Source organism: Siniperca chuatsi, linkage group LG1 (assembly GCF_020085105.1).
Source record: "Siniperca chuatsi isolate FFG_IHB_CAS linkage group LG1, ASM2008510v1, whole genome shotgun sequence".
NCBI classification, from domain to species: Eukaryota; Metazoa; Chordata; class Actinopteri; order Centrarchiformes; family Sinipercidae; genus Siniperca; species Siniperca chuatsi.
In genome coordinates this window covers 24,435,134-24,507,222 of record NC_058042.1, presented here as the reverse complement: position 1 = coordinate 24,507,222, position 72,089 = coordinate 24,435,134, and the positions used below count along the sequence as shown (strand labels likewise).

At 41.6% G+C, this 72,089-nt stretch overlaps 3 protein-coding genes across 4 annotated transcripts; all 3 read left to right on the top strand.

The window, feature by feature from the left end:
- Positions 1–14,475: 14,475 nt before the first annotated feature.
- onecut1 (one cut homeobox 1) lies at positions 14,476–30,157 on the top strand. Its single transcript, XM_044207440.1, is given in 3 exon segments — positions 14,476–20,533; positions 20,536–21,309; positions 25,813–30,157. Coding segments are annotated over 3 exon segments (1,344 nt in total). The 5' UTR covers positions 14,476–20,253; the 3' UTR covers positions 26,103–30,157.
- Positions 30,158–35,622: 5,465 nt separating this feature from the next.
- On the top strand, positions 35,623–64,411 carry fam214a (family with sequence similarity 214 member A). 2 transcript variants are annotated; one of them, XM_044207417.1, is made up of 12 exons: positions 35,623–36,709; positions 54,520–54,704; positions 55,384–55,580; positions 56,326–56,451; positions 56,716–58,579; positions 59,491–59,616; positions 60,380–60,468; positions 61,635–61,731; positions 62,088–62,246; positions 62,427–62,495; positions 62,856–63,049; positions 63,168–64,411. In XM_044207417.1, exons 1-12 carry the CDS (start codon positions 36,679–36,681, stop codon positions 63,319–63,321), a joined length of 3,291 nt encoding a protein of 1,096 aa, XP_044063352.1. In that variant the 5' UTR covers positions 35,623–36,678; the 3' UTR covers positions 63,322–64,411. The 2 variants fall into 2 exon arrangements, with proteins under 2 accessions (XP_044063352.1, XP_044063362.1); XM_044207427.1 differs by lacking the exon at positions 35,623–36,709 and adding an exon at positions 52,716–52,840.
- A 1,775-nt stretch (positions 64,412–66,186) lies between these two features.
- On the top strand, positions 66,187–71,344 carry LOC122881360 (cAMP-regulated phosphoprotein 19-like). The gene is made up of 3 exons (XM_044207455.1): positions 66,187–66,390; positions 68,461–68,583; positions 69,673–71,344. Exons 1-3 carry the CDS (start codon positions 66,334–66,336, stop codon positions 69,841–69,843), a joined length of 351 nt encoding a protein of 116 aa, XP_044063390.1. The 5' UTR covers positions 66,187–66,333; the 3' UTR covers positions 69,844–71,344.
- The last annotated feature ends 745 nt before the right edge of the window (positions 71,345–72,089 follow it).

Genomic DNA, 72,089 nt, shown 5'->3' with positions numbered 1-72,089 from the left:
TAATGTAGGTTTCTGCAATGTGTGTTTCTATCTTTACTTAAGCAAGTAGCCCCATTTAGATCAAGAACATCTTCCTCAATAGAGCTTTGAAGGATGAAAGGAGGACGAGGAGGATAAAGGGAATATGAGAGTTTACAAAGTGTGGAGAATCACATCAGACGGCTTTTAACACTTTCACTTATTCATACGTGAAAAAAGGCTTATTCAGTGTTCAGAATGCATTTAAAGTTAACATAAATGTGGTTTATTTGTTTCATTGTAAAGCCTCTTTGTAACTTGTTTGTGAATTATCATTAATATAAGTAATATTATTATTACTGTTTTTATTATTAATAGTAGTAGTAGTATTGTAAAACACTCACGTAGCCATAAAAAACGAATGTATTATTAATTTAATTAAAATCACATTGATAGATGAATAAAAAAGAAAGTCACTGTTAAGTCAGTGTCAAATCTAAACAAGAGCACACAGAGCTTGTGTGTGTAGATGTGTGTGTATGGCTGGGTTTTTTTGGGGCTATTATGTGTAGTTTGGTGTCTGTGATGTTTCTTTGGGCATGACCTCACCCAGTGAGGAGTGCTCACACGTCTCTAATCTCTTTTAGATGGGATGCCTCACTTTCCCATCATGCGTTTTTTGCTCGTGGCCCCTGGGTAATAAATCTAATGGTCTAAACTTCTACTATATCTCATTGCTATTTCTCCAAAAAACTATGCGCTTTATGTTCTCTTGAACTTCGTTATGCTGGGCCAGAAAGGAATGATTTCACAGGAAAATGTATATATCGGCTTTGATTTTTGTCTACTTTTTCGCAATATGGGCCCGCTTTAGTGGAATAAAAATTGATTTTTTTAAGCTTTTTTGTGCATTAGCTTTTAAATTTGAAATTGTATTTGCAGAACCTGTTTGTGATCAATGAGAGAAATCAAGATTTATAGCTGTGATGTAATAAAGGAGGAACAGCAACATGACTGCCCAAGACGGGTATTACATCCTGTATTTGGAAAGTGTTGAGTGTCTGTACAGTATCTATCTATCTATCTATCTATCTATCTATCTATCTATCTATCTATCTATCTATCTATCTATCTATCTATCTATCTATCTATCTATCTATCTATCTATCTATATGCCAATCTCTTGCATGTAGTGTATCCTCTGTTATTGTTTTTTTTTCCTTCTTTACCTTTTTTCTCTTATTTGTTTGCAAACTCTTAGGACTTTACTTTAGCCTTTAAGGGCTAAAGAGATAAAAGCAGTGAATCCATTTCCTCTCATCTCCTCCTAATTACTCCTCCTCATCATCATCTTCATCACCTGCCTCTTTATTTCTGTGAAAGCCTCTTTAATGACTGGGTTTGATGTCTTGGCTGCCTGTCTCCAACTTCATGGAGAGCTTCCCTGAAAACCTGCAAGTGGTCTTTCATAAATACACATACAAATACTGTAAACAGCCACACACACACACACACACACACTCAAGCTGCTGATGTTCCAGACTGTCCATTGTGTGTATCTGCAGCCTTGAAGAATCTTGAGGAGTGTCTTAAAAGCATGAAGGGGGTTATAGGAGGGACACACAAACAAACATACACACTAATGGCCTCACATTAGCCATCAGTGGCATGGGAGACAGACACACACACACACACACTTCACAGGGTCCTTTCTTCTGGGCAGTCTTCAAGAGGTTAGAACAGTTTTGCAGGTCCCCTACAGGCTCCCAAAACAGAAACATCCTTTGTAGTTATGTTTGGAAGTAAGTTCAAAAATCTCAAATTGAGTCCCTGGCCCTGCAAGCCCTTACATTAACCCTGCATCTGTGTTAAATATGCCAACATGTTTATCAGTGGCTCTGAATGAATTTATAGATGCTGGGTGGTTGAGATCAGATCAAAATGAAAATCAAACCACCAACACATAAATCTTCTTTTGAATGGTTTAATTCCAAAAAATCACTTTTGGTAACTTCTTCAAATGCTGAGCAACAAATATGAGCTGTTTCTTCCTTAAAAGAATTCAAGAGCCTTGAGTACCTTGAATAAGGATGCTTTCAACAACTTTTTGTAGAAATTGGTATTGAGTTTGGTAAAGAAAAAGAAACAATATTGATGTTTTTCAGTTACTTCGGCATACTTACTTCTGCATTCATTCAAATATAATTGAACAAGGATGAAAAACAAACTGTAATGCAGGTGTTCAGGTAAATCATCTGTGTGGAGAGAAGGACAAAAATCTAAAACACGAAGGTATCAATGTTTGTGTTCCATTTTGGGCAAGAATGACTCGGCTGACTCAGATATGAGCGCACCAATACATTTTGTCACATCTTGCAGCACTGCCCATTCCCCCAGAGGCTTATCATGCATCCTTCTGCGCATGCACAAGAAAAACAAAATGAGGACCCACTCATAAAAACACTGCTCCGTAGCACTACTAGAGTTCAGAATCTCCACAGGGTACCTTTAAGTTTACTTACCATGTGTTCAGACAGAATGCAAAGGGAATTTTAGCGGCAGTACAATTGCATACAAAGTCAATGGTAAGACGCGATTAAATGCAAATTTGCTCTGGATGGTGTGAGTTAAACATATTTTAACATGAGCATAAAATGTATCCTCAGGCTTTATGAATCTTCTTCATAAAGTCTGAGATACAGTTTCACTTCACAATGTCTGCCTTTGACAACTTCCTCTTAGTTCCAAACCGGATTGACTCGCTTTTATTAAAAAAGCTTATTGTCTATGAGCTTATGAAGCTTGATCTCAATCTCATTGATGTCTTTCCCAGATACCAGTAATGCAGAATTATCGGCATACGTCATGTACATGTATATATATATATATCATGTATGTCCAGTATATAAGGAATAAGAGCCTGTAGCCTTTTTGATGTCATGATTTTGAGATTTTGACAAAAAAAATCACCTCCTGTTACAATTTAAATGGTATAGTGTGTCACTGTGGGGCAGTGGAGCTCTCGTCCCTGCCCTCTCTCTCCAGCATTTTAATGTTTATCTCTGTTTGGTATCAAAAGGAAGAATCCCTTTAAATTAATCCTAAAATCCTTTCAAAATCTCCACTCTCCACCCCATGAATTCCATGGGGTTTTTTCTGCATGGTGCTTCTCACTTTCTAACCATTCTCCACAGTTTCCAGTGTATCACAGGAGCATATTAAGACTTGGAATACATTAGATTCAGTTAAAGGGAAAATTCGCTATGTTTTATGTGGATGTCCAATCAGTGTTGATGATAAATGTAGTCAATTGAAGCAATAAATTCCTCAATGCGTGCTATATTGACCAATAGATAAAATCTGTTGTTCTTCCGGCACCAGCGTTGTCATTTGTCGCGCACAGTGACGTAGTTGGAGAACCTGAGCTGCAATGAATTTTAGCTTGAGTAGTTTGGACAGTTTGGAGTGATGGAGACCTGCTTTAGGATCCCGAAGACAAACTGGAAAAGACAACCAAGACCAGCAGGGCTGAGAGGGCAGATGACCATTGAGTGAGTTTTTTTTAACTAATGCTATGTTTTGGCCAACAAAGTAATAGCACCGGGAGATGCTGGACTAATGTTGTAATATTGAGGGACAGTCAAGAGAAACTGTGTGAACGTTAAGCCTCATTTGAAGCCAACTAAATAACAAGAGTAGTAGATTGGCTGCTGGTAACTGTTTTTTCATGTTGCTTTTTGTGGAACTATACTGCAGCACTAGCTCAGCTAGTGTTAGCTTTGTTGTTATACGGAAGCCTTCTGGGTGGGCGTGGGCGTCAGAAGCTCGCATGCAATGCATCCTGGTAAGTGTGAGCACTGCTGGCACAGCTCCACGAGCAGGATAATTCTGCTTTCTCAGTCACTATAGCACACAATGAGGAATTTATTGCTTCAACTGACTACATTTACTATCAACACTGACTGGACATCCACATAAAATGTGGCAAAAATTTCCCTTTAAGGCCCATGTATCTTTTGTCACTGCCTATAATCTTGGCTTAAAACAGACATATATACTGCACGACAACATGACAAATACCATCAAACGACAAACATCATTCATGCTATACCCTTTAACTCTGGATTTCTTTCAGAATATTTTGTTGGCCTGTTTCTACTATAACAGAGACATTCTTTAATGACAAAGACCTGCTGAGAGACATGAGAGTAAATCACACTGCCTGCTCTTCTCACTCACCGCAGGCAGCTACTGTAAATAATGTCAATATATTCTGAATCTACTGGTTATATGAGAGTTGCAAAATGATAGAAACGTCTCCATTTTAACCTCTCGGGATCATTACCTTTTCAAGCATTCTCCTGCTATCATGAAAACTATCCAAGATATACTGTTGTCCACTGCCTTCGCTGAAAAAAATCAAATGAACAGATTAAAGTCGCACGGGCAACTTTTTTTCTGTTTTTGTGTCTCCCACTGTCTGTGTATGCATGTGTTGGCGTGTGCACTTGCATGGCAGCAGCCTGCTAGGCTGAGACTGCTGTTGGTGATGGGGGACATTGATTTTTTTTTCTCCCCCCTCTGTTTTCTCTGGGATTTTGACAGAATCATAGCACCATGGAAACAAAGAAACTGCTTTGTGACAGAGGAAAACCTTTCATTTCAGCTGGAGTGAATGGCAGCTTGCCGCTGATAACAGCATGGGTAATCACACACACACATACACACACTTACAGAAATACACGTGCACACACGTAAGGAACCACAAAGCACTCACATACGTATAAGGTTAAAGTATGCTTGTTGCACGTGATTGTGAAAATAAACAACTCAAAGGTCCTTTTTCACTAAGCTGCAGCTCAGACACACAATCACAGTTATTATCGGCCTGCAGGAATAGATGTCAGGGTTATTTCTTACCCTGTGTCACAAATAATACAGATGCAGTGTTTTTTGATATACAGGTCTTATTTGTCCAAAGAAATGTAGGCTAATTTTGGATCATTTAGCACATGGTAAAGCAATCGTCCTACACAGCTACAGCATTTGATTGAGCCTATTTTACTGGAATAATAATTTGGTAATGAGTCCAGCTGCAGAAAGTGTCATACACTCTTAGTTATTCGTAATGTTTTTGATCTATTGCTGTACTTTATAAGTTTGTCCTCCCACCACACACTTTAATCCCCATATCCGTCATATTTTGTCCATCTAATGTGGCATCTAATCATATAAATAATAAAAGAGTTTGACTTATTGATTACAACATGTTTTAGGCCTGTTTTCTTGTTGTATTTAAGAGCATAACTGATGTAAACAAACCTTATTTTTTGATTTTTGTTCTGACCCTTTTGTTTTCCATTTAGATTACGTCTAAATTGTGTCTTTAAATCACTCAAAGTAAGAGCTCAATCAGCAATATGCCTGAAATGTAATTGTACTATTGAGAGCAGTTTGGTTACAGTTCCTTTTTTTTTTGCAGTATCGTTTTAAGCTAACCGTAATCGAACAAAGCTTCTGGAAAAACAACATCCTAATAAATAGCATGCAGTAGGAACAGTGAAAGTCCAGAGTCAGATTGCTCTTCATTAAACGATTTGACCCCAAAATATTAGATTTCAGAGATTCTATTGCATTTAGCATCTTTTCTATCATTATTGAGATGACGAGGGATCAAATCGATTCTGTGTCAAATTAACTTGAAGAACACCAGACTGCCAGGCTTTCTTTGTGTGTGTGTGTGTGTGTGTGTGTGTATGTTTCCAGATGTGTTTAGGTGCACTTAAATGAAATTAATGTCTATGTGCAGGCATGTGTGTCCTCACATACAGTTCACTGTGATTGTGCAGTGTGTGTGTGTGTGTGTGTGTGTGTGTGTGTGCTGCAGCATGCTGAGTTTGTCTCTATTGAGCTGTTGGTGTAATCCGAACAGCTCTACTGAGAGGCTCCTAACCTGAACCAGAACAGACGGACAGCGGTCAGTGGTCACTGAGAACGGACAGTTAAAGGGACAATCTGCTCTAAAATCATAACTCACCCTGCAGAGGTTACAGAAGCTGTGAGCTCATTGGTTAGAAGGTGCCTCAACCATCAGGCTGCCTCTTGAGAAAAGCCTTTGAGCTCCCAGTTATTCATGATGGTCCCACCAGCTGGTAGGAGCTGCTGTAAGGAGTGAATTCAAACAACTGCACTGCATGACTGAATGGCAGTGTGTGACTGAAATATAAAGAGATTATGAATTGGCAGAATATATCTCTGCTGTCAGAGATAGAAAACAGAGACAGATCCGAACCAACTACAGGCTCAGTGACCACAAACTGGCAATCGAAAAAGGAAGACACAAAAAATCCTGGAAACCAAAAGAAAACAGAATATGTGGTCACTGTTCGACAGGTGAGGTTGAGACAGAGATGCACTTCCTCCTACAATGTACAACATTCAATAAAATAAGGAATGTTTACTTTAACAAGTTCAACTCTGTAATCTCAGATTTCAAAGAGCTAAAGGACCTCTCAAAATGAAAAATACTCCTAGGAGAAGGAGACAGGGCAGATCTTGCTGCCCAATATATATCAACATGCCACAACCTGAGGGACAGTGACCTACACACACACACACAATTGAATTGACTGAAATGCTTTGCAAACTTTTCTTGGATGAATAAAAGCTCTTAAACAAAGAGTTTTGTGATTTGCACTTGATACAGTAAAACTAAACTTTGCTTTACAGGTTTGTGAACATTCTGATGGTAATTTTCAAAGATTCTTTATCCATTCACAGCTCTGAATTTAATATTTACCTGTGTATGCATGTAGTAGCTCAACAGTTCTATACAACAAATGTATTTGCAAATTCACATTCATTCTTTCTAAATCAGTTGTGCAATCAGTGATGCAGTTTGTCTTGTGATGATGTACCTTTATTAGAGTCTCTGGTTGTGAATAGAATTCCATTCCAACCAGTAACCTATAACTGTTCAGCCCACAAGCCGTGGGCCGAATGTGGGGGTTTGTTACCTTATGTGGCATGGCATGAGGGTGACAAAGTAAACATCGTTTGAAGGCACAAAGCCTCTTAACTATATCTGTGTAAAACCAAGATGTCAACATCACGGCGTATTTTGCAACAGGAGTGCATACAAAACATAAATTAAAAAATAGGCAAGATAAAACCATACATTTCTACCAAGTTTGTGCCTCTGTAAATTTGGTTCAGTAGTGCTTAGACTAAGTCTGACTTTCTGGTATTAAATTCCAAAGAGTTGTCTTTCAGAAAAGGGTTAGGGATCAGGATCATGACTGTAAACAAAAAGGTTCAAGAATAGCAACCAATGTGTAGGAAACTATGAATCTAAACAGAAATCCATTTTTAGTTGTACGTTTCAACAAATTCAGACACCTTGAATCCAATATACAAGCTAAAATCTCCATGAACATGAATAAATATACCTCAGAATTTGATGGTGAGTTGTGGATTCATCCTGAGGGAAGGTCTGGACATTTGGTGTTTTGATGTGCATTCGCTGCATCTCTCTGCCCCGGCCTTTCGAGGATGACTCCTCTCATCTGAAGCCACTCACAGCTAAATGTACCATCTGGTAACATTTCCACATTTCTCCGCCTTAAATCAATAGCAATAATTTTCCTAAGACCCTTGTGCGGACACACACACACAGACACACTCACACGCACACAAACACACGGACACATGCGTAGGTTCGCTTCTCTTTGTTTCAGCTGCCATTTAATTTGATTGCCATTTGTGTGGATCGCTGTCCTTTGAGCAATTGGCTTTGAATGTCTCTTCTGTTTGAAACAAAACGATATGCCCGTTCCTTGATGCGCATCGCATGTCCTTCTCATATTCTCATCTCTTGATTAAATTCTTTGATTTTTTCCCCTCCAATATTGTTGATTTGCGGTTCATTTTTTGAGCTTTTTGGCTTTCCTTCAAATCCATACACCGATGTAATACTGCAGATGCACAGAAGCCGACACACACATGCACCGGTCTCCATTTTAGCTCACTCCTGCTGCAGGTTGGGGCCGTGTGATGGCCGACACTCTGCTTCGAGGTGCAATGCATGGATGCAGCTTCCTCGAACATGCATGTGAACACGCAAGAATAAATACACACAAATGCACGCACTCTCTTTTGCTCTCTCTCACGCATGCAAACACACTTCGCAGTGCGCTGTGATTGATTCAGGATCGGTGGAGCCGAGGTAACAGTGAGTGATGCTTCGTTATTAATGTATCCAAATGAGATAATTACTCAGCCCTTCTGCTCCTTCGCTGGTCAGCCAGTTAGTTAAACACGCGTCGGGGATTATGATGTCAGCCAGATTAAATGATCAATTACACGCACAGAGCAGAGTGCACGCTCCCTCTCCCTCTCTCTGAAAGCACACACATAAATACACACATACAAACACAAGCGGGATATGGACATGTGTGGATATTGAGTGTGTGTGTGTGGCTGTGTCTGTGAGTGTGTACACTGTATGTGTGCGTGTTGGTCAGTGGCCGGTTGGTTGGGGGCCCTGGCTTTTGACCTTGAGCTCAGGGGTCAGGCAGCAGACGGCCAGCCAGCTGGACATTTCCATCTCAAAGACCCCGAGGACCCCTCAGCTCTCTCTTGTGCACACACACACACACACACACACACACACACACACACACACACACACACACTACCTCTAAGATCCCCTCCCTCCTTTTACTTGTATCTCATTTTCTCCTGCTGTGGATGGTTGGATGGTTTATGAGTGCGGAGAAGCTACAGCCATTCATTTCTCCCTAACTGGGGGTCTAATGGAGAGGTCTACGCTGGAAACCTGAGCTCTCACTGAGTAATGAGCCGCCCTTTACTGTCCAGTGTGTGCATGTGTATGTAGCCTCCTGTGTGTTTTTAAGTGTGTGTGCACTGCCCAGCCGGCTCTGTGCGGCCAGGCTCTGACCCTGTAAATGATGTCTCTCCTCCTCTCATCCACAGTGGCTCTTTACTGCTAATAACCTCTGATCAGATCTTAGATGGCAGAGCCCTCCGCTGGGCCTGGACTACCTCCAGCCCAACAGCCTGCTAATACGCTCCAATCAACCGTGGGCTTCTCTATTGGAGGTTGATACGCAGGGATCTGTGGCGGGGACGGGTCACGCCCAGCACCCCCACGTACTAGCCCCACCAAAGCCCTGCCGACTACCTTTGCCATCTCTGAAGGAGCGGAGGGGCTGGGAGGGAGCGAAGTAGCAGCAGTGGTGTGTATGGGGGAGGGAAAGGGAGCCAGCCACTTCTCCACAGTCTAATGTAGTTAGGGCAGGGCCGATCAGTCATCCCGACCAATACTAACCATGTCGCTGGGCCTCTCCTCCCATCTTCTCCACACAGGAGCCACAGAGAGCTGCACTGTACATTTAACTGCAATTAGATTTGCCCGAGTATCCTGCTGGGAGTGATGGAGGCCCCTCAGACCAGGAGATGGCAACAACTCTTGCTCATTGTGTGTGTATGTGTGTGTATTACATACATACAGTATGTACATGTATACAACGCATACAATGCTTGTATTTGCTTATTTTTGCCTTTGTGTGCATTCCTGTGAGAGGAATAAACATAACGTAACACTTACGGGGTTTGTGTGCATGTATGCACTGTTTGAGCACTTGTATGTATGTGTATGTTTGTTTGTGTGCGTGCGTGCGTGTGGGTGTGTGTGTCAGTAACATATTAAGGACTAGTGCTGCTTGGTGACAGCCCAGTAGTGTTTGCCCGACTCTTTGCTAAGGTGGTGGATGGATAATGATTTAACCATTGAAGATTAGTGATCAGACGAATACAATGGAGAGGCTGATAGCTGCCTCTGTCTGTTTGCTCTGTCCCTACTGGGAACAAGGAAGATCACACACACACACACACACACACACAGTTACGTTAGTTTAATCCCAGCTGTCACTGAGCTTAATGCTAAACTCAATGTAAGCGTGCACACGACACAGAAGCATGTTAACTGGAGTGTGTGTGCGCGTGTGTGCGCGTGTGAGTGAGTGTGTGTGTGTGTGTGTGTGTGTGTGTGTGTGTGTGTGTGTGTGTGTGTGTGCACTTGTACGAGCGACTGTGTGAACCTGTGCTGTGTAAACACGTCTGCAGTTTCGGAGGGAGACTCTCTCTGCCTCGTCCGAATGCACACACACAGATTCCATTCCCTCGTCCCTGAACCTCCTCCCCTCCCTCCCTCCCTCCCTCCCCCTTTACTTTCGTCTCCCCTCTTCACTCCTTTCTTCTCCAATCGCTCCTTTCTTCACCTACAATTCCACCCCCCTCCCCCCTAGATTTCTCTGTGATTTACAACTCCTGGCCCCTCCCCACACCTCGGCAGCACATTAAGAGCCTTTAAACTGTAGCCGTTACTAAACAGGGGTCTTTATGGAGCCAGTCCTCACATCTAAACCCCATTACAGCTACATCAAAGCGGGATAACAATGACTAATGAACAATAGATATCATGAGAGACTGTGCCAAATCAGTATTCACAGTTACCAAGTGGGTGCGTGTATGTGTGTGAGGGGCAATCATAGCTTCATTCATTTTTTTCCTCTCATAAAATGTGTGCCTGTATCTACAGTATGTGCCTCAAGTACATATTAGCATGGTTTTAGTTGTGTAGCAGGCCTGTAATTCAAGCATGTTTTGTGTTCATGCGTGTATCTGTGAATGCAGTGATGTTTAGGGGGACACTTGTGTGGGTGTGTTTGTGTGTATACAGTTGGTTTACATTGGTACACTTTCTATCACTGGGTGTTGTATTCACGTCGACACCTACAAGGTGTTCACCATTAGAATCACCAAACGTGCCGTATGAAGAACTTTTTTTTTCCACACACCACAAGTGCATACAGTCTTATCTTGGATTAAAACAGTGGGTTCTGGGTAATAACCCCCAAACTCCAACAGGCAACTTTAGTACTGCACTCTACCTGTTGACCTAAACAGGACCACCCTCATTCCCCCCCTTGTTGAGACTTTGAGCCAATATGAGTGCAGAGGTATTTTGAAGGCTTTGCCCTGCACTGCAGTGTTGAATGGAGAAGGTGGAAGTGGCGTCCGTAATCCCATAATGGCAGGTACGTGATGACAGGGGGAAGCCGTGTAATCCTCTTTTAGATGCAGCTATCATTGTCCTTACCCTAGCCACTTTCCCTACTAATCCCTCCACCTGCCCCCGCCCCAACCCCCAAACACACAAAAGCAGAAACACTCCTGTGTGTAGTGTACTGACCATGTCATGCATGATTAATTATGATTAATGCATACTTTGCATACTTTGCACAAGATAAATGCACAAAACTAGATACACTGATCATCTATTCCCACATTTTGTCAACACACACAAGAGCACATGTTCTCATCACCACACACATGTACTGTAGCCACACGCCTGCAAGCAATTGGACATTGGATCAATTCACTTCATTTCTCTAATGAAAATGTATTTGAATGATTCATTTGAATGATAAGACCTAAAATATCCAATATTTCCTCAGAAACTTAAGGTGATGACACACAGGCATATTTAGGGTTAATATTAATACAATATCAGCCAAAGAGACTAACAGGCAATATGGAATGACAAACAGTTGACAGTTGGAGAAGTGGAAATTAATAAAATAAGAGATACTGCTGTCATCGGTGTAATCTTGGCCTCCAATTTCATGCGGAAAAATGTTGTAATTTAACTTTTTCATCAAGGTTATTAACTGAAACCTCATCGTGTTTATTCTAGGCTCATGTACAAACAAACTAAAATATCCCACTGTCATCCATCTGTTGTTTTTTTGTAAAGAATTACCTTGCTGTCATCACACCACCTCCACTATGGGCCATCATTTTTATATACAGTATATATTGATAACACATAACCCCATCAATTATCTTGTCTCTGATTGGCTGATGTTGAAATCTTGACATTAACGTTGGTTCTCTGATTAAGCTTGGCAGAATTTTAAACTAATCATTGATTTTATTGAGAAAATATTTCCATATGCCAGCTAAATTTGTCTAAAACCAATCCCCTAAAACGTGTCTGTGTACGTCTAGAAAATGTAACGCCCATGTTGACTGAATGCAGAGAAATTTTCAGTTGTGAATATCTAAAACTAAATATGAGAGTACAGCCACAGTTGGCATAAAGAAGTTTACCTGTGTATATAAAGGTTTAGAAACACTGATCCACACACCTTACAGCACACACCCTCATCGGTCTCGTTCCTTCTCACACACACAGACAGACATACACAGCAACACTCATATTGTGCACAATGGTAAGCCGCTCACAGCCATACACACACGCACACAAAGGAGAGGACAGTGTTGACATAAGATATATAATCCTTCCCCTTTCCGAGATATAGATTTTCAGGCACAAGTAAAGGACAGCAATCCTTGACCTAACCACTGAGCGCCTTGTTAAATCTGCACACACTGTGCGCTGCACACACATCACTTTGAACAGGTGGAACCTAGTTATTAAATATGGCACCTCCTATAGTGTAAGTGTCTGAGAGGATCTTAACTGATCAAGAGGGACACTTCTGTTCGAAGCATTATTAAAGTTTAAACAGGGATATCCACTTCTGAGCATTTCAGTTTCATGGGACACTAAACAATACTGCTGTACGTGTGTAAAATCAGAGGAACTTCCCTTATTTAATGTAGAATTAGCTTTCATAAACTTCACTACTTTGTTATGTAAACTTAACAATTGAAATCAATTATAAAATACAGATTAAGACTCATTTTATCTACAGTTCTGGCAACTAGCCATAAACAGCCAGGAGAGCGTTGCACCTTATTGTTTCATTTTGAACTTGGCCGACTAGAAATCCAATAAATTACTAAATCACTAAACTAAAAGCTCAGAAAACTCATAAAATGCTCCAAGACCCATTTTTTAAATATAAAAAATCTATAATATCTCCTGATATTATTATCTGACATATACTGTACATACACAAGCAAATATGGACTAGAAGTCCTTAAAGTGCGTGGAAAATGCTAAATGTAAACATCTACAATCACATGACAACTTGGGAAACTCCATCTGCTAATGAGGGTCAGGATGTGTGTTGTCAACAACATTGGACATATTGAGTAATGCCTAAATTTTTTTTGTCCTTGTTCAACACATAAAAACAAATCACATTTTACATTAAAAACATAAGGCATAACATTTGAAGTGCAGCAAACCATCTTGTAGGGGTGTAAAACAAACAAGCAAAATACACTTTCACCCATTTCAGCTTTCTTGTTGACGCTACATAAAATGAATGATAATTTATTTTGTTCAAGAATAAAATCTGTCTGCGAGCTGAACCTCCTTGGTCTATCTGTGCCAAACAAGGACCTTGGAAAGCATCCTCCTTTTTTATTTACCTTATAATCCTGTCCCCAGTGTGTACCTGCAGGCGCACTGACCATGGAGCCCTTAGGCCAAGGGGTCACCGACCCTTCACCCCTGACCCCTTCAGCTGGTCAAACTCTAACCCTGGAACAGATGGATAACGGACTATATGCTTTATCTCCTCCTGACCACACTCTCTTTCTCCCTGCCACAGCATCTCCTTTCACCTCTTGTTGCCCTTCCTCTCTTTTCCTTCATCTTCCCTGTCCTGCTCTTGATTGCCTAAACTCTCAGATCCACTCCTGTCGTCACCTATGCGCTCTACTTTCTGTGTTTCGCCATTACTCCTTTTCCTCCTCCTACACTCCCTCCCCAGTACTACTGCTCTCACATATTTCACCCCATCACTTCTTTCATCTTTACCCCTTTTCAATTCCTCTCTCTATCCGTCCTTACCCAGGTGCTTCTTTTCTGCAGTGTGTTTATCATCACTATCACACTCTTCTAGGATAGATTATGTGCTTTAGTAAGATCATCAGAATATGACAGACAGAAAAATGCTTGAAAATGTGACAGCCTATCATTTGACTGCTATAAGTCATAAAACGAGGTCAAAAAAGTGGTTATTACAGTGGTGTAATGCTAAAATAGACAATATGATTTCAGTTTTCAGTTTTGAGCAAAATTCAAAGGTGTTATACTTTCACACAGGCATAGATACAAAACCTCCTGTGAAAAAATAAATCAATTAGAGATTAAATATTAATTGTAGCACATAACTAATTTAGACTTACATGATATACTATGTGATTGTGTGTGTGGGTTTACTTCACTGATAAAAATGTATTTCAGCAAAGTCTTAAGTCTGAGTCACTGAGGCACCATCTACCTCTCCCTGTATCCCTAAATTAACATTTTATTTATCCTGCAAAAGAATATTTTAAATAATAGTCCAGTATTTCCTCTCGTGTGTGTGTGTGTGTGTGTGTGTGTGTGTGTGTGTTAATATATGGGATCATTATAAACATTTATGCAGCAAAGGAGCCTCTCGTGCCAAAGGGGCTGACGCTCAGGCGGATCGAACCTTTCGATTGATACTGAAACAATTTGCATACTGATTCTCTTTCAGTGCGCACGGATCCATAACAACACCGGCCAGCTATTCAAATGCGCCTGCATCGAGAAAAGCACGGAGAGAAGCACGGCACCGGAGCAGGAAAAGAGAGGCTTTTTACGGGACGGATAATTTGTGATTGGAAACGGAGACGGCATGCAGCGGCTAAGGATGTTTACCTCGGTCAGGATTTGGGACTCTGGCAGCTCTGGAGAAAAGCTGGAAGCCGGAGGAGCCGGAGGAGGAGGACGAGGGAGAGGGTGGGACGGGAAAAACACACACTGAGGAGACGCGCGGATCCTCTGGTTTTTGCAACTCGTATGTTGGAGTAAAAGAGTTTATGTACAGTGATGCTCAAGCTCTGTGCGCTGCTGTATGGGAGTGAGCTGGGAGGCTGTTAAAGATGCATGACAGAAAAGGATCCTGCGGTAAAGTCGGGGACTACAGTGTGAGTGTGCGTGTGTGCGTTGTTCGTGCGTGTGTGTGCGCGCGCGTGTTTTTTTTTTATGTGTGGCGCGGAAGAGGAAGAGGAGTTTAAATGCAGACATTTTGCACCCTGGATGGCACCCTGTTGAGAAGAGACGTGGACAAAAGAGTGTCGTCCAAGTCTGACTTACAGCATCAGACTATTTCTCTGCACGCTGATGCATCTGCACACGTATTTACAGCAGCTCCGACACACTTCAACCTGTGATATCTGCATAATGGCATCAGTTTATGGCCAAATAGGTTGTCTGGAGGAGAGATTCGGCTTCATTAAATCAGTTATAATGATGCAGTGCCAAGCCCGCAGTGGGCAATATTACAACGAATAACTGATTGATTTTCTGCATAATGCAGACCTGTGTATCTGTTGTGGTATTTTAAATGCGGGCTTAGTTTACTTACAGCTGCCTTCAAACTAAGACATAAGTATTAACATTAACTATTGCTGATTATAGCTGATTAATAAAGTAGGTTACATGATCAACAAGCCTAAAGCTGTCCATACGCTTTAGACTTAGATTTAGCTGTTTTGTAAAATAAAAATAAACTCATTGTAAATGCATGTATCTGAAACAGTAACGTTTCTCTTGAGGGATGAGCATGTGGCTGATTTGGACGCAAAGACAACGGTCTTGATTATGTAGGAAAACATGTTATCAAGTCTCTTATTAGAAACCAGCCCCACCCTCTTGTTGTTATCTGATGGGGAAAATGTTAATATAATTTGACACAATGCTAAAAAAAAAATAAATAAATCCCTAATCATCAAGCCCAAAATTCAAGAGGTTAGTCCTGTCTAAATGAGGAAATATTCATACTTGGAGGTATTTGCATTGTAGTTTATATTAAAAGAAATACGTACATCTCAGAGAAAACTGTGGGATTTGTTCTTTCGTCAGTTACCACAGTAGTGATTGTAACCAGCCTAATTATCCTTGAAAATTCACATAATGTCAGATATTCTTTTATGGGCAAGTTACTATTACAGTCATCTAAAAGTATGAAACAATGTTTTGCTAAAACGATCCCAAAAAAAAGCAGAAGAAATTAGGGCGCCAAAAAATATAGCATCAAACTCCATTTTATGCAATCTCACCAGAATTTTCCCCAAACTGATTATTGACGTCCATGAAGCCACAGTCTGTTTGAGTAAGAAGTCATTTGGATTTGAAGTGCACATTTAGAGCATTAGGGCTGGTCTGGCTATCGTTGACACGGTTTTGTTGTCATAATTGGAGTCTCACCAAAGTTACAGGGAGTAATTGGGCGGCATATGGACACCTTAATGTAAAGTGATGCCTTATTAATTTCACATGAGTGCACGAATCAGAGCAAGTGACGCGGAATAACACAAGGGAAGAGGCAGTTGATTTACCCCTGAGCAAGGCAGCAGGTCCGGCATCTGCTGCTCGGCCATGATGGCATTTTTATTAATTAGGGGGAAATTTTGAAAAAATAAGTAAATTCCTTAATCAATGGGGAGAAGTCGTTTCATTGTTATGGCTCTGAGGTTTGTTCGTTCCTGTTTGGTCACATTATTTACATGTTTTGACTTCGACAACTTCCCAGTTCGTCTTAAATGCTCTAATACGCTTAAAACTGTAGAAGCTTAATGAGAAGATGATCTCTCTTTAGCTCTAAGTGTCATCTTGGCTTGTCGCCTGCGAACTGGTTGTCAGTGAGGTCGAAATGGTCATTTTGTATCGGTTATTTCATGTTGCTTATTTTTTACTTGCTTTTTCAGCAACAGAATAAAGTAAAACACATTAAAACAACGCCATCTGTACTGCTTAAATACTATTTTAATTTGTATAAGTAGACGTGTTTTCCTTTAAGAAATAATTCGGTTGCTTATTTAATAATCGCCTTATCTGAATAAAAAAATAATTTCTAGGACATATATATATATACGCCCAAAATGCCACACATAAAGTACATATAATAAAGGTATATTTTTAGATTTGTTTATTCTAACAAATCAAAGGCCTTAGCCTGAGTTCCTCCAGGAATTATAATTTTATTCAGTATTGATTGGCGCGGTGTGGTGTGTTTTCAAGGCCTATACTTCAAATATGCTGTAAAGGCCAGCCACAAACACTGCAATGCACATTTTTTAGAAAATAGCGCGGAGAGGAATAATTTCACGTCTTCTCAAATATTTTAACGTTTAACATATCTATATTTTCCACTAACATTCTTGATGTTTAGGAGGATTTGAGGAAAAACCATGGAGTAGATTTGCAGAGCAACAATATTTATGGAAGTCGAGACTTAAAAGGTGAACCAATAAATTAGTTTATGGGTTCAAAAGGATAAAACATGAGCAATGTGATTTATTTTCAAAAGGCTAATTCAGTTTCCCCATGTAGGCTACGGATCCATCTGCCATAAATAACCATATGCCAAAGTCAAGTAGCCTCATTTATAAAAGTTTAGTTTCACCAGATGCCATTTAGCAAAAGGCTTATTCCTAAACAAGCTGTAATTGTCATTTTGAACATCTATAACGCTTGCAATGCTGTGTCACTTTGCAGAGCTGCCGAAATATTGATCCACGGTCTTCTCTGCGAGGCATCATTTTGTTTCTGCTCGGATATGCTGCTGTGGGTTTCACGGGAACGATGCCCCTGATTAATACTCAGTGTGAACCCTGTAAGTAATTGACACGGTGCCTTCAGGTGCCCATTGTCTGGCCTCACTTTGCTCTGGTACAGACTTTTTTTATATATTGGAAACGAAAGAATATATATTTTCCAAACTCGTCTGCATATCCACATCCGCGCATGTATGGATCTGCGAGGCACTACTTGTTGGTCTGTGCCTCTGTTTCCTTGGTACTAATTGAATTGAATCCCGCTGGAAATGTATCCTCTTTCAGAAGTGCTCAGAAAACTGTGTCCCTTATATTCTCTGCAAAGCAAATGTCAGCGGCTCGAAGGGCCAGGCCTATCTCGGCACAATGGCCATAGAGAGCCCACACACATAAACACACAGCTCGGGCCGTGCAGACATGCAGGAGCTTATCGATCCGTATGAGAATGTGTAGATGAGGTTTGCTGCCATGTAAGGCCAAACCGTGGCCTTTCATACTCCTCTGTCTTTCTACATCTCGTTTGTGTCTGTCTGTGCAGCAAAACAAAAACAAAATGTAAATATAAAAGTTATATTATCAGAAAGGGAGTTATTTAATTTAATAGAATAAGGCAGAACTCTAAATAGTCTATGTTAGAAGATTTAAAACATTCGGATTTAATTCTAATGAAATGAAAGTGTAGGTACCTCAATATGAAGCATGCTAGACTTATTTTAAAATTAATAAGTATATTCACAGTGTTTCTGTGTCCCTGATGTCAGCCCTGTTCGCCTGCCTCTAAAGTCTATTATGTCCACAGGACTACACGGTTGGACAGCCACACTTGGAGGAATTAGTGTCCTTTTGTCTCGACACACGTCACACACACGCCGTTGACATTGACTTCACATCAGAGACAGTTTAACTTCTTTCTCTCTCTTTTTTTTCTTTTCTTTTATTTAACTCGTTCAACCGAGCGCTGGGTCTATTGTGGGGACCCTGACAGATGCGGGGCCCCTAGCAAGTCCTGGACAGGGAAAAGTCTGAAAGGTTAATCTGTCCCCCCGCAGATGTTGGCTTTGGGAGTCTTGAAGCGTCACCTTTGACATGTCCCTCATTCAGCAGGGGGTCCAGCAGGACACTGACCGCTGCAAGCTGTCGCCTCGGCCGGCTGAGGACGCCCTGCGCTACCGCTCTATCAGGCTAAACGGCCCCTGACGTGTGAGCTGGGGCCAGCTTTTATCCGGCTGCAGGTTTCGGGAGTTTGACATGCGGTATAATGCACTACAACAACACGGGGATACCAGTCATGTTATGTGTCACCATGTCATTTCCTCCACGGCCTTGGATTTTATAGAGAAGCTGTGAATGTGTCTGTGAGTGTATGTGTGAATCTGTATTGTTTGGAAGTTTCTGCCGACAAAAATAAATGTTCTCTTATTTGAATAAATAACATGTTGGCGTTTTATTTGTAATGTCACTGTGTAAAGGCCAATTTTTATACTTAAATGATTCTCATACTTGAGGATTAAATGTGCATGTGTCCATTTCCAAATAGGACAAGCACACACACACACACACACACACACTCATACACACTGCTGGGCTTGGTTCGTTAAGCCTAATGGTTGAACAATAGACACATCTGCTCATCTTTTTCTATCAAAAGAGAAGGTACTACAGTCTTCTTCGTTTGGTTAAACCGCCACATATTTGGCAGGGGTGGGCTGGTGCAGCTGAAGTAGCCTAATAATGAAAGAATGGATCATATGTGGTGTACATGAATAACCCAGGATATAACTTTGGTGGCAGCCCTTTAGCTGCTAATTAAACCATCATGCTTTGCTGCAACTTCTGAAGCCTATTTTTGTGTTTTCTTGAGAAGAATTAACCTAAGTGTGTTTTCAATGGAGGTTTGGAGGTTTTGAATCCCAGACTAGTTAAAAATCAACTCCAAATGAACCCGGAAGTTTACTTCATTTGCACTTAATAATTTAAGGAGGACTGAAGATAAAGCGTCATTATAGCCCTAATGAATTTAACATTTTCTAAATAACAATTGGCAATCAAACATTAGGCACTGTATCCAGTCCATTTCCACGGGTCGATTAGAGATCCGTCTATTTGCATTTTTAACATTTCAGTAAAGGCTAAAGGCTGCTGAATATGGCTTGTCGGGTAGAATAGCTTTTAGCAGGTGGTTTGATACCTCCCTTCCTTAATAAGGTAGCTGACGTCAGAGCAATGGGGCGGTGTGTGTGCGCGCGTGTGTTTGAGAGAGAGAGAGAGAGAGAGAATGGGAGGAGATGGGTGTTCACAGTGCGCATGTGTAGACAGTGATCTGTGCTGCGGTGGAAGAGGGGCTGGGAGACACACAACCAGAGAGATGGCGCGACACCCGACCGGAGCGCAAGGACAGCTGGTTGGCGGTGGGGGGGCTTGAATCATAAAGAGAATCAGAAAATTAAAAAAACAAAAAAACAAAAATCACGAAAAAAATAAAAGGATTCGGAAAAGGAGTTTCCATTCTACAAAACAGCGTCAGAGGTAGGAGGAAAATCTAATAGGTGAATATAAGGACAGAGAAGAGGCAATAGCAAAGGAGGCTGCTGCAAGGAGGCAAAAAGCAACAAAAGAAATTTGAACTTTACTGGACGTGAGGACTTCTGGACACCAGCTAACTGCGGAAGGTCAGATAGATGGTTTGTCCACAGCGCTGCCCGGATCATGAACGCACAGCTGTCGATGGAGAATATTGGCGACCTGCACGGAGTGAGCCATGAGTCCGTGGCCGGTCACGGAGAGCTGCTGAGTGGCCACAGTCCACATTCCCGTCCTCGGGGTCTGAGCCACCGCGCTATGGGCATGGCGACCCTGCTGGACAGCGGAGACTATCACCCCAGCCACCCCGGACACCTGCATCCAGCCATCAGCATGTGTGAAGCCCCCCCTGGCATGAGTGCGAGCAGCACTTACACCACCCTAACCCCCCTGCAGCCCTTACCCCCATCTCCACCGTGTCCGACAAGTTTCCTCCCCATCATCACCACCACCACCACCATCCCCATCATCCTCACCCTCATCCACACCAGAGGATCCCCGGAAATGTCACCGGCAGCTTCACGTTGATGCGAGAGGACCGGAGTCTGGCACCTATGAACAGTCTGTATCCCGCATATCATCACAAGGATCCCTGCATGGGCCAGAGCCTCTCCCCGTTGTCTGGTTCCGGTCTGGCCAGCATACACACGACCCAGGCCGGCATCCCTCCTTACGCTCATCCCGGTGCCGCCATGCCTGGTGAGAAGATGCTCACCCCAAGCGGGTTTGAGGCTCACCACCCGGCCATGCTCGGCAGACACACGGAGCAGCACATGAGCTCCTCAGCGGGCATGGTACAAATCAACGGCCTCCACCACCACCCGCACGCCCACATTGGCGCGCAGGGGCACGGCCAGGGCCTGGGGAACAGCCGGGAGCAGGCCTCCGGGCCCGGGCAGCAAGGGGGCGGCGGTGGAGGGGGTGGTGTTTCTGGGGGCCAGATGGAGGAGGTGAATACCAAAGAGGTGGCGCAGAGGATCACCACGGAGCTGAAGCGCTACAGCATCCCTCAGGCCATCTTTGCCCAGCGGGTCCTGTGCAGGTCCCAGGGGACCCTGTCCGACCTGCTGAGAAACCCCAAACCCTGGTCCAAGCTCAAGTCCGGTAGAGAGACCTTCCGCCGCATGTGGAAATGGCTGCAGGAGCCTGAGTTCCAACGCATGAGTGCGCTCAGGCTCGCAGGTGAGCGAAGCCTCGGTAAAGCCCTCCTTTTGCTTTCATCCTCTGAATGTGTTGCTGAGAAAAACACACGCTCAAATCGGATCATTAGCCCTGAATGCTACCTTATATTGACCAATGGGTCAAGTGGGTTGGGAACCAAAACTGTAGTTTTTATTTATTTAATTTTTATTAGAGATTTTATCTTTTTTTTAATGTATATATTTTCCAGCAATCTAAGTGTAATGTAAAATCACATCAGTGTAGCATTCAGGACATATGTTCCCTCTAGGCTGATAGTTCTTTATCAACATAACATCATGTCTCCAGAAATTAAACCTGCCTTAGGGTTTGATGAACTGAGGACCCTGGTTTCTTTTAGATATGGCCTCCAAATGAGAGATGCCTAGGGGGGAGGTGTGCTGGACGGTCAGTGGTAAACAATATACAATAAGTCAATAAGTCGGTAAAGTTTAAAAGTGCTTCACCAAGCTGATGTTCGTGCACCACATGAGTGGCCTGATATCAATACGCATCCCTTTTCTGTCTCTACACTGATTTTGGGGTTGTGTGAAACAAGTGCTCATGTCATTTTACCTCAAAGTATCGACCGCTGGACGACTGTGTGCGTAAGCTGATCCTTCGCCCAGAAATCGTTAGGAATGTGTTTATTTTGGTGTAGATGCAACTGATCAGCCTTTTTGGTGTTGCCCTTGGTGTAAACAGAGAGAGAGAGAGAAAAGTGTGTGTGCACGTGTTCTTGAGAGTCTGTGATTAACTAAATTTAAATGTCAAGTAAAGCTGAAGTCGCGCATCTCACTTTGGTAAAATTATAGGCCTTACTTTCAGACCAGAATAGACAAGACTAGAGTCGAGAGCATGTGTTTATGTTTTGGTCGTAAACTAACCCTGACCTGACTGAGGTTTCTCTAATTAACTGATAGACCTCTGTATTCATTTGTCCCTGAGGTACGCACGAGTCAATTAGGGCGCGTAATGAGGCCCAAATCGCACGTGTGCGTTTACAAACATCCAATGATTTTTTTTTTAACGTTTATAGGCCCAATCAATGACCTACAAATGGGCTTTTTGGCTTTTGGAAAAGTGAGGCTGCGGCCACTTAGTGGAAAGTGTGTGCATTTTGCGTGTGTGTGTGTGTGTGTGTGTGTTTGCGTGCATGCTCGCACGTGTGCACGTGCGTGTAATCGCAATAGATTATTTTTCAGTTTTCCCATCTGCTGCCTCTGTGTGTGTGTGTGTGTGTGTGTGTGTGTGTGTGTGTGTGTGTGTGTGTGTCTGGTTGGGGGGGTTGAACATGAGACTTTATCACTGACTTTTGCAAATGAGTTAAAAAAAGTTGAATTAACTTTTGAATGCTGGTTTTGTATTTGATCATCATTTGATCATTAGTGTGATCAGCCTCTAATTTAAACAACAATCAGATCAGAGGCCTATTGATTAGTATTGATGATGGTTTGAATTTTTAAGGAAGAGAAATTCATACTGGCTGTACTGGGAAAATAAATGCCTCAGGCCTGCTTCAGCTGTGTTCCCATGTTCTTGAGCATGTTATGTCCTGTCTCGTTTTATCTCAACTTTTAATAAGAAAAAATAAAGCAATAAAAATTAATGAACATTCTAAAGCTCTTCTTGAGCAAAAAACTTCAAATATAAAATTATGGCTTTTTGTTGGAAAACGCCACAAAAAAAAGCTTGGGATAGGAGAAAATTTTACAGTTAAAAACTAAATTAATTTGGAGAAAATATAGGCTGAGCGCCATTTTATTGATCCGTTCGTTCCTAGGTGAACTAGATATGTGATCGTGTGCTGAATTAGATGTGAAATACTTATTGATTTTAGGCTTCTGAAATTAATCTGGGGCCTCTTCTCCCTTTCCCACGTATTCAATTACCCATCTGAATTTGCTTGAGTAGAACAGAACAGAACAGAATAGGTTTGGAAGTAGGCATATGTGATTTGGCACAGGACAGAATTAATGAATTCACAAATGAGAAATCAGTTTAGATTCAGTAAATCAGTTGCAGAAACAATGTTCATGTTGGTTGTTTATTCTGGTGTGTGTGTGTGTTTTATTTTGTTTTTTTATAAATCGCAAGTAAACATTACTTGCTTACAGTAAATTAGGATACATGTCCTCGCTAGAATAGTTAGAGGGTCGGTTTTCCAGTTGAATATTTGCAGCATTTCTGCCGTGGAGGTCTGTTTGTTGTTCTCTTGTGCTCTCTGTGAGATTATGAAACGCAGGACTTGTCAGTAGGCCCAGTGTGTGCAGTCTGTTTGAGTGTGTGGAGTTATCTGTGTGTTTTTAATGATTAGCCGGGAGCATTAGCAGTGTGTGTGTGTGTGTGATTAGCGTGATAACGAGGCCGTTGTTATGTGCCCCTGGCCCTGGGAAAGCTGCCTCTCTGCCCGGGCCTCCTGTGCCGGGGCCGGGCCGCTCTGTGGTGGCTCCTGCTGTCTGAGTGGCCTTCACTCCTGCTGATTTATAGCAGCCCTTACACGAGGAGCTCCGGCTCTCTGTTAATATTTACCAGCACTGGAGACACTGGGCTGCTCAAACTCACAATTATACTCCAGTTTATGGTCATGCGGATAGGTCGCAGCACTGTACTTTACCACACATCTGAGAGAGGGTGTGCTAAAATTAGGCTACAAGGGGTCGGCAAAATCAGCTGAACTAGACTGATTTAATAAGTATGTTTATTTGAATCTCTCTCTAATGAAGCTCGCTGTTACTGCTACTTTACTACACTTGAATTTGGACGGCAGCGACACAGATATTACATCAAAACTAAAGACCAGAAATATGAGACGAATAGTAACGTGAAGTAATAAGCCATTTTAAACGCACTATTGACTACATACAAATTCCTTATGTGATATAGAACTGGTGGTCATTTTGATAATACAGTGATACGCTTAGAATGATTCTTCTGGCAAATTCTCTCCATATTTTGTTCGATATTCTGTGTATGGGTTTGGATTATTGAATTGGTTTCCTTTGTACACTACTGTGTTTTGAGGTTTTCTGTTATTCACCTGGTGTGTTTTGCAAAAGTAATCAGTGCTGGTTTAAGAATTGGTTTGTGGTTAGAATATGCCGTTCATTAATTTCCCCAGTGAGTCCATATTGGGCCTAGCTCCAGCAGCCCACGTCTGCCCCCTCCTGGTCTCTGTTCACTGGTTAACATCAATTTGGATGGCTGTGCTAGGGCTTGAAAAGACAACAACAAAAAATAACCCCAAATGAAATAGCAACGAGATCAGTTGAAGGGAGGTTTGATTTGCTCTGAAACGGATTCCCAAGTTGGTTTTTCCAATATTAGATGATCTGCAGTTCATTTTCTGGAGCTGTGGTATACTGCGGGGTAACGTTGTTTTCAGCACCGCGGACAGCTCTCATTGTTCCCCGGCTGGCAGGCTTCCTGTCTGTCTGCTCAACACCAGAACTAGCGGAGCTCCTGCTCTGCTCCATGGACCAACCGAGGTCCATGGGACTCGATGAGGTATCTGACAACATTTTAATTCCGCTATTATTTCCCATGCACTCCAGCGGTTTGCTCAATGAAAGTGTGTCTTGGTGTTTGGTACAAAAGTACCACTGTTGCACGATTCTGTACAGAGTCACATCTGACAGACATCTGAAATCTTATAAGAGGGGTGCTTCTAAGATAGGAAAAGGTCTTATCAACATTTGTAGTCATTTATGAGTCAATGATAAATATGGCTTAGACGACACTTTTTTCACTACCCTTTCCACCGCTACAACATCAGAGCACATACTGTGCACTGCTCAATCCAGATGATATACTTAGTATACTTGTTTTTATCTAACTCAAGCTGCAGCCCCTGGTTTTACTAATTAACACAAGTTAAAGCAGAGAGGAGGACCTCTCATTCAAATCAGCTGATGCAGTTTATGTTTGGGTTGTGTTAAAAATGCTTGTTTCCAATTTGGTTCCTGATGTTATTCATCAGTTACAGGACAAAATGACCATTTCAAAGCAATACTGGGATCAGTCAAACATTACTTTTACTGCTGATATTTTTTTGACTTTTTTTTTTTGGTATTTGTTTCTTGAATAATATTACTTGATACAATTGTCACATTACCAATATAAATTGAAGTGTTGTGGTGTCAAAAGTAAAACCCCTGAATAATCTTGATATATAAGTATCTCTGAAGAGCTGACCTGTTTTGGACATGCATTTGTGTACCAAAACAGTCTATATTAAGTTAATTTGGGTCAAAATGGATTGGAAAATATCAGATATTGGTTTTAAATAACCATATCAGTGTGTCCCAGTTAGCTAATAATAATTCAGTGGTCAGTCCAAGGATTTATTCAGGACTTTTTTTTATCCAAGGTCAAGGTGTGATGGAGAGAAGATTCTCATACCAGTTTTCTGCCATAATTCTTGTTTTGACATAAGTACATCCTGCCCTCTCTCACCAACACACTCTCTCTCTCTTTCTGTCTGTCTCTTCCCTGAATTCTCCACAGCATGTAAGCGTAAGGAACAGGACCACGGCAGAAGCGAGCGGGGGAACATGACCAAGAAGCCCCGGCTGGTGTTCACAGATGTGCAGCGGCGGACGCTCCACGCCATCTTCAAGGAGAACAAGCGTCCATCCAAAGAGCTGCAGATCACCATCGCCCAGCAGCTGGGCCTCGAGCTGGCCACGGTCAGCAACTTCTTTATGAACGCACGCCGCCGGAGCCTAGATAAGTGGGTGGACGACGGCTCCGGTCACTCAGTCAACTCTGGCCCCAACGCCTGCACCAAAGCCTGAAGACGGACTGATTTGACCAACTCATGGACTGACTCAACCTCGGTGGAAAAGCTTTAAAACTTAAGAGAAACAAAGAGAAACTTAAAAAGACCTTGAAGCAACGTTTTGCCCTTAAACCTGTACTATATTGATATTTATAGTATCCAAAGATGAAAAAACAAACCAAAGACTTCTTGTTTGACCTGCTTTAAAATGTTTGTTTCAGCAACACGTTTATGTGTAATATACTGCAAAAAGACTATAGTTTTACCCCCCTCTCACACACACACTCACTGTCACTGGTCTATAGCTTTACTACACCCCCCGCACCTCCCCACCCAGTATCAATCTATCATTCGCCATCCTTATCTTTAATCTGATTGGTTGGTTTTAATGATGGGTCCCTAAATGGAGGTTTAATCAGCCTATTTGCAGTCTGATCTGCAGCTGTCCACAGCCTTGAAAAACAGCCAGAATGTGGAGCTCCGGTGGGATTGGCCAATCAACTTTAAAGACAAAAAAAAAATCCTACAGGAGTTGTGCAACCTTGTTTGGATCTGTGGCGGTGGACTGTCTGTCTATCTGTCTGTCTGTCCAGCTGTCTGTCTTTCTATCAAGCATTCCAGACAGATGGGGAAATGCCCATGCGTAGACTGCTAACCCTAAACCAAACCAAAAAACCCCTAACCTCAACCCACATGGTAGTGCTTTCTTCCAACATGCTGAAGCGTTGAATAATTTAAACAAGAAAAACCAAAGCCTTCTACACCCTGAAGCCTCTCATACAGCTTAGAAATACAAACAACTTAAGAACCTGCTATCAAGTAATTTGACCAAAGAGTATATTTTGTAGTTGATAATCTTAAGAGTATTTTTACCTCATTTCCTCCCTTACCTCCTGAGACAGACTGTTAGTTAGGCGCAAAAAAGAAGAGAATGACTGCTTATGGTTCATACAACATTTTGAGTCCTACTTAAATTTAAGTTCCCTGAAAACGGAAATATTATATGACACAACCCTGAAAATTAACTATTGACATTTGCCTTATAGATGCCTTCTTGAATCAAACTTAATATTCCAGTGATATCTTCACACACAGTCTAGTGAATGTTCCTGTAAAAGCTCATTGTGAAGATTAATCATTATAGATATATCCTTTCATGTAAGTCTGTTTAGCTAATGCCTACAGATTTTGCTCAAGTTGTTCAAATACCAGCAGCTGGCAAACAAAGATTAATCCATTTAGTAGTGTTTTCTCTGCAAAGATGAAAACAGAAGATGCTGGCTCTGATGCTGTAAGTGCGTTCTTGACACTGTGAAGGAGATAGACGGCCTCTGATGGTTTTTTTTTTTTTAGGACAAACTGTGTCACTACTCTAATAATAAGCATTCAGCGTCCCCGTGTGCTTCATATGTATTTGATTTTATCTCCTCATCAAAGATGTTGGGTGGAGGGGATGATATCAATGATCAAATCACTTGCAGGCGCTTACACAGCAATGTCAGCTCGTCACCTGAATACGAAAGCACCCCACCCTGCCTGTTGCCAATCCCTACCCTCCCGCCCATCCTTCCTCCGCTCTCCTGGTAAGCTATGCATTTCAGCACTAGGAGGAAAGCACTACACAGGGCAGCGTATCATTAAATATATTGAGCTGGCCCCTTGCCGTCATCCTCCTCATGGCCAGGGTTAGCAGCTCTACATTCATCAGAACAAGCGCTGAAGGAGAGGCGAGAGAGAGCTGCTTCTTCATCTCTGAAAGAAAAACCAAAAAAGACGACAAGAAACAAAAAAGTGTCAAGACCTGCTGATGTTTTATAGTGTGAACCAAAGATGCTACCTCACTCAAGTTCCATACGTGATTTCTATCACTTTGATGATACCAAAGATAACCAAAGATTTTTTCTCATTGCACGGCCTCTATGAGTGGTGTTAAAAGATGTTGTATGTCTCCCCCTCCCCCATCTCCTTTCTTTCTCTGCCCCTCTCTTCCGTTCTTCCCCCTTTCTCCCCTCCCACCTGCACTCTACCCATGCACCCCTACTACGCGTGCTCTTGCTTCATCTGTGCTCTGATTACAGCTCCATAGATAGTCATGCTGATGTAGCTATAGGCAGATATGCTGATCTAGCCATAGATACACACAAGCGGCCACGCAGGTGCCTGCAGGGTACAGCGCACTTGCTAGCAATGTGATCAGTCTTTCTCTGTGCTTGTTAGCAGTACCAAAGTATTCATTTCTCCCACTTTATTGGCAGAAAAGACAGATTAAAATGGAAAAGCTGACATTGTGGCAATATAAAAAATTAAAGTTTTAGTTTGGTTCATGATTCATTTCTAAATAATTTATGTGAATTTAATGGAGTACCCCGCCGGAGTGTCTTTTTTTGCAGCTTTATTTCTACTTGGCCCTGCCTCTTAGTGTGTATCTATAGGTTGATGACATTGTTCCACCAAATAGGTCAGGCATCTTTACATGACAATAGGCAGACAAGCTGACATAGCCATGGGCAGAATTGTTGACTCAACTATAGGCAGACATGTTCCTGAAAGTAGAAGCAGACGTGTTGCAATCTTTCTAAAACTCCCAGGACGAGTGCCTTGCTTGAACCAAAGTGTTAAACCGCTGTTGACCTCTCACCTTTGACTCTGTGAATACCTCAGCCTGTAGAAGGGCCACTTCTGAAGAAACAAGGAAAAGGGTTTTTTTTTAAATCACACCGTGGTGCTTTCGCCATCGCAACCATGCAATGAAAACATACCAAAGGAATTTCTGTTGTCCACTTCTACCGATTAAACCAAAGGTCTTTGTTTCTCCTCTCCCCTGCCCCCTTTTACCCCTCCATCCCTCCTTCCCCCCAACCTTCCTTGTCTCTCTGCTGTGTGTAGGAAGGTCCAGCACTCTGGCCGTGCATGTCTTTACCAATGTCTCTGAATACCTCATAGTAATAATTCCTTTGTGTTCTGCATTGAGACGTCTATCTGTGAGTAAGGCAGAACTCCACTCGTGTGGTAACTGTTATTGTTACTTCAAAAAGCTGTATGATTATCTATTTTGAAGTTGCTGGGGGGTTTTTTTGGCAGAAGTGCTCTGTTTCAAGTCACGAAAGAACAAGTTTCAGGGTAGATGTATGAAACTTAAGGGATGGAGGGAGAAGCGTATTTTTTATCAGACATTGGGTTATGCCAATACTATGATGGTAGACTATTGCTTTTACAGGGTAAAACCAACTGCTGTGATATTGTGTTCATATTTTCCCTTTTCTCTACTTCTGTGTTGTGATTTTAATTTAATTGCATTTTTGTAATGGTTGACCACTGCTTTAATTTATGCATTTGTAGAAACTCTAGATTTGTATATAGTAGGTTTTTGAAAAAAACAAACAAAAAAAGACAAGTTTTATGTTACAGCCTTATTTCCCACGCTTAGATATAACAAAGGAGTAGTTTGTATTCTTCTTCAGCTAAATCCTAGCCGGCATTTCAATGTGTGTTTTAAACACTGCCAGAAACCCAGACAGTTGATTTGCCAACGCAGACAAAGTTATACAGGAGCTACTTTGTTGAACAGCTGGCAAAAAGCAGTGCGTACGTGTGTGTGTTTTTTCTATTCTTTTGACTTTTTAAAAACTGTTATTTTATGGGTATTACTGCACATCCAAAGATTTTTAAAACAAACCAAAAATTGGAAAAAAAAATATGTATAATGTTGAAAAGCACTGGCATTTGTGAGGTAGACTTGTTGAGTTTTGATTTGCCATTCGCACGGGTATAGAATGTAGAAGGCGTAGGCTATGTAGACAAGCTTACTCTACCATGTGGGGAATCTCCTGTTCAATGTACAATCTGAAGCATTTGAAATGAGGGCTGCAAGTCCCGCTCACTTTGCTGTCTCATGCACAGAGTGAGGTGGAGTGTAGGCAGGGCAGCCGGTCTGCCAGGGGCTGTGCCACGGAGCTGGGTCTGTTTTTATTGCCGTGGCACTGCCACCTCGCTCCATCTAGTATCTGTTCTTTTGGTACGTACTCGTGTAATGACTATGAGCAAAGTCTAATAAAACTGCAAAGAACCTTACCAAGGAATCACTGTGTGAGTGTGTATGGAAACGATCACCTGGATTTCCTTTTCTGTGTGTGGATGAGTGCGAGAACTCAAATGTCAAGTACTGCTGAGGTATGCGAGTTTGCATGTTTTTCATTACTGTGTGTTTGTCCATTGTTAAAATCTGTATGTACTGCTGGTGTGTCTGACTCCCTCTGCTAGTCAGAGGCCTTACTGTTGGTACTGTTTCCTCTGTCATGCAGACAGCACAGTAACTCCAAGGACTGAAGGTCATCAACAAAATGTCCATGACGGATCACATCAGCATGTTATGCAGTCCTTGTGTCACAGAATGGAGAATGTGAAAGTTTTTCAGCAAGGTACAGGCGCTTACAGAACAGTTATAAAGGCCTGTGTTAACGAGGGAATGGATGATGATTTCCCCATTTTCACATTTTCTGTTACTTATTTTGTCCATAAGGAGTTCCCATGTGATGGGTAGCTTGGCTACAAGTCTCATAACAATACTGCGGCGCCTAAGACAATCATCTGGATCTCTTACGCTGGGGAACTAGTTTCTCACCCGCAGAGGGGTGTCCTCCAGCTATTCATATACAAAGATGCTTGAAGGGTTTTGATAAACAAGCATATTTGTTGTCATAGACATTTAGGAGTAGATTACAGTAGTAGTTCATCTTGCACTTGCATTTCAAAATGAAATCTCATTGCTCTCGTCCGCCTTGTGCTCTTGTCAAACTTGATCTCTTTCTTTTGACCTCCTTCTCAACTCACTGCTTTATTCAGTTTTGAGATGTGTGTGTGTGTGTGTGTGTGCGCGAGTGCCTGTGTGTGTGTGTGTGTGTGTGTGTGCGAGTGCCTGTGTGTGTGCATGTGCGTGCGTGCATGTGCCAGAGAGGCAATACTGTCGGTGTTACTCTCAGATGTATAACTCCATGTCTCATGACTTGATTTGTCATTACTGTTTCCCAGGCTTTGCTACTGCTTTCTCAGTGCCGTGCAATATCATCTGTTGTGATTGCTAAGCAAATGAAAAAAAAAAAGAAAGAAAATTAAGAAGCAAGTGATGATGTCATCCAGCTTTTTTCAGTGTTCAAATGTTTCAACATTTCTGTAGTCACAAAAAGTAGAAAATAAACGGTTGGTATTTCCAGCTTCTGAATTCTGGCTCTTGTTATTATTATTTTATTTTTGGTGTGTGTGCTTTGTCTATTTTCTTTTTTTTCTTTTTTGCTCAGACAGGCAAATTGAATCAATAAAACATCAAATCAGATAAGGAAGTAGAGGACAAGACAAGCGGGCATATAAGACTGTCTTGGATGGGAACCTGCATGACAAGTAGCTTGAGAAGATCAGTGGATAGTTTTATGTCATGTATTCTGACAGGGTGAGAAGGCACTGGGGGCCCCCATCTTCAAAAATATATGCACATGTAAAAATCTTGAATCAATGTATTCCCATAACATGTCTTTACTTATAAATGCTATATATGCATTTGGAAATATTTAGCTGCTTCAACCAATCAATAATTAAAAACCTTGTAAAGATCACCAGCAAATTCTTAACTTTAAAAAAATGTGGGTTGGTAGATTCATTGCATTCAAATGGTAAATTGCTAATTTTGGAATTGATTTTACAGTGAACCACAGACCTACAACAAAGGTGGATTTATTCAAAATGTGTCTCAACCGGCAAAGTACTGCTAATTTTACAGACCTGTAAAATCTTTGATCATTTATTCTTAACTTCTCTCTCCCATCTCTTTATATACTGCTGTGTCATTTTAATCTGAATCATCATTTTATCCTTATATATTTTACCTTCAGTTACACAGAATCACAAATTAATCAAGCCAAGCTGAGATATCCACACTTCAACCCATCAGTAATTTCATTGATTGAACTCAGCAACACAACAAAAGTAGAAAGTAAATAGATTTTTCAGTTGGTTCGCTCTGCTTGTGGTGCCAGACCCCACAAATCCATCGGTTAGTAATCCATCACCCAAAGGTGATATGTTGTACTCTGATTACACTGATTCAAGGTCTGAAGGCAAACTCTTGCACGTAAATAGGGGAAGCTAAAATATATTGGTGAAACTAAGAGTTTGTCTTCAGGCTAAATTTCCAAACATAGGAAGTTTAATTAAAATTCAAAAATGGTTACATTTCTCCGTAAAACATTGAGTCAGTAGTAAATCATTGATCTTTATCAAACTGAGCCACTGGACTGCAGATCTCGCCTCTATTTGAGCCAAAACTTTGTCAAGCTTGTCAAAGAAGCCAAACTAGCCTGGAAATACATTTCCTTTAGGATTCAATGATACCAGGGGAACAATGTAAGGTGTCTCAGCTGAGCCATGTGTGAAGACAATTAACCTGGTGAATATTGTGTGAAAATATACACAAGGCATAAGACAAATGATTCTGCAAAAGGTATTCTGCTTTTGTGAACAAGAACATGATAATTTCATTTCAGTCATCCACCTTACTTGCAACTCTAAAGATAAATCATGGTCTTGAGCTTTTAGTTACCTGCTACAAATCAATTAACAATTCTGCGTGCATTTGTGAGCATATGCGTGTGTATACGCTTTTCAGCTCTTTGAATGGGTCAGAGTGCACTGAATAAAGGCACTGCATTGTGCCAGGCAGATGAAGGACAATCTCTTATTTATGAATGTACTTGCCTTGAATGAGGATTATGGAGTCACAGGACAGTGACCCAAGGGAGTCCCAAAACCTGGCAACATGTCCGCACAGTTTCACCTCAGGTGCACTCTTATTTATACAACATTTGTCCTTCAGTCTCTGGAGTTGTGGCCCTTCCCCTGCCCTCTTCTTTACTTCTTCTCCTTTCTCATTTTTACTGTATCTACAGACAGATAGATAGATAGATAGATAGATAGATAGATAGATAGATAGATAGATAGATAGATAGATAGATAGATAGATAGATAGATAGATAACACAAGTAGTATTTTTTATTTGCAGCATTACACTACTTATATCCTGCCACTAGATGGGGTTATGACATAGATTTTTCCAAAACACAAGCACTACTTTGTTTTCATTTATTAGATATTCATTGGAAATCAGAGCACCAATACCTGAAATGATGTTTGGTTCATTTACACTGAACAGTGTGCACTATGGACTCAAATATCAAATCCAAATAAGCTTTACATGATTACAGATCTTCAAACTGTGAATCAGGAAATGTCAAGGGTGTTGTCATAGCTTTCTGGGAGTTACTACTGTTGTCCAGGGTTTATCTCTTAATGGCATCATCATACTAACTACAGCCCTAAGTGAGTTGCAGGCCTTTGCAGCTTATTGCAAACCACAACTTACAATATCAGCCTCCTCTTCACACTCATAAGATTTTTTAAAATAACACCTCTTTGTTCTATGTTGGACTGTGATTGGCTAGTTGCAGAACTACAATTAAATAGAAATAAATTACAGTTTGGGCACCAGTGCAACTCAAAATGGCTGATCTTCACAAAGCTACTCCACATGTCATATTTAAAATTGGAATGAAAGTCGGTGATGGCGGATTCTTCCTATCACAAGGTTTGCAAGGCATTTCAACCACAGAGGTCTGCATTCACTGTACAATATCTCTCTACTGTTTATATTAAAGAGACAATTACTCATTTTCACAATATAGAACTGATTTGTACAATGTAACATAAAAATATATGTGAAATCAGTTTTATCGTAGAATTCCCCTTTTACTGTGTAGCTGACACAGTTGGCATGCCATGTTGGTCTGCTGTCAATATTGTTGTTAACTATTCAGAACACACTTTTTTTTTTTTTAAAGAATTTTAGCCCTTTTGACAACAACTGAACAATGGCTCTGGCACAGTATACCACCAACAATCCCCCAGTCACGCCGAACAGCACCCCTTACACAGCTGTGTCTAAGCTAAAACCTCGATAGGACACAACAGGGTTTCTTATGTGAGTTGGTTTGTCTGGCTGACAAATAGATATTACAACATCTATGAGCCACAATGTTAAACAACACTAAATATCATTTTGGTGTAGGAAGACTAACTTTGCTCCCTTGCCAGATAAATGCCCATAATCAACCGGTGGATGTTTGCATTGTTATTGTGTGCCCCTACATTCTTTTGTGTCAGAAACAAAGAACAACTCTGCCGATTTAAAATTCAATAGGCACTAATCCTTAAAAAAATGTGGCCCCTGTGACAACAAGAGGTTATAGCCTTTTTATCTTTTTCAGAAGTCTATCCAAAATATTACAATAATACTAGTCATTTTTAACCAAACTTAAGTCCACTCTGTAGAGTCTATCTGTGTGTAGCAAACAACAATAACACACAAAGTGCAACTGCAGCTGCCAAACAGATTTGTGAAGCAGAGTCTAGTGTCCTCATTTTGGCCTTTGCCTTTGTTCCAAGAGGTTTTAGCAGAGAAGAGATTAAAACAAAGAGCTCTCCCTGTGTCCTGTTGTCATTTGTATCAAAATGACAATGGACCACACCCTGCATTTATTAGGTTCTGGATCTATTTTTTCACTTTAACTTCACATGTTAAAGTTTACTTTTAACTTAACTTCTGGTTTTGAACAATGCATTTTTGTAGCAGTTTATTTAAGGGCACTCCTCATTACAATGACTGGCCAAAGTTGGACGACAGTTATATTATATATTAGGGTTTTATATATTTTTTTGAATTTAGGGTTTTCATTCTCATTTGATATTGTAGGGTACTATCTGCCATTGCTTTGCCATGACATCGCCTTGGGTTTGAATATAGGTCTCATGTATAACTTTTCTGGTTGGCTCAATATTGGCCAGCCAAGTTTTAGAACTTAGAACCTAACGCTTTTTCTGTTAAATACTACCGTATTATTATTGAAAATTGGGCTACAAGATATAATAAAATACTGAAGCTCCCTTTTGTTTAACGACATAACAATGAACAAATATTTTTGCATGAAAAGTACATTTTAAAAGTCACAATGGCTTTATAAGTCTCTCAGCCGGCAGGACTTTGTACTACAACATATAACAACATTAGCCTACCTTAAACACACTCGACATTTGGCTTCGTACAACCAAAATAAGCCAGAACAAAATGTTCACGACGGAAAGAAACGAAGCCTCACGTGCGCACGTGAGCGAGCACCGAATTCCACTGACCAATCAGCTTACGGAGAGGAGGCCGTCTCTTGTTTGTCCCGTTTCCCTACGTTACAGAACTGTGAAAGAAAGAAATTCACGTCGGGGCTTTATTTTTAAATCTGTTTTCATCAGACACAGCGCGTCTTCCTCACAAGTTTTGGTACCACTTATAACGTGGCGGTTGCTATGGTTGCGAGTTCATGCGAGGCTGGAGGAGAAGGAAGTGACGACTGGGACTGTTGTTGGGACACGTGACTGGAGCTGCACTGATCTGTTTTGACAAGCGGTGGGGAGGGAAGTGAGGAGGGGAGGCAGACTGTAAGCATCACGACTAGGAGGACTCACTGTTCCTTTCATCTGCATTTCGCCTGAATAATATTAGTATCGACATAGTCCTCTAGTTTTAGCAGTCAACTGGCCTGTCAGCGGTAAAATAGCAACTGCTACTCAGTAAACGCTCGCGGGAAAACGTTGCCGTGTTACCGAAGCGTTCGAGCAGAGAGTCGGGCTATTTGTTGTTGGTTGGAAAAGTTTTAATGAAGATCGCAAAGGAAGTCATTACAGGTGGCGTTTCTAACATTAAGTAGATGGCGACCGTTCGAACGCTGTGGATGGATAGAAAGTGCTTCATACACGTCTGATATCACCGGTTAACATTTCGTGAGAAGAATGATACGCTGAATATGCTCTCGTCGTAGCAAAAAAAAAAAAAATACTGAGACCGTCCGTCATCGGAGTCGGTGGTTGTAGCTGAGCTGTGGCTACCTGCTCTACAGTGGGGGTTGGGATGTTTGGGAGGTCGTCGTCACCAGCCGTTTAACCATACAGTAACGATAAAGTTAGTCAGTTGTGTTTGCTATCTAGCTAACACTGCAGAGTTAGCAACCCCCCAGTCCTGGCAGAGTGCCGTTGTGAGGAGCCAGTGTTACAGGAGATGAGCTACAGAAATGCATCGCGACGTAACTGTGGTTCAGGTGGTGGAATTTGAGACGGACTGTAAGAGTAGCCAGCTTGCTAGTTAAATTACTAGTAGTCAGATTGGTTACTCGCTAACAAGCAGATTGACAACTCCATTACCTAACGCTGACTGTAACTGGTATTCGCTATCAGCAGTCTTTGTGTTAGTCAGTTGGACAATACAGTGCGACTCGATGGAAGCGTACAGTAGCATGCTAACAAAGCAATGCTTTGTTGTTGGATAGGGGGCAGCTGGCACCAACACACAGGCTTCACAGCTGATATTATTGCTTAGCTAATACAGCAGGTCTCAGTCACAGAAGGTTTGGGGGTCCAGACACCGTTGTGTTGCTGTCAAGACTGTGTGTGATAGAAAAGGAGAAGACTGAGAAGACCCTGCGCGAGACCCTGAAGGCAACCTGATGACACTGGACAGCATGAAGTCCGAGCGAGGTATGTGGAGCACCAGAAACACACAGACACATGTGGAGTGGACTTGATGGTCAGTGTGTGGGCAAGCTGTGCATTTCCTGCCTTTGTGGACTGACTGTACCCATTACCCTGAGAGAAGATTCAGGCCAGGGAATTATATAACAGCTGGTCAGCCTGGTCACTGGTTATGTGAATTAACAAAGCCTGACCCGAGTGGATGAGGACGTGTACATACAACAGCATTTGGTGCTCTAATTTTGGATGTTAACATGAATGTCAGCTGTGTCTTTTCCCCCACGTTTGCATCAACATATAACCTGCAAGATCCTCTCATGCCAAATGCTGTTCCCTTTTCCAGTAGCTCTTGTTTTGACAGTCTCTTGAACGGGGCTGCTGCAAAATGTACTTGACACCCACCCTGTTGTGGAAATAAGGCTCCTGCCGTATGCTCTGCAACCTGTTTAGATGTCGCTATATCTGCAGCATGAGGTAAAACAGGGACAGAGGGGGCACCCTTGTTTGTTTCAATGTGATTATACTAATTTTACCATTGCATTAATTTGTAAAGGGTATCTCAGTACCTTAATCTCTGCCCTGGCACAATTAACATTAGGTGTTGTATGAGCTCCTCCATTGTGTAAGCTGAATTATTCACTTTGTGATTGATTGTACACAGTTGTTTGTGATGCAGGGTAACCAGTGACTTGATCCGTTGTCAACAACACAATAGCACCATACTTGGAAGCAGTGAAGGGCCACTGTTCTCAGTCATGATGAGATTAGCTGCAGTCAATCAGGGATAGTCTGTGTGTTTGCATAGGTTATGAAACTGCAGCCAGGCTGCTGACTGGCCTGAGTGGGATCTTCCTTAGAGCACAATATGCTGGTAATGGGACTCCACAACAAACTGTAAACATGTGCCCTATATGGGCCTAGACCTTTAACCCCAGTGTTGCCTTACCTTTCCTTGACTGTAGGATCCTAAGCCTTTATATGGAAGCACCGACCCAGACATCTGTGTGATGTGACTGGCCAGAGTAAAGGGCACACTGACTGGCACTGTACAGTGTAATTATAGCCTAATAATGCAGCACGGCATGCTGGGTCAGCTGTGAACAGCAAACAGCAACACTGCTGTTGTATGTTTTATTGGTTGGGATAATGACTTAAATTGGGGGACATTGAGATGATTTACAACCCAATACTCTGTGTGTGTGTGTGTGTGTGTGTGTGTGTGTGTGTGTATGCCTGCCTTGTATCACCCAAAGATTTTGAGAACTGTTGGCCTAAGGCACATTACTACAGCAAGTCTGTTCGTCGCCATGTTGTTGCCATGTCAGATTGGCTCTCTCGTTGTCATGTTCTAATTATGAAAGCTGGTGCCAGTAGAAGCTGCTCCACAGCAGTAGCTCCTTGTTTGACTGGCAGACACTGTGGGGCTATTGTTATTTGGAACATACTGTACCGTTCCTGTGGTGGAGATACCAAATTGGTTATAGCCCAGAAGCCTTCCTTCTTTTCGCCTCTCTCCTCTCCCTGCTCTCAGAAAAGGGGACTGCAGTGGTGAGAGAAGCTGTTTACTTAGAAGCCTGGATCACAGCAAGGTCAAGTTGAGCACAGAGCAGGCCGTTTCACTGCTCTGATGCTGGATTGAGGGTTGGGGAGACTATGGGAACTAGTGATGCTCAAATCCAGCATATCAAGTCAGTATCTGTGCTGATGTTGATCGTAATAAACAGATCCCATATCAGGCTGATGTGACCAATCCAAATTAAGTGCTGTGTCTTAGTCACTGCTGTAACAACACAATTTTATAAAGCTGCTAGAACAACATAATTATTTTTTTAAACCTTTTTTTATTGGGTTTTGCCATATTATACAACATTTGTATCAAAGACAAATACAGTTGCCTTTTTTAATGTTCCATCATGGAACAGAGACGTGTATTTTTATAAAGAAGTGGGCACCGAACCCGCTAGACCCGGAACAATAACACACAAGCACATACCAGCAGAGAAACTAGAACAACATCATTTTAGAAATTCAGAAGTGTAATACTGTTTGAGCATGAATGTCCCCACATACACTTAAGAGATGATGTCTAGTTACAGCCTCATATTACCTTACACTTGGAAGAATGTTCCTAATTGGTTCGATTTCGTATGGTATGCATATTTAAAACTGAAAAAACCGAAAGGAGCACTGGTATCAGTTGGGAACCCCCTATCAGCTAATACCCTGTGTTTGGGTATCAGAATTGGTATCTAAAGAAAAAAGCAGCATCAGTCTAGGTCTTTAAAGACCTTACCACCTGATTAAAAACAAAGAATTTAGACTTCAGATGAGCAGAATTTTGTTCATGCAGCATCTCTTTGTGGCGCTTGTGACCATGCTTTTGTTATAAAGGGAGAAGAGGAGCCCTTATGTTCTGCTCAGGGGCCTAACCAGAGTCATCTGACCCCTTGTTTTTCTGTGAGTTGAGCTGTGAGTCAGGATGGTGTGTGTGAGTGAGTGGGTGTGAGGAGAGAGTGTAGCAGAGAGTACACAACAGATTGCTATTGGCCCTAATAAGCACTGTACCGTTGAACCATGTGGTTCAACTGACAGCTTTTACAGGTCCCATAAAGAGCAGCTATGGAAAACTCGGGACCTGTTTACACCATTCGGGGAGAACATGGCTTGTCGTATTGGGTTTCAAACTGTTTCAGCTGAAGTGTGGTTAAGATGGGTTTTATTTGTATCCTTAAAGACATCATTTTGTTTTAACGTGTTGTCTCCACATGTAGAAGGGCAAAGTTTGATTCAAAAACCACATTGGAATTGTTTACACCATAAAAATAGGCTGTTTTTGCTCAACTGTTGTCCTTTTCGCAACCAAATCACTGAAGGGACTTGACAAATAAAAAAGACTTTGCATTAGATGGTTATATGAGGTCATGTGGTGAAATGTATGAGCAAAGAGCTAAGAATGGTGACTGAGTGCCTCCTCCTTTATGGCCTCAACCACAGCTCTCATTCTCTTCCCCTTTCAGACACACATTAAACAACATACACAGAAATGACCTCAGAGCTACTTATGTTGGAGAGACTCAGTCAGCTGGCAAGCCTCAGCGCTCTGCTCCTGCTCTCTGTAATGTTATTTGGTGTGTTTGTTTTGTGGTGCTTCCTGTTTGGAGCCATTAGTCCTTTAAGGAGGAGTTGAATACAGGTCCACCCACCCAACTTACTCCACTGCCTGCCTTCTGCCGTGCGCTTAGCCAGATTACAGCTGCCCTGAGATGTCCCAGCCACATGCCAGCGGATCAGAATATACACTCTCACTGACGAGAGACCCAGATAATGCAGCGCGACATACACTGTTGTCCTGTACAGCACCTGTCTAGTCCTGTGTTGTGTTTGCCTCCTCCTCAGCAGTGATTTACCCCATAGCAGGAGGCAGCCATAACAAGTGCTCTCTTCTGTTTTGAAGTCCATCTGTATATTTTTTTCTCTTTCTTGATTGACTGATTTATTTACTGGGTCTCTGTTCTCAAGGTTTTAAGCTAAATCAAAACTAGTGCTGGTTGGTAGTGCTGTCTTTTTTTTTATATTCCAAAACACATCCTGTCATTTGTCATTACTTATTTCATGTATGACGATTGGAAACCAAGCACAACAGAAATATATTGAAAACCATAATTTTATATAATTTTATATTTCATTGATATTTATTTAAAAGGTCCAGTTGCTTTTCCTGTTTATGCATACATAATCTTACAGTAGCTATTAATTTCATCAACTAGTTTAAGACAACATAAGTGTTTCACCGTATTGTCTTTTCAATACAACACCACTGCTATTTGCTGACCCAGCTGCACTGAACATGGATATTGGACTCCCCATTGTACAGCGAGATTCAGAGCTGCCTTTCGCAATGAATACCAATACTGGGTAGGCATTCAGCTGTGAGTTACTATCCCGGCCCCTGGAGTAATCAGCCTAAATCAATGCTGTTGTGACAGCTTTGACTGTAAGTAGCCTAGCCTTGCCAAGCTGCTGCATGGGATTGGGCACCCAGTCCTCCCAGTTCAGCAATGCTCTTACATAATGCTGGAACATTTTATTTGGCACACCAACCCTTTATCAGGACACATACTCAAGTGCACTGTTTTATTTATATATATATATATATATATATATATATATATATATATATATATATATATATACTGCTTAATTCACTAAAGTCACACACACACACAGACATAAAAGCAGGTGTACATATTTAGTACAGCTACTTCCTATTAAGGCTCAGTGTTAACAAGCAATACGGACACACAAAAATACACCAACCAGACTTAGTGCTGGACTGGCTGAAGGTAGCAGCATGGGTCATATTTCTGCTGCCAGGGTGCCACTGAGCCAGTGATGTCATAGCTTTTGTGTTCGTCACTTCCTCCCGCCCCCATGGCTCCTCATAGCCAACCAGCAGCCAGCTCTGCAGGAACAGGAAGAACCATCTGGACCTGGTGGTTTTCTCCTGGTAGGGGTGGTGTTGTGGTGGGGACGAGGTCTATGTCTCTTTCTATTTCAGTTTCTGTGTCTTTTATTTTTGTTTGTCTGTGGTATATTCAGCTTGTCTTCAGTTATACATCTGTGGGTCCTGAGAAAGTCTGAATGAAGAAGCTAAAATGTTATAAGGAGTTTCATAACTTTGCATATAAGCTTTAAGATTAATGCTGAAAACACTGAACAGGGTTAGTAAAATATGCAAACGTGTTTTTTATGCAAACAAAGTTGCCAAAACCCAATAACTTGCAGTATAGGGACTTCATCTTTATGAACTATGAATTCCTGGTGTCCTCTATAGTGCATCCTTCTTTCCACTCTAGTATTAATCCCTGATGTGGCATAAGTAGATCTGCTGCAAGTTCTGTGGGACTAGCACGCCTTGCTCAGAAACCACATACTAAAATAAAACACAAGCACTCATGCCTGGCACAAATGTTTTGAGTATTTCTTTCTCATGCTTCCACTGTGTCTGTTGACAGCTTCTTGTTAATCCCAGCAGTGTTTGCATAGGAGTATGCTATGGGATGTTGTTGTTATCCTGCAAGATTTGTAGGGAGGGAAGACCTTGTAAAGGCAATTTTGTCTCTCTCTGACCTTGTAGTGAATCATCTGTTCCACTCCTCGCTCCACTGGTCTTCTTTTACCTATCCTATCTTGTTCTCCGCTCCTCTCTTTTTCTCTCCTGTCTCATCATGTAGACTTCAGCTACTGTAACACCTCAGCACTTAACACCTCCACCTCCATCTGCTGATAATATCTAGACAAAGCATATTGACAGAAATAGAGCTAGGTTGATTTACTATAAACACAAGAATGAAATCAGTGATAGTATGGCCTGACAGATTTATCAGTATACTTATACTGATTGCTCGATAAAGTCATTTTGCAGATATATTGCTACTGGAGTGCATTTGTCACATAATACTTTGAATAAAGGAAGTTGTAGTGTAAGGCCAGTTAGCGCACACAGACACACACACAGAAATGTGGTTTTCTGAGTGTTTTAGGCATCTGCCTCAAAAAAAGAAATATGCTTAAATTTTTGCAATTGTGGGATGGTTTCTCAGGTCTGAGAAATGTGCATGTGACACGGTCATTTGTGTAACGCTGAGTCACCTTTATACTTCTTAGATGCAGTTTTTGTTGAAACTAATGATGTATATTTCCCAAAGAAACATTTTTAGTTGTAAATCACAAATTCTGTATATACCAGACATTGTAGTGCTTTGCAGTTGCTGAAGAGCAGCACTCGCTATGATGCCTGCTGGTGCTCTCAGGTCATAAAAGCACCTGTGAAGAACAGCACTCCTGGGATAAAAGTAAAAATATTTTAACTTATACAACTAGTCACGGCAGTCCTAAGCGTTAAAAACATTACAAGCTCTCAGTAGTGTGTCCGAAGAAAAAAAAAAAACAACACAAAAATACACAGTGTAGCTCGCCTGCAGCCTGCAGCTGCACTTTTCGAGACACCCAGGGACACACACAGGGGAAGTAGTCAGACCGTCCGCGAGTGTCCGTACCTAGCCTGCCAACGCCGGCCAGTGCAAGTCCGCCGTTTGTTAGGCCAGCCGTCCTTACAGTCCGGATCCGTCTTCTCTTCACCCACCACGCCATTTACCCACTAACCACTTGTTCATCGTCCCAGCCGTCCATTCCTGGGAGCCTGCTGCCTCGTTCTGGAGTACGGAGTACAGGAGGTAACGCCTGAACTCTGAAGAGAGGTTTCACTCTGTTAAATTATCGGAACTCCAATTCTACAGAGTAATTTTGGAAACCAAGAAAGTTTTGACTGAACTTTTGTACTGACACAGACGATAGTCTAACAATGGCATAGCCATCGGTGCTGAAAAAAGTTGAAATTGAATTGTGACCTTGAAATTGAAAGTCAAATCGAATGGATTTGGAGAATCATGACAACCCTACTTTTTTACATATAAAAAAGGGACAGCAAAACATCCAAAATAAATCAGTTTTTAATATTTGTTGTGTTAGTGATATTTAAATATTGCTGTATACAGTTGGAATCAGAATGAGACAATGCTGCACGTGCGTTGGTGTGTTTACTCGCAGAGGCATCTGTTTTAGAAACAATGGCGAAGCAAATTAAGTTGTTTGACTGTGGGGTGAAAAGTTCGACTAACCCGTCAACATCACAAACGAATGCTGGTATTTTGTATATTTGTATTTATGTATTTGAGTTGAGGATGGACACGTTAACTGATAACACTAAAGATCTGAAAAGCGTATCTTATAAAATGCAAACCTCGGTTCAGTTACTGTAATAAAGCTTTTAAACATTCTTTTATGTGCAGAGTGGGAGAGGGACGCACACACACACACACACACACACACACACACACACACACACGTCAGTTAATTAAGTGGGAGGAAACTGGAAAAGATTTGAGAAAGACAGACTCTTAGACTAAAACATAATATCGGAAACCCTGGCTATAACAAAACTTACACCAACATTCTTTTATGTCTATATTAAGAATTTAAATGTCTTATCACAGTATGGAGAGATAAGAAAATCATAATAATATCAACCAGTTAATATGCATAAAGCGATAATTGATCAATCTTTAATGTGAACCATTCCTTTTAAAGTAATAGAATCATGGTTACAGTCTCTCTTTTGACGGAGAGTACCTCAGGGGCTCATTGTGGAGGCGTTGAGCACATTGTTTATTAACAACAGTGTGAGGTTAAGTTAATTTGAAACTTATCTATCCCCTTTCCTTTTCTCTGTTGTCTCTATCTCATCGCTTTCAGGCCAACAACCGACCTCAACGTTGAGCGATGCAATTCCCCAATCACCCCCAGCATTGCTCATCCTTACAACAAACCAGCTGACAGTCAGTCTATCCTGTTTAACTGGCTTAATGTTCTTTTTCCCTTTTACTCAGCTGATTTTTAGTGGTTAGGTTTTTGTTTTTACTGTGGGTATGCTGTTAATGAATGCTGTTGTTGAATTTGGGGCTCAAGGAGCTGTAACTTTCACAAGTCCTGACAAAAGAAGGTACTAAATGATAAATACATGAAGTACATTATAATAATGAAAGATAAGAAGCACCCAAAAGGAGATTAGGTGAACAAGAGCTGTTTGTTGGCCTTTTCTGGAAGATTAATCATTAAGTACAGCTTTACCAAGAATAAGGTGGGGTTTTTCCTAGCATCAAGACTTTGGCCTTGTGCTTCCTTTTCCCAATCAGTTAATACCAGTCACCAACCACCTTGACCTGCCTGTGCCACAACTGGCACACTTTTCATGTGGGCCTTGGAGCTACACTGCTTGGGTTGCTCAATGCAGACTCCCCCTTCTAGAAATTGGCATCGGCAGCAGAGGAGAGGTCAAAGGCCTGTGCATTCATGTTGTACAGGGTATCTCTGGTTACAGAGAGAGGCAGTGTTGTCCTACTGCCCTAGTGTCCTGTAGCTACCAGCAGTCAGCTTGCTGAAATTTAAACCGCTATAGTAAAGATTTGTTGTCAGATGTTTCCATTAGAGGAGAAAGGAATTGGTCAAGGAGACCCTATCTATACACACAGTTAAATTAAGTAATTATTTTGGAGGATAAAATTATCATGTTTAACATTTTCATTCTCATAAAGAAATCTTGATATTGTTTTCACCTTCTTGCCAATGCACCTGATATAATATTGGAATGTGCATTCACTACTTTGGCATTTCTATAAAATGAAAATATGAAAGTTGAATCTAAAATGAAAGTTTGTACCCAATAGTGTGCATTGTTAAGGCTAGATTAGGCAGTACTGCATGATTGTTTGGCTCTACTGAGGTTTAGTAATTCCCACTTTGCCCACTTTGTCCAGTACTGCTTTACTCACTTCACTCCACATTACATAAATGGTATTAGTTTGACAATGAGTTTGCAAAGGACCACTCTTGTCTGAATAACATGGGCTTAGGGGGCCCATCTCCAGTATGTACGTAAGGTCAAAAAGGGCACGTGGAGGGCACAACAAACCTTAGGTCACTGTGCCTGAAGATAATTTTTCTGGCATTTCAGGAAAGATGAGAGGAAGATTAGGAGAGAGAGGTGTGATGAATTGTTATGAATAAGTAAATGTCGCAAGCACATAGTATATACTTTAGTCCCCTTTAGCCACAAGTATACCTACCTCATTGTTTTGGTGTTTGCGCATCTTAGTATTAATTTTTTTTAGCTCAGGAAAGTTTACAGCACATCATTTTTTTCAGCTTCACTCTGCTTGGCATTTACTCAACCTAATGCACCTGAGAGCTGCCCAATGCAGCCAGTCTTCTTCTTTTAGCTATACCAGCTGATTTTACCAATCCTGTCTGGTTAAAGCTGTGCTTACTCACTGAAATCAGCTGGCATAGTGTGTGGTTGCAATGAAATCCTGCAGACTCTTGGCAATCATTCAACCATGATTACCTAACTGTGTTAGGCTACCATTGTTACTGGTGCTTTCATCATACAGTACTGACCTAATACTGTAAGAAAGCTGAACAGCAAAAGGGGATTTGTGCACATGAACTTAAGGAAAGTTTACTGCAGTAAGTGTGTATTTAAACTAGATGGCCTACTAATGCTGCATTTACAGCTATATTAGAAAATATATTTTTTGCTCAATAGCCATGTACACAAAATGTACAGGAATGTGTCTTGTACAACTTGATCTACCAGAAAGGTGTAAAGGGAGACAAGGACATGCCGACAACTAATTGAAAGAAGTACTAATTGATAGACTGAAACCATATCCTGTTCATGTCATCTCAGCTGAGTTTTGTCTGTTAGGTGCTTATGCTTCCTGATTAAAAGTTTTTTTCCAGAGGCTCAGAGCTTGTTAACCATGTGACTTCACTAGTATGCAAGTTGCTCAGCTTCTAAACAACAGCTCTGTTTATGGCGGACAATAAAGGGTGTGATAGAGAGAGGGCAAGGTGGTGTGTCAGTCGAGGTTAAGTGTGTGTTTGTTTGTTCGCAGTGGGAGAATAATAGCAACTGAGTTCACAAAACAGAAGAAGGGCTCTCCTCAGCTGGAACTGTGCTAACGCCTCTCAGCCAATCAGGGCTTGTTGCTATGTGTGCTGTGAATCTGCTCCTTTGTGTTGCAGAGTGGGAGAGGGACACACACACACACACGCACACACACACGCACACACACACGTCAGTTAATTAAGTGGGAGGAAACTGGAAAAGTTTTGAGAAAGACAGACTCTTAGACTAAAACATAATATCGGAAACCCTGGCTATAACAAAACTTTCTGGGACCAAGTAGTGACAAAGTCTAAAGTTTATTGGTGATACTTGTTGACAGCCAACTTAATAGTAGAATTTCACATCAGGGTCACCCAGTCTTTAAGCTGTAATTTAAAACAAATGTGATGTGTTTAATTTCAACACATCAAACTGAATCTAGATTAGCTCTTCCTTACTAGTGATCCTTACCATTCTCTACAGTCTTCTGGTAAAAACATGCCAGTTCCTTGGCAGGCTTTGCCAACACTTCCAGTGTTTTTTAATGTTGTACCACAAGGCAGACAAAAACAGGAAAGGTGAGCTGGCAGTGACGTGTGATTCATGTTATAAAGCGCTATGGAAACACAGCTGATCCTGTTATTACAATTGAAATTTAGCAGCCGTCCTCTGCTGCTTTTCCACAGAGTGGGAGAACAAAAGATACAAGAATGGCATAAACACTCAGACACACTCAGGTTTACATACACAGCTACAGAGCTCAACACACACAAAGCAAGTATGATCACATAAACAGCTTAACAGACTCAACAGACGGTCTCAGTGTACAGTGCAAGGACATGGTATACAGTCAGAGCACAACAGACATGCTCTAACACAAAACAATCATATGCTGTATATACCCAGTGCACATCACGCACACACACTCACAGAGCACAACAGGAGCATTAATTGTGTTCAAGCACTTTCTTGTCAAGCTGCAGCTCACTGTCACATACAAAGACGCTTATTGGTGCAGCTCTTTCCTACACACAGACACTCTTCAATCACCGTGATGGGAATGTTTAACACAAGGTCTCTGTTGCCTTGGTAACACCCCCCACCCACCCCACCCCCCTTCTTCCCTGGTCAACAGTTGTGATCGTTGATCACTGTTCTCCAGTAGTCCCAGGTCAGTCAGCCATGAGAGAAATGACAGCGGCCATGTATCCCCTTTCCTTTACTGCAACACCTCCTTTTATATTGCTGTTGTGCATTACCACAGGGCTGCTCAGTTAATTGTGTCTTAAATCCTATTGCAGTTTCTGCTTTCACAGGAAATTTAGCAGTATTGAATAAGGTGCATAGTGTAAGTTGGGCGTTTTATTTTTACCAATATAGTCAGCATGTTTGCTAAATATTATGTCAGAATCTCTGTCATATTGATAGTACACTATAGCTCATGCACTTTAGCAGTAGCTTGTTGCCAGGGAATCTGACCTGGTAAAACTCTGGAGCCATTGTTTGTCAGTCAGCTATGTACTAATTGTCGTTGGTTAGGAGGGTGTGGGGGTTAATACGTTATTCCTCAGATGTACTAAGCAATTCTCACTTTTTTATTTAGAAATAATCTAGAATGACTATAGCTACTGAAAATATATTGGGTGTTGAGATCAAATATAATTAAGCTTCTTATTTTTAGCTGGTGACCATCTGCCTGCTGTTGGTATCAGCTGTACATACTTAACATTAATTCACTTGTCCAAACCTATGGGCATCTCTTGCCTGTCTGCATGTTTCAACATGGGAAGTTGAGTATACAATATGCTGCTGCATATGAAGTCATGACAACACCATTGCTAGACAGCTCACTACAAAAATAGACACCACAAGACTTCTCCTTGGTCTGTAGTCAAAATGGTGGCCGATTTGTTTTGTTTTACACTTTTTTATAAAGAACAAAAAGACTAGACAATATCAAAACAAAACACCAGCTTACCTCAGAACTATCAGAACTTGCACTTATGAAGTTGTAAACACCATGTCAGTCTGGAACATCGGCTGGTAAAGCACAGGATTTTAGCCTGAAATCTGAAAAGCACAAGCACTCTTGCACTCAGAAAACCAGTGTTATGTGGGAATCTGTAGCTACCACATGACTTGATTTCAGTTCAGGGTGTTATGATTGAAGTACAAAATGTTAAACTAGCAAAATGCTAGACACAATTTCTTTAAACAGTGTTACTTAAGCATGACAGCAGATGAAATAATGTCAGTGAATACTCAATGTTATGGAGTTGGCTGCTCTGTATGTATCAGACTGTATTACAGGATACTACATACACACATTCATATGTACATAGAGTGCATGGATGCATACAGTACATACTGAGGGTGAGACTGCTCGCTCTGATGTAGCTTCTCTCTAGTCCTGTAATTTTTGTGGTCTTGCATATTTCAGGACATACAGCATGCTTAGAATCACACTCTTCTTGTGAGGTGCTCATAAAAATTGAGAGTTTGTAAGGAATACACATACTTTAAGAAAAATATAATCAAGTTGTAATCCTTCAGATGTATAGGGAAAGGAGATACAGTTTAGTTGGTCTTGCAGACCAGCTGGTCTCCAAATATAGTTGGTCAGACTGCAGAACTGGCCATGAAACAGAAAATACAGCATTGCAAACAATTCCCATGGTGGTGAAATGCAGATGCCAGAGGCTGCTGACACTTCAAATCTGCCACCTACTTTGCTACCAATGCATTTGAATACTTTGAAGCTGGCTACATGCTCTCATAGTCTTGGGATAGCCACATAGTGGACATCAGGCACCCGTCAAAAACCCAGCCCAATGGTGGGCTTTAGAGGAGCCCCTGTTTAAATTTTCAAATAATCCCCCAGTTTGTGCTATGCTTTGAGATAAGGGTGGTAAAAATCAAAGGAAACAAGTATGGCATATATGTCGGTGTTTAAGCAGTGGCTGTTGGATTTTTTCTCACAGTCTTGCAATTATTTTTATCTTTCCATAGTGTATGGCTTCAGGCAATCACCGGATTAGCCGATTTTAACATGGGCATTACTGGCAGACACCATCACAAAGTCATCAAATAGTTGATTGTAGGAACCTATATACTTTGAAATCAGAGAGAGAGAAACAGAAAATGAGAGCTACCAAGTTATGTCTATATTTATCTCACCGGGGGATGCAGTAAGGAGATTTAGCATGGAAGAACTGTCAGTGTAATCTCCCATTCTGCCTCTGTATATTCATTATAGACAGTTGTTGCAGTTGTGTATATGTACATATGTGTGTGTGTGTGTGTTTGGGCTGCACAATGCATGATAAAATGAGAATTGGAAATTTCTCACTCAGAATTGAAAGTGCGATTTTGTCTAAATATTCTTATGGTAACCATCTGAAAATTTAAATATTGCCTCAGTAATCTTTCTGAGCCTAGAAGAATTTAATGTGACAAGTACACTGTTATGCAGCCTTATACAGTGCATCAGCTTCATCATATTGTATTTTGTGGTTACTTTTTATTTGGTTGCTACCCCTGTGGTGCCCCAACTATGGCAAAACATTATGAACATACTGTACATATACATTAAAGTGCTTTTGACTCATTTCATCCAACAAAGTCCCACAACAGAATATGACCCTTTTTTTCAGTACGAGCACAACAGAACTGGTGTTAAATTTAGATTTGTTTCCATTTCTGCTCCCTCTTTATGGAGCCCCTTAAAGGTCACGGCAAGAATTTCTTTGAGGACTACTTTTGCATTCCCTCGCAGTAAATTTTGCATTCTCTCACAATACTTTTGCGTTACCTTGCAATACTTTTCTTCTAGCCACATGTCTATTTCCGCTCAGTTGCTCCCAGCGCAAGGTAACAGTATTCCAGCTCAGTGAATTTTACTTTGAACTTGGCATTAAGTATGCTGATATAGTATTACTGCTCAATAGGCATGCATGGTTATGTAATTAGTGAAAGTAAAATTAAACTAATTCTTAGATCAAGAAGTCCCTCCAGAAGAAAGCAGTACGGTAATCTGCAGAATACAGAACGCAAAACTATTGTAGGAGAATACAAAAGTAGTCCTCAAAATTTCTCACCGTGACCTTTAGGGGGCTCCGTACTCTGCCAATGCACAGTTCAAGAGATGTGACAGTCTTGTCATTTGTTGAGCAACTTAGCAAAAATAGAAGTGCTTTGTTTGATGCAGCTGAGATTCCTGCTAATGCAAATATGGTAGAATAGTTGAAGGATTTTGCATAGAGGTATGAATTGAAATTGCAATACCAATATCAACCAGCCCTTTTGTGTGTATATATATACCATACATGTACTTAGACCCGTCTGCATATGCATGTCCATGCATGATTCAACGTCAAGTCATTACAACATCACAATTTTCTTTGCATTTATATTTCACACATTCAGTACTCTTACTAAGAGGTGCGAGTGCAGAAAAAAACTTTTACTTTGAGTTGTTTCCCATCAAGACATCCGGTGCTGCACCTGATGAGGAATTTGCAGTTGGGAAGGTTGAACATTGACTGTTTGGTTCCATTCAGAAGGAGCTAGATATCGTTGTGTGTTAAGCCAACACACCTCAGCGAGCTCCGCAGACTGCTGTCACTGCTGCACTGAAGCTGCCTGGAAATGCCTTTAACACACAGCCTCCCGGCTGGCTGGTTGTCTAGAGTCTGCAAGTCTTACAAAAAAATTTAAATGTCTTAAATCATATCAACTTAAGACCTCAAAAGAGCATTTCATGTCTCAGAAATCGTGCATTGTTTTTCATTAAGACATTGGTCCAGTTACACAGACCTTTGGTTTCTTAGTTTTATTATTTATTCATCTTGAGAACGCACCACACCACACCACTCAGCACCACTGGAGCAGTTAGGGGCTTTAGTGTCTTACTCAGGGAAACAGTAGCTGTAGACAGATATTTGTTTACTTTCACAGCCAGTCTCACTATTTGAACTGGAACAAAGCAGGCACACATGTACTACTCTAGCCATTCTTTCAATTGTTTATTACTGTCACACATTTAAGGTAATTTGACTGTTAGACTTGGAGATTTTTAACAGACGAGGAATTTTAACACCCTCCAGTTGGTGATCTGTCCGAAGCGTGAGGGATGGGGAGGGGGTTTTTATTGAAGAAAACCCCCACAGCCAAGTCACGATTTGTTCAGTTTTGTAATACAACAGTTCAAAGGTGGCTTTAGACATTCAGACTTTAAGATATTCTCCGACTGTAATATATTTGTCCCCCACAATCTGCCAGATAGGTCATGTATGGCCTTGATACTGCCAAGTTAGATTTTTCTGTTTTCATCTTTTAAAGCAGTCACTAAAGAACAGCAACAACTTGCCATTTATTAAAAGAGTATTTTTCTCATGGATGTGTTTTGACATTCAGCAAAGCTTAGTTTTTACATCAATTCACCTAATTCGCGTTTTTTTTTTTTTTGCAAGGTTTGCATGAAATTCATCTGACAGTTAACTGGAACCATCGTTATGACTTCCTGACTGCCTTTTAAACTAACTGTGCATGTTTCCTATCTGCCCTTTAGACTACTCGTCTGTCTCTTCCAATATCTGCGTAGACCTTCTGAAGTATGTCTCGTACCTACCTGGTTGCTGCCCTGCAGTATATCATTTCATATTGTCTTTGATAACCAGTAGCCGGGCAATAGGTGAGCTCATCAGTGTTGTGTTCCCACTGAGACTTTGATCTGTGACCCTTTTTTCCTCATCTGCCACTGGCTTTTGTCTCCAGTCCCCCAACACAGATGCATCACTAATGACTAACAAGACAGTGCTCTGCGCTTCATTTAAATGAAACATGGTCATAAACAAATGACACATATAGAGAACTGCACTGGCTGAGCAGCAGATGATGGGAGTGGTTTTTGCCATATGGGTACTTACACAGCATTCAAATTAGCTGTGAGTGTATGTGTGTGAATGAGTAGAAAGTAAACAGCAGCTCTCTTTTCATGTCCTTTTTGGTGTTGCCCTGCATCCTGATCACCTCCCAGCATTGTGTGTGTGTGTGTGTGTGTGTGTGTGTGTGTGTGTGTGTGTGTGTGTGTGTGTGTGTGTGTGTGCGCGTGCGCCCTAAAGAATGACAGCTCTCTTCTATGTGTACATAGGCTAGGCCCCTTAACCAAAGCCTCCATCACTAGTCCTTTTTCCTGCACTGCACACGTGTGTGTGTGTTTTAAGTGAGTTCATGTGTTTGGTGATGGTGTATCGTTTATCACTGTGTTTGTTGGTGTTCATGTGTGTTTTTGTTAAGTGTGCTTTAGGGGTGTATGTATGTGTTCCTGGGTTTGCCTTTCCTAGAAAGCAGCAATCTGACACCCACTGTGCACACAAGGGGGGTATGTGTGCAACGCCACTTCTCAGAGGCTGTTTTCCGCTGCTCCCTTAATCACTCTTTTACCTCCTTCCCTTCATCAATCTATGCTTCCTTTCTCTTTTGTGCCTCACCTCGATCATGGAGTGTCACCTTTAGCCCAAATCCCCTGATAGGACCAGGAACTGGAGCCTTTCCCACTGCGGACTGGGAATGTACCTTAACCTCAGCTCACTACTGTATATCCAGTACATTCAAGCCGTCATGTAAAGGTGATGTACTCTGTGACCTTGAATCTTGATCTTTGTCATATATTACTCCTTCTAGTCTGTCTCTGGTTCCCTTTTGCTCTCTCACTGTTGGTCTCTTGCTCCCTTTGTTCAAGCCTTTCCGATTGTAGCCCATAAAGAAAAGGAGATTGTCCCTGAATATATCCTCCCATTCCATCTCTTTCACCCTCTGCTTATTCAGCCTACAGCTGGCTAACAGACCCCCTCCCCTCCCTCTTCATGTTTTGTATTGGACTGCGCCTCTCCCCACGTGCAGCAGCAGCTTAAAGGCATGTAGGAGGAGTTCCCTGAGAGGAATGCGCGTGACTGGCTAGCTGACTGCAATACGTACACACATACACACGTACACACACATACAGCAGCAGCTCGTAGCTCACACTTCTGCAGAGCCAGCTGAGAGGGACTCTGTTCTAACCAGCCTGGCTCTGGTGGGAGGAGGACAGGCTGTGTGTAAGTGTGTGTGTGTGTGTATTTGTACTTCTAGCCTTATGCAGACCTGACATCCTCAAAATGATTAAAACATAAAAATATCCACATAATTCTGACCTAATATTTGATTGACTGATTCTGTAGAGTTTGCTTCTGTACGTCAGTGTTTTTGCTTGTGTGCAGTGAAGAAAGAAAGCTGTGATTCTCAGAGCTGCTGTGTATCAGCTGACCTCCTGCGGGATTCTGGGAGTTTTCTCTGGAGGAGTACAAGAGATAGAGAACTAAGACAGGCTCTTCAACCTTCTGCTAAAAATACCCCTACTTTAGATCTAAGCTTCAATTACAACACAAACAGAGCAGGATTTTGTTAATTTTGTTGTGGCAGGAGACAAACCGACAAGCCACAGCTACAGATTTGACTGGCAACAGCCCCCATCTTACCACTTGTAAAAACTGCTATAAATGTGGTTATTATTAATAATAGTGCACAACAGAGTGGCACAGCATGAGCTATAATTTTAATGTGACAGCCAGCTGAGTATTCCTTATCAGTAGTCTTTCTGCTTCTACATAGTTAATTTGAACAGAGTCTTGCAGTTGATTCAGAGGGGAATATCCTTGTCCCGAATGGTGAAAGGGTGATTCAGCTCTCTGTCCTGCCAGGTCCTGGTCACCCTGACAGCCCCGCCCAACCCCACCCTGGCAAAATTGGTGGAGCACCGGATGGTGCAGCATAACTTGTATTATTTCTCTTCTGTACTCTCCTTGTGTTCTGGTTTTTGTTTGTAAATGCTTTGTCAATGAGTGTGAGTGACGTCACTGTCCGTACTGCCTATACTTGGGTACTGTATAAGAGAGAGCAGACAGTGTGTGGCTCAGAATGACAGCTCTCATCCATGTCAGCTGAGCTGACATGAAAGGTCTAAATATATTCCATTGAAGCGGCCAAACTGGAAAAGTTGTGTCATCCAGTGCCTTCCCCCACACCCCTTCTCTAAACAAGTCTTTCCAGCCAAACTTAAATAGCCAAATCCGCTTAAGTAAAAACCTAAACAAAGACTTTCAGGTATTCATGTGCTTATCATGTCAATAGAGGTGGCTCCAGCATCTGTCACAGGATAGGCAAATTAGTAGTTTACCTCCTACTTTCCTCCAATTGGTTGTTTGTTTTCTGTTTAGCTGTGAAGTGGTTGAAGAAATATGCTGACCCTCTGTTTCTCTACCTTGTCTAGATGCAACGGAGGAGTTTTTCGAGTATGATGCGGAGGAGTTCCTGGTGTTCCTGACCTTACTCATCACAGAGGGAAGGACACCAGAATATTCTGTCAAAGGCAGAACGGAGGGGCTGCACTGTCCACCGGCCCAGTCGGCCATGCCACCGCTTCACAAGCACGAATGCAGCGACAAACTGCCCCAGGTAGTGCACGTGCACACACATTTGCGTACACAGCCTGTCATGTCTTTTCCTGAAGTGTAAACAGAAGGCATTCTCTCATTTTACTAGAGGTTGTTGCTGCTTCATTTGTGTCATTCAAGTCATGAGCATTAAGTGAGGTCCACTTATCAAATGGGATTTACATTTAACATGTTATCATGTTGTTTTTTTTATTAGAGATTATTGTATATTTTCTGTGATTTTACTAATACAGCTGGAACTCAGCACCCAGCCCTTATTGATATAAATGTATTAGAAACAGTAAAATTCATTACAGTTCAACAGCAGCACAAACTGCAGCCTCTGAAATTACCATAAAGTTGAATCAACACCTCTTTAAAACAGTTTTAACAAACACTGGACATTATATACTTCATGAATGGTAGGATTTATTGCAGGGCTGTTGTATTAGACTACATTAGTTTTAATTAGCTATACCTAATCACTGCAACAGCTATACAGAATAGCATATATTCAGTAAACTTCCAAGGTGGAAAGATTTTTAATATGACGAACTGAGATGTGACCTAAATAAAATCACTGAGAAAATCAGCTCTAAGTGAGGCTCTTTCTGGGTCCCATCTGCTTTGCCCCTAAATTGTTGACATTCACTAATGAACCCTAACCCTCCACCTTTCTCTGCGGGTGTGTGTGTGTCCAGTGTCGGCAGGCAAGGCGAACCCGTTCGGAGGTGATCCTGCTTTGGAGGAACAGCATCCCCATCATGATTGAGGTCATGCTCCTGCCAGACTGTTGCTATGGTGATGAGTGCCCCCCGAGTGACCCCATCAGTGACCCGGTCATCAAACAAGATGCTCTGCTGCTGGAGAGATGGACCCTGCAGCCAGTTCCAAGACAGTAAGGCACACACACATACACAAGCACACACTCATGATCTTACTATTTAAACATGGGCAATGCTAAAAAAAAAAAATCACGTGCGTCAGTTTTCACCAAAATATTTTGTTTCAAGTCTTCAGTTTACAAGAGAAATACAGTATGTTGTATTTCCAAGGTTGCTGCCTTCTCCCATCATCCATTGCTGTCTTTGGTTATCATTACCTTGGTTTCCACAACTAATGCTTTCACATACCATGCTTACTTTGGCACGAGTTAAAATAAACAAAAAAGTATAACAAAACAAATTAAAAATGGAGGCAAAAAATACATTTAATATATGCAATACAGTGCCTGTGGTGTGTGCGGGTGTGCTCAAGTGAGTACATGTACTAGCTTAAAATCAGTGCAGGTTTGTGTGTTTCTATAAAGTATGGCATTGTAAATGTGTCAAATTACATAATAGATATGCATGAGTTTCATCTTCCACTAGATCAACAGACATGGAAGTGAAGGATAAAAATGCTAAAAATAAAAATATAATATGAAATAAAATAATATAGTAAGAGGAAGAAAAAAAACAGATAATTGGTTTGGCACTCAGAGGGTTAATTAGCCTCACAAATTGGCCCACTTTCCTACTGACATATGTAGGAACAGGGAACACTGTTTTTGAAACACACACATACATATCCTTGAACTGGTTTCTCATTAACCTGACATACTGGCACATTTCCACCTCTTTTTGTTTTTGTGTTTTTAACAGAAGCGGCGATCGTTTCATTGAGGAGAAGACCCTGCTGCTGGCTGTTCGCTCGTACGTCTTCTTCTCCCAGCTCAGCGCCTGGCTCAGCGCCTCCCATGGCATCGTCCCCAGAAACATCCTGTACAGGTCAGATATAACACTCACTGAAGACTTTAACACTGGCTTTTCACTGCGGCTGTTGGACCAGATTATTAAAGCTACAGGGAACTTGATAGAAAGTCCTGTTATTTTCAAAGTTATATATACGTGTAAGTCGTGTACTGTGCTGTTTTGAAAATTTAATTAGAAAATTAGTAAAACTGAATCTCTGCAGGTTCTGACAATTCCTGGATATTTTAAGATGAAAGAGTTAACAATGGCGTGTTCATCGAATCTCTCTCTATCAAACAGGATCAGTCCTGCTGATGAGGAGTTGGTGTGGAAGTTCTCCCAGCCGCCTTCAGAGCACATTTTCCCCGTCCCCAATGTATCCCAAAGTGTTGCGCTGCAGGTTCGTGTCCAGTCGCTCCCCCGCCAACCCACCTACCCCACCCTGGCCTGCAGCATCCATACCGGCCTGCCTCCGCTTTACAGCAAGACCCCCAGCCTCAACCCAAACCTCAACAGCCATGGTGGAGTGCCCACCCTCAAAAAGAGCCAGGACCCCAGCAAAGACAACCTCCTTCACAACTCTAACATGTACAGCAAGAGCTCCAACTCCATGTCTGGCCTTCTCCTCAATGGATTACCCATTCCCAATCTTCCCATCAGCAACATCCCCATCAATAGCCTTCCCCACACTGCTGTGCCACCTCCTTACAGCAAGAAGAGCCAGGAGCCTGGTGAAGACCACACGTATCAGAATGGAGACCTTCCACAGGTCAACATCCCCCAACATCAGGGCTCCCCACTGTTCCACAGGTCCTCTCACTCCCCCACGCCCTCCCGCTCCCACTCCCCCTCTCCACTTCCCACAAGTAAAGCAGGGAAGTGGCTGTACTCGGCTCTCAATGGTTCATCTGACCCCACACAAGTAGAGGACTATGGGTCTTGCACCAACAGCAGTGAGAGGTCAAAGGGGCCCATCCCTGAGCCACTGAGAGCTTTTAAGAATTTCTCCTTTGCTGAACCACCCCGCTGCCCATCCCCAAGGCCTGCTGCAACCGAGACAAACCCCCTGATTGGCTCCCTCCTGCAGGAGAGACAGGAAGTTATCGCCCGCATCGCACAGAGGCTCAACTTCTGCGACCCCACAGCACCGCCACTCCCTCCCGGCCTTTTTGCTTCTGACAACCCTCCCAAAGCCATGTGGGGCAGTAACCATGACGATGTAACTGCCAATAAGACCAAAGAGCCCGAGGTACCGCCCTATGAGTCTGTGGGACGTGTGTGGCCCAGCCCCTTAAATACACCCGTGACTGACACTTCTTTCAGCAAACAGGAGAGCTCCTCCCCTAAACCTGCAGCCTGCAGGAAGCTGAAAATGACTGAGACGAGAGACAGAGAGGAGGAGAGGAATGGAAAGAGGGAGAGAGAGAAGGAGAAAGACAAGGAGAGGGGGAGAGACAGCTCCCTGATCGCCCAGGCAGTACAAGACATTACTCGACTCATCCAGGAGAGACTGTCTGTCCCCTCTCTGTCCCCCAGGTACAGCAGGAGCGGCAGCCCTCTGCACCACACGCACACAACGACAGTCACACACACGGTCCGCACATACTCACACACCACACACATCTCACAAGCCTCACACACTGCCACCAACGGCTACGCCAACGGCCACACACCCAGCCACGAACCTCACAGAGGCAGCACGCAAACCTCTGCCACACACGCGCCCATTTGCACAGACAAGCCCCGAGCCAGTCCGAGGACCGAATGCCATTCTCCCCGGGCCCAAAATGGTGCTCACTTTACACTTGAAGAACCCTCATTCAAAAGCCAGTCCCACACCCAGGCTGGTCAGCGTTTACGAACTCCCCCACAGGAAAAGCTCAGAGTCAGGACACCCAGCAGCCATGAAACCTCTGCTTCCCCTGTCCTTGAGAACAGCCCAAGGAATGCCCAGATCTTTAGTTGGACTTGCAATGATGCCAGACCAGTCATGAACTGTAACATAAGCCACAACCACAGCAAGCCTCAGCCTCAGTCCCAGCTGCAGATGCAGATCTGTGCACCAGCCCAGGCCTCTGGCCCACAGGATGAGAACCAGGCACCCTCGGAGTCTGGATGCTCCAACACCCCCAGTCCAGACATGACTCCTCCTCCTACTGTCCTGGTAAGGGACTCCTCATTTTAATGGGCATTGTTTGTCCATATACTTTTGAGTGATAGCCCATTTAGTAATCTGCGATTATTCCAGTTGCCATTCCCCATGCCTGCTTAAAGGAGCCTCGGTTTAACTGCATCACTAAGAAGGAATTGTTCAACATTTTGGGAAATAAGCTAATTTGAAGCTACAGCCAGCATCCGGTTAGCTTAGCTTAGCACAAAGACTGGAAACAGGGGGAAACAGCTAGCCTGTCTCTGTCTCTGTAACAAAAATCCCCCTTCCCTTTCCCACCACTAAAGCTCATTAATTAACAAGTTATATCTTGTTTGTTTAATCTTAGCCAAAACCAAAATGTAAAAACAAGGGGTTTTTACGAGGGGTTACAATTCTTTGCTAGGAGAAGTGATTTCTTGGAGTCTCTACTGTTTCAAGTCTTTGTGCTAAGCTAATTTAACCGAGGTTACCTCATATTTATCGTACAGACAATGAGAGTGATATCGATTTTCTAACTCTGTTTTTCCAAAAATGTTCTAAATATTTTTATATTCTAAAAAGTGTATGTACATTTAGCTATTATTATTGGATATTAAATATTTGATTCAACAAATTACTCATTCTATAAAATTGCTGTCAGGAAGCCTAAGTTATCTACTACAGTACTGGCACTTCATTTCGGAAATAAGTGAATAGGTAACAACAGGCATCGCATTTTTTAAATGTATCAATTCAAACAGGAAGGAACCTGCTCATTTATAAACACAGCTCAGTTTAAATGAGTGTTTTGTTGGGAGCAGGTGGGACTGGAGTGAGTGGTAATCGAGATGGCCTGATATGACTTTTGAGAACATGATTTGATATACAGATGATTTTAGTTTACTTGCAAGCTGTCTTAATCTCTCTCCATTTCTGTGCTCCAGCGAGCTCACAGCCCCTCCCCTCTGCGTCTGTGCAACAGCTGGAAGAAACAGAATCGCCACTCATTAGATGCCACAGCGACCAAGGCCTTCCATCCCTGTACTGGCCTGCCTCTGCTCTCCAGCCCTGTAAGAAACACACACACTCATCTACACAGTGAAACTCACAGTCATTGTCAGTTTCTGCTCTGTGCATTTCACAAGACTTTCACATGCAGGTTCACAGGCTCACTCAAACATTTACTGACTCAGTCATTAGTCGTGTTTCCATCTAATTGTCAAGTGAATTTGAGGCGGACTTTTGAAAAAAAAAGTACATTGATGGAAACACTGCTGTTGTTGCTGTCCGTGCAGTTGTGTTTGTCTTAACACCACACTCACTGCCCTTTATTGCAAGCCATCTGAGGCATTACTCACAATACTTCATCAGTGGGCCTGTGAATGTTTGTCATAAAGAGACTTTTGAAATATCTGGCAGGTGTTTTTATTGCTGCTGGGCAGCTGAGTTGTTAGCCAAGGTTAATGTACACACAAAAACACAAGCACATAGGCGGGTAAGGTACATGACTCGTGTGCTTCGTCAAACGCAGTAAATTGTTTGACAGAATTTGTCAGATTACCACACTCCTTGATCATCACAGTTTCCTGTCTTCTGAATGGTCTCTACTCACACATATAAACACTAAAGTGTACACACAGAAAATCTCACCAACACACAAGCTCACATATTTTCACATACACATCATGACGCACATTGCACAAAATATCCTAGATCCTAGAGAAAAGAGTCCTAGATTTTGAAATAAGAAACAGATATCTTCTCCTCCAAGCTCTAACCTGGGATACTATGACAGTTGCTCTGTGTTAATCATGTCCTGTGTGTCTGCGGCAGGTTCCTCAGAGGAAAAATCAAACAGGCTACTTTGACCTGGACACCTCTCTGGCTGGCTGTAAGGGTTTGCCTTGGGCCTCTGGGAAAAGGTACACATTTTTTCACCTGGGATCTTTGTTACTGTAGTTACTAGACTCCAACTCAGTTTGTCCAACGAGGATAAGGTCAGGATACTTTGGCAGGTTTAATACAGTCTTAATAATAGTTAAAGGACAAAGAATTTTTAGTTTTACAGTTGCCTCCCACATCATCATTTTATTATAGTACCATCTGGATCAAGTTACTCATACTTTGCATCATCAAACTTACTTGTTTTTCTCACTTTGCAACATTTCAGCTGTAACTATCTGCAAGTGCCAACAAGGCAAACTCTGGCTTTGATATTTTTGATAGCTTTTTAAAGTTGAATTATTATTTAATTATTTTTTTTTAGTTTACCACCAATATTAATCGCGCTATGCAAAGTCATAGGACCAGTGTATAAGGGATCTGTATTAGAGAGGTTTGCTACAGCTACCATATTTGAACTCTAACACGCTGACATAGCCTTGGATCAGCAACAGGTTTTTAGAAGTGTCGTCTGTTTGTCGTGAGATCAGACAATAAGAGTGTTGTTCTGAGTGTTACGGTTAGGTCAGCCCTTTTCTGCTGACTATTCCTCTCACGCTGCCACCTGCTGAAGCTCTGCTGTACTGTGACTGCATCTAGAATCACACACATTCTGCTCAAAATGGCAGACAGAACTGAACTGGCTTTATATACACAGAGCTTCATGGCACTGCCTACACACAGCAGTTGTGGGTGGTAGCTCAGTGCCGCTTTTGTTAAAGCAGATGTTTGAAGAGTTTGGCCTTCAGGGGGGAAAGTTCATTTTAGCCACTGGACGAGTTCTGGTCAATTTGGCTGTGGCTGGTAAAAGCCATTGTCATGCTCCCATATTAAGATTTTTTTTTTCATTCTAGAAGATTTGCTTGATTAAAAAATAAAGATTGATATGTGTGGCTAGTGGACACAAATAACATTTTTTTCTGCCTGTTCCTTCAGTAAATTAAGATGTCAGAGTAACAAACATTTCGAGATGGCTGATATCGCTTTTGTTTAGACACAATTCAGTCTGAGATCATTTTATCTCACCCTGGACCCAGGTCTATTCAGACATACCAGGAATGCTTGTCATGTAAACATCTTAAGATGCTCTTTCACACATCACGCACTGAAAACAAGTTGATCAAGTGCGAGTGTTTTAACCCTTCAGGGTGTGTCCAAAGAGAGAGGGGTACGCAGATGAATCACAGCAGCTGTTCAGTGCCAGCGCTCCACCTGCCAGTCTCAGTCTGCTGGGAAACTTTGAGGTATAACACACACACACACACACTCAGACTCATGTCTTCTTCATTCATCCCTTGTTTTTTGAGAGTAGTGTACGCTTTGCTGTACTTTCGTGCCATTTTCATCCCTAAATAATTCAAATTGAACAGAATGCTCACAAAGGGAATCGATTCGGCTGCCAGACTTCCTTAAAGTGCAAAATCTGGACTAGCTATCATTTAGCAGCTTGTACATTTTGGTGACTAAGTTTGTGTTTTCCTTTTTTAAAAGATTACCTTATAACGTTGCTCAATGGATGAATTTTTTTTTTTATCAATGATGTGTTACATGTGAAAAAAATAAAGTAAGAAAATGAAAAAATTGAACTGTGTTTCACTAGGAATGTGTGCTGAACTACCGCCTGGAGCCTTTAGGGTTAGTGGAGGGTTTCACAGCAGAGGTTGGAGCCAGCGGGTCCTTCTGCCCCAGTCACCTGACCTTACCTGTGGATGTGTCATTCTACAGTGTCTCTGATGACAACGCTCCCTCACCATATATGGTGAGACTGCTTTTTTCCCAGTTAATCAATCAGTAATTCAGTTTTTTCTTCCAGCCTGTATGACTGAACCTTGAGCTGGAAGCTGTATCTGCAACTGTCCTTATTATGTGTAAGCTCCTGTGTGTATTACCTTTTGTATGTCTGTCTGTGACACAGTGGTTGTCATGTGTTTTCTCACAGGGTGTGATAAACCTGGAGTCCCTGGGGAAAAGGGGCTACCGTGTACCTCCATCAGGAACCATTCAAGTGGTGAGAAAACTTTGTTCTAAAATGTTCTAAAAATATTTCTTTTTATACAAAATCTGGTGTACACATGGCTGAGAACAAAGAGCAAATTATTCCAAGTAACACAAGGAAAGGGAGACCCCTAGTGGTTATAGAGAAAGATTCATCATCTAAAAGATTCAAGGGCATGGTTTTATTCATTTATGGTGCTTATACTTGTAAATTCGAAAGGCATTTTCCTCTATATACTTAAATTACATTATTAGGATGATATGTACATTTTGATTTTCATTTAATGTACCTTTCACAGCATGTAAGGTTCTGTTGTGTCTGTATAGATCGATGAGTCTAAATCCTCCCATGCTCTCTGGTTGTACCACTTAGACCTTATTCAACCCCAACAAGACAGTGGTGAAGATGTTTGTTGTGATGTATGACCTGCGAGCCATGCCAGCTGGACATCAGACCTTCCTACGCCAGAGGACCTTCTCTGTTCCCGTCCGCCGTGACACAAACAATCAGACCAGCAGGAAGGCCCTCGGCCATGGACGCACCTTGCGCTACCTCGTACATCTGAGGTGAGTTGTCATTTCGTCTCTAGTGGACAGAAAAAGTGGAATATATCCAGTAGCAGTGATGTTTCTCCTCCCCTGTTCATCCTCCGTGTCTGTCATCTCCCTCTCCAATCCCAACCAGGTTCCAGAGTTCTAAGTCTGGGAAGGTCTACCTCCATAGGGACATCCGTCTGCTGTTTTCCAGGAAGTCCATGGAGGTGGACAGCGGTGCTGCCTACGAGCTCCAGTCCTTCACAGAGTCCCCCATTGATCCACCATTCTCCCCCCGCTGCTGAGGCCAGACTCCCTCCCTCCTCCACCCGGCAGGCCACTACTGAAGCTTCAGTCACACCTCGATTCCAGCGATAGACTCTTGCTCAGCCCATGGCTAGTTGCAAAGGCTCTAAAAGAGAAGCGATTTAAGGATGCCAGTCAACAAGACTCACCTGGGAGCCTGGGAGACTCATCAGAAATGAAACTTTGTTCTCTGTTAAGTGCACAAGGTTTTGGGTCAAAGGTTACAGTTATAGAGTATGTTTCACATCCTGGTCTCCTGGTTAAGAAGGCCTTACCAGATATGATAGGTAATTCTTTTTCCTGCTGTTGTGTGTATCCCCTCCAGCGTCTGGCAGGAGAGTAGAGACCAGTGATTGTCTACAGAGGCAGTTAGATACTTAAATTATTTCAGCAGAGTCTAGGCTACTTTACTCTATTTACTCAAATCAAAATGTTAATTGGATCTCTACTTGACATAATGAATAAGTGTTCAATCTCATTAGTTTCTTTATAAATGCAATACAAGGCCCCTTTAATAGTAAAAGATTTTGTTTTAAATCCTTGAAGATTAGATTGATAGAACTGAAAGTGAACTCAGCTTTGACCCTGTGATTCCTGAGCTCGGTGCAGAGGGAGTGCATATGGAAAAGGAAGCGGGTGGCAAACTGTGGTGCAACGCCATCCTCTCGTCCAAAAAAAACCCCACATACCATGGACCACTAAAGAAGTTGAACAAGCAATCAAGCTAGATTCAACTGAAAGCATCACAGCAAAACATAAGAAGTGCACTGTGGATTTTTTTTCTCTCATAACTGGAAATGAAACAGAAAATAGTGATATTCTAATACTTTTGTACTGTTACAGAACCACTTTATTAGAAGTGTTGCAATAGGAAGAGTATCCTTAGTTTAGTGTTTACACATTCACTTTCAGTTTACTTAACCATCAGTTTATTTAATATTTAAATTAATATTTCAGTTACTACTTGTGACGTCTGTCATGCTAAGATGATGTAGTGCAAACTGTATATCATAGTATGTATTTTTGACATTAATATTCAAATCTGAAAAAAATATATCTATATATCTTCTAAAGCAATCTTGAAAGCTGCTTCTGTCTCTTTGTGTTGTTATTTTTCTCACCATGCTTCCTGTTCTACCACTACATCTCCAACCAGTCACACACTGGAAAGGAAAAGTGCAAACGAGGAATCAGGGATGATAACATAATTTCCACGCTCTTCTCATGTGGCAGGAATGATGAGTTGGGTGTCACAGCTGATTTTCTGCTGATGTCCTCAGGGACTATGCCCTGGTACAAAACACGACTATAAATTCACCCATTTGAGATCTGTGCCTCCTGACATCCAGGCCTTTTTTTAGTACACTGTTAGAATCGAATCATTACAAGAAAATAAATGAATGTGCAGATGAAGTCTTTAAATTACAAAAGTTAATGGACCAAAGAAAAAAATATTTTTTAAGAAAATCCATAGCTGAAAGTAATTACAAAAGAAGTGCTCTTGCTATAATCTGGTTATACTTGCATAAAAAGTAGATGATGCTTTTCCAAATTTAACAAAGATGATCAGCATCAGCAGATGATTATGTCAAAGGTTCCTATAAATGAAAGGATTTTAAAATGGGTCCGAAACTGCACAATATGAAAACAACAGAGCTGTGGGGTTTTGGAATTGTATACCAGTCACAAATACCTAATTATATACACATCTTGTGAGTATTTCAACTAAGATAACATTTCTGAATACAAAATTAACCTTACACAAAGCATTTTGGTAAACAAGTTCTTACCAATTCTGTTTCTGCTGTCAGCCCTGTTAACAGTGACACCTTGGACTTGTAAATGCCTTTTTAAAATCTATAAAAACAGATGTAAAGAGAATTGGTAACAATGTTGACTTTAGACAGGGGCCAAAATAGTTCATTTACAGGTGACATTTCAATTAAAAAGCTAAAGTTTACAACACTGTTTTTGGTTTAATTTCCATAATTAACACAAAAAGTGGACAAACACCACATATACAGTATGTGGACTGGTAGATCCTGATATTTTGGTCAAGATAAAGTGTATTTTTTACAATAGCACATGCTTCTAGTTGACATTTTTTAGGATCAAAAGAAGAAAAACAATAAATGCCATGTTTGTCTAAATGTGAGAAAATCTCTTAGAAGTGCATCCTCCAAAAGTATTTTATTGATATTCAGAGGTATAAATAGTCCTTTCTGTGTGGCACCACACTGACATATTCCTTAATGCTGGGTGCTGCAGCTTGAAGTCAGCAGTTGTCTACCACTTGTACCACTGTCTGCCACTCAGAGGACTACAGGTTGTAACACCTTACACAGCCAACCACACAGTAATCTACAGCAGCTGAGTAGGTGATTACCGCTGTCAGTTTGGCACACAAAGCTCCAAATAGATGGTGGCCATTTAATATGGCGGCCACTGGGCTCTTAAACACATCTGCACACATTTGTATGCATCATTTATTTTTTTGCATGGTGACAAAGTCAGGCTTTAGATCTGCTGTTGACACGAAAGTGTCTGTTTCACATATGCATGCTCCTTAATTCACCTGTAATTAAGCACAATGTGAGCAGAGCAACCGCATATTTCAGTCTCTGCCACAAAACACACCGCATGAAATAAAACTATTGGTATGGGAAAACATAACATGAACTGTGTTAATCAGTGCACCATCCTCCGGATCTGAGGATTATTTAACTGAAATCTGGATTTGTGTTACAGCACATGGGTCTAACAGCTGATCGGTATGTTACGCAATGTAAATCCGATCCCAGCATTCTGTGCACGCGCACGGCAGGAGAGCCAGAAGGTGAGCGCGCATGGTGTCTCCGCATATGACGTAGTATTTCTTGTGCGGGAGTCGCGGACACGGGAGTGCGAGCTCGGCTGAACTCGTATGGGTACGGAAAGTCAGAGCAGGGGATTTGTGGATCACTTGCCCAACTAGTGAGCAATATCTTGTCTGAGATAACGATAATATAGAAATGTCAGGGAATAACGAAGAAACACAGACGGCCGAGGAGACATCAGTGGGCGAGAAGGTAACTGCAACGGATTAACGGTAGCGGTTTAGCTGCAGCACCACTGACTTTGTTATAACTCACGCTAACGTTACGTTAGATAGCTTAGCTTCTTCGCCCCGCGCTCGTTATTGTTGACATATCAACCAAAGCCAGCCACTGAGCCCTGGTTAGAATATTTATGTTATTTGTCAAACTTTGTAACGTCATTGCGTTACCGGTCAGCTGGCCTGCTGTTTCGGTTGCTAATAGAGCGAATGTTTCGGATGGCTGGTGTGAATGTCAGAGGTACCGCTTGCTAATGTTAGCAGCTAGCCATTCGGCAAGCTAATGACATTCACAAATCGGTAACAGTTAGCTCAGCTGCTAACCCAACAGATGGCTGCAGTCCGGCTTGAAGCCTAGTCACAGTAAATTAACGTTATCTTCAAGTCCTCGTTAGCTACCGCAGTTTTACTTGCTGCTAAATTGCAACCTAGCTAACTGTCATAACTGTTACAAACAACAAACCGGCGGTTAACGTTATTTTATACCCAACCGGTGGTCCAACCCAGTGTAGGTTAACTCTACAGTGTCTACTTTGTGAGGGGGGTGTCGAGCAAACACTAGCCAATATTTATTTTAGCTTGATGTCGATATGGACAGCAGATACCAGATATCTATGATGCCAACCACATACTGTTATTGTTGTTAGAAAAGTTAGCTTAATTAGCTTAGTTATAACTTTATAGCCTATCTTAAAGGTCCAGTGTGTAGGATTTAGTGGCATCTAGCAAACGGCTTATTCTAAGGTAACGAAAACACAACGATTCATATTTTCAGGTGATTATACACTAATGAAAACATACATATAAATATTATATTCAATTTCTGCCAATAGCTCCTCCTAAATGTTACACACTGGACATTTAAGTTAAAACTATAGCCGCGTTTCCACCCAAAGTGTCCGGAACTTTTATTCCCGGGAGCTAAAAGGTTCCTTCAGCCCATTGTTGTCTGTTACCACAGGTCTAAAGATCCGCGAAGATTAGGCAAATTACACCCATTAGGTTATAGCCATCACACAGCTGTATAACTATATTGTTTTAACTTATTAAACACATCACCTGCAATTCCTTTGCTCATTTTAACCTATGCACTCTCACCTGTTTTAAATGCTGAGTTTACTGGTGTATAATGGTGAGAGAGCCACTACTTCCTCAGAGCATTGCTGCTATTAGAATTTGGTAACACAAGCATTACCTGTCTTTTTACATTTATAGTATGTATGTATATACTTGTTTTCAGATACAAGAACAGCCACTATACATACTTTTGGTTTCACAACTATTTATTTATCCGCAGAAATATAAATGTGCAAAATACAGCGTTTGTGTGCTTCAGCAGGAGACATGGGACTGCTGGTGGTCGCAGGAGTAAACACACTGGTCTCTGCAGCCTGCAGTTCAGTGTGCCCACCCGTTTCATCTGAAAGACACGTTGGGGAAAAAACCCCAAACGTTTTTCTCACAGCAACGACATTAACACAATATAATTTTGTACGATCGATTTAGCCAACCCTTGCCTTAACAAACACCACGATTCTAAGCCATTAGCTTAGCCCCCGAGCAGGGAACTTTTGGGGGATAACATAATGTCCCCAGAACTTAAAGAGTAACTAAATCCTAAAATTTTAGCTTAAGTGCCTCTACCCTGGAAATTCTAAATGGGGTGTTGGTTGGTGACAGAATATATTTCAAGGAACTCACAAACGTCAAGGATCAGTCTCTCATCCATTGATTTGCACTTCGCATTGTGTTGTGTTGAAAAAAGTTCAAGACAATTCAACTCTGGTGGCGTGAGACAAGCATGACCGCAACAGTTTCACGGGATTGCGCCCGCTTGTCACTCTGCTCGTCAGATTGTCTGCGCCTCCCTACCTGATTGACCTCTGATTGAAAATGAATTACTAGGTGCGTCAACCACTCCCGGTTTGAAAGACCTGGAGCCTGGAGGCACCTGGTGAATGTAATCTTTAGTTGTGCATTAACGTTATGTGGTTTTTGAGCAAAATGCCCCATCTCGATGCCTCATGCTTCTGCTTGTTTTCAGGAGATTCAGGACAAGGTGATCAGTCCTGAGAAGGCAGAGGAGGCTAAACTGAAGGCCAGATACCCAAATTTAGGACATAAACCCGGGGGCTCTGATCTGCTTCGCAAACGCCTCCAGAAGGGGGTGAGTTATCTCTTGTGTTTGTCTGCAAAACATTCAGAGTTCACCTAAGGGACTTTCTCTGAACCCACTGTCATTTTTTTGTTAGTAACGTTGCACTTACACTCAGTTGCCAGTTTATTAGGTACCTAAACTAATGCAGTTTGACAAAGTAATATTAACTTAAGTCCACTTACTAGACTTTCCCAGAGCATAGCAAATCAATGAGAAGAATTTGTTTTCATATCCTTGTATAAACCATACACTGCTGGTCAGGGAGAACAGACAATTTGAAGTTATCACTTTAGGTTCTAGTTCTAACTTGTAATGTGCACTTGCCAATATTTTTTGACATATTGTTAGACTACACAATCATTTGAATCTGTAATTAATCTAATTGAAAAATTAACTAACTAAACTGAAAACAGACTAACTTGAGTGCTGCAACGGTAAGTTGATTAAGTGATTTCTTGAAAATAGAAAATAATCATTAGTTAGATACCGTAGCTTAAAGACACCATGTGAAGCTTTCTTGTAAACAAACAAAAATTTTGTTTACATTCAGTCTTTCTCACCAGAACACATTTTGTGCATTCTTGATGTGCAGCGAACATGTGCATTTGCTTTTGTGTAAAAGATTCACAAAGTCGATAAAAAATAAACTGTCAACTGTCAATCAATAGAATAGCATGAAACGAATGGGAGAAATTGTGTATCATGTCGCCCGCATGCTTGCATGTGTGCGTTGCACGATACAAGCAAAACATGGACTCGCTCATAAAAACACTGCTCCATAGCACTAACAGTGGTGAAAAACTCCACATGGTACCTTTTTTTTTAAAAGATCACAATTTGTGGCATTTCCTCTCTTTACAATCTAATTAAAATAAGCTAGGCAAGTCTTTAAAAGTGGGCTGTTATTATTCTATCAATGTCAGCAAACCTGTATGTGTTGCATACTGAAGATACAATTAATTCCTCCTTGCAATGTAATTAAAATATTTATAACATTGAATATTCACTATATTGGGAGCTCGCATTATTCACGAGTGCTAGTGCTGTTAATTTTTCATAGTTCATACTTTAAAATTGGAATCTTGTACCTCTCTACAGCAAAAGTACTTTGACTCTGGCGACTACAACATGGCTAAAGCGAAGATAAAGAACAAGCAGTTGCCGACAGCTGCACCAGAGAAGGCCGAGATCACAGGGGACCACATCCCCACCCCCCAGGACCTGCCCCAGAGGAAACCTTCTCTGGTGGCCAGTAAACTGGCAGGCTGATGCACACACAGCCTCGAGAGCCCCTGCAGCACCTCCCAGCCCTAACACTCACCACTCAAGTCTCAGAGCTGTAACATTACCTCTCCCGCCCCTGCCCCTGCCCCTTCCTCACCAGTCTGGACCCAACCCAACAGGAACCCACACCTAGCACCCAGCGAGCTGGCTGGCTGATACCTTCAGTCCTGTTTGTTTTTGCTTCCACCCCATCTGGTCCTGTCTCTACTACCTCCTATCCTTGTTTTTATCCCTCGCCACTCCCCCAAACTGACTGCCCTTCTGTCATTGTCCTCTTACTTTTCCATGTTCCTTTTTATTTTCTCTTTTCTCTCATGTAAGATATGCTGAAAGACAGGACATCCAGGTGTGAGTGTGATGAGTGGACTGTGACGCCTCTGTACGACTGATGGACGACTGATACCGCTGTGTATACTGGCTGAAGAGAGGGGCAAGCAGCACAAGCTGTGTCTTGTATGGTTTGAGGGCTTTAGTATGGATCAGGATCCCTCAGTGTGTGTGTGTGTGTGTGTGTGTGTGTGTGTGTGTATGTATATATATATATATATATATATATATATATATATATATATATATATATATACATACATACATACATAATTTCCTTTTGTTTGGCACAGGGGCAGATGTTAGCCTTTTAGAATGTTTTACATCAGATTTGTATCATTCACTGTATATCCTTATTCTGAATTATGCTGTCAATATGCTTGAGTGATTGACTTAATATAGTAATCCAGAGGCCAAGCTCAGTTTTGTTAACACTTTGATTGTGAACCGTGGAGGGGAAGGCCATACTAAAGAACCACACAGTCAAACCTCACAGACATTTACCCACATGCTGAAAAGCTCAGGTGCAGCATACATGCCCTGGGTGGCATGTAGATGGTGCATTCAAGACATCTTGAAACTAGGAAATGTTCTACTTTCAAGAGTGTAGGGGCGGGGTGTATTGTTGCTTCAGTTTGAACTGTAATGTTGAAAGTTTGCACTGTATTTGTGGTGTGCCATGCATTTCAGCCTCAGATGACGGCACCTTCCTCTTCTCAGGCCAAAGTTTCTGGTTCCAAGTTGTCGTGAATGACTCATCATGCTCAAAGAGGATTAGAGGGGACTATATAGTACCTGAAAGCTATATTCCTGTCAGTAGTTACCAGTCTTTGTTTCCTGTATGCTGTGTGAGTAGACTAAATTTATGGTTAAAAAGTTAAAAGTACTGGGAGCTCTGCATTGGGAACAAATTGTGTTATGAATTGTGTTCAGACTTGGGAAAAGGCTTCTAAACTCATAATTTGAAGTAGTTTTATCTTAAAAATGTTCTTGGCCCTGAACAGTGCCAGGGATCTTACTGACTGGATGAAGTTTACCTGCGATGTGGTAAATCCAAACTAGAACTACATCCATCTGAGCTGTGCATGTAAATGGCTGCCCTGCTGTCACTTTGTGCCATTTTGTTTTGTAAATAAAATAGTTTTGCACAAATGTTTAATTACTGTGTCGTGAGAGAGTATGTTCACTTTGATGTTTAGGACATATTGTATGTTTAAGGTGATTTCAATTGTCTAATCATTGCCTACATTAGACCACACCACAGTGTTTTGATATTAATGGGTTTACCAAAATTCACTTTGATGAGGAAAACAGCGCCAGTTTGTCCTCATCTATGTCTTGTCTGTCTTTTTCCCCATGTTTTGAAAACTTGGTTGAGGACAAACTTTCCCTTACAGATAGTCATAGACTATACTGCAACGGTGTTCATTTTTTATTCCATTATGTGGTAAATTGACCCGTTTAGAGGCCACATTAGGACTAGAGTACTTTTAAATGTAGTTTATATTTTCCCTTTTTAACTAAACCCCAGTATCTACACCAACAAAGTAAAATGTCAAAAATCTCTTTGTCAAAACTTGTACCTTTACAGGAACATTGTAGTTGCATTATACTGTATTTTTTCCCTGCATTTTTCCCATCCAGCTTTTTCTTTGCCACAGTAAATAACTTTAGTTTTTGTGCTTCATGCACCGATTATTGCCTCTTTAGCTTAAATGTTTGTAAACATTTTGCTGAGTGAAAGCTGATGATTTTTTTTCACTTTCTTTTTCTTTTTTTCCCCTTTTTTAGCAAACGTATCAGACACATCATACACGTGTAATAAATTAAGTACACAAATTCCTTAGCATGTACTGCTGTCCCAGCATATACACATATTAAATAAAACTGCAAAATAGACAAAA

Excerpts from the sequence above, each read along its gene's own strand:
- LOC122881360 (XM_044207455.1), top strand. The coding sequence starts at position 66,334 with ATGTCAGGGAATAACGAAGAAACACAGACGGCCGAGGAGACATCAGTG. Across the intron at positions 66,391-68,460 it reads AGACATCAGTGGGCGAGAAG|GAGATTCAGGACAAGGTGAT; the intron begins GTAACTGCAACG and ends GCTTGTTTTCAG. Across the intron at positions 68,584-69,672 it reads GCAAACGCCTCCAGAAGGGG|CAAAAGTACTTTGACTCTGG; the intron begins GTGAGTTATCTC and ends ACCTCTCTACAG.
- fam214a (XM_044207417.1), top strand. The coding sequence starts at position 36,679 with ATGACACTGGACAGCATGAAGTCCGAGCGAG. Across the intron at positions 36,710-54,519 it reads CAGCATGAAGTCCGAGCGAG|ATGCAACGGAGGAGTTTTTC; the intron begins GTATGTGGAGCA and ends TACCTTGTCTAG. Across the intron at positions 62,496-62,855 it reads CATCAGGAACCATTCAAGTG|ACCTTATTCAACCCCAACAA; the intron begins GTGAGAAAACTT and ends TGTACCACTTAG.